Here is a 72089-nt window from a genome sequence, read left to right as displayed (position 1 = left end):
CAGTGTGAACAATGTGAAAGCCTAAATTAACAAAAGGAGACTGTACAGATCACACACACACACACACGTTTGTGTGGCTATCTTTGTGGGGACTTTCCATTGACTTCCATTCATTTCTACAGCCTAAACCTTACCTTTACCCTTTTCCTAACCCTAACGTAAACTCAATTCATACCTTAGTCCTAACTCTGACCCCTGACCCAAAAACAGGGTTTCCCCTTGTGGGGACCAGGCTCCGGTCCCCACAAGGAGCAATTGGTCCCCACAACGTAGTATGTGTCAGGAAAATCGTCCCCACAAGGTATTACAAACAAACGCACACACACACACACATGCAGGTTGGCTGAAAACACCTACAATAAGCAGGTGATTACTGGTAATTACAATCACAAAGCTGATTTTTAGCTGAACTGAAAGTAAAATGAAGCCACTTTCTCATTTTTGTTCATTGAAACTTTGGTACAAATATTGCTTTTGTCACACCTCAGCCAGTAGCTTGGCGACATTCGGCACAAACAATAGTTTTTCTTTTTTTTTTTTTTTTTTTGAAGTTATGATTTGTTTAGCTTCTTTGTTTTGCTCTCACCGTTTAAAGCCACAGTAAAGTCCCAAACAAAACGGATTCAAATTGCCTTTTATTAAAAAATCCCCTCCTCTAAAACCCACGCCGCGCGCCGCGTCTTGATGAACGAGGCCGTCTCCAAGCAACATGAGCCGGCGCTGTCACTCCGCTCGATACCTCAGACTTCATCTGTTGTTCCAGTGGCTCCATGGGAACAGGTAATCAAGTTTGGTGAGCTATTGTCTTGGAACGGCAGCTACCTGCCCGGTAATTGAAAGTGAGCGAGTGTGATGTGGAAAGAGTGTGGCAAGAGTTTTGCAGGGCTGAGGGAGACGTGACGGTGGGAGAGGGGTGGAGGGTTTAGGTGGAGGAGGAGGGAGACGGGTTTATGAAGCGTGTGTTTTTGTGTGTCTGCAGCCGGGCTGTCAGAGAGAAAGGGACGGTGTCAGTGAAAAGCTCGCTGTCCCCTCGGATTCCTCTAGCGGTGATGGCTATTGGTGTTCCTCCTCCCCCGGGAAGCTGCTGCACTGTCATCGCAGGCGACACACACACACACACACACACACACACACGCAAACACACACTCTTCCCACAGTCCTCTGAGACAGCATCCTGGCTCTAAAAGTATTAGGTTTGTTTTTTTTGGGATGCATAGACTCCCACAATCCTTCACACAGCTGTGCTCTTGTGTCAGGGACTTTTTCTGGGTTTTTTTCTGAAACATTAACACTACACATTCTCACACATGCATGACTTATTGTATACAACGCTTTACGTGGCATCCGTTATGGCGCCGGCACAATGACAACAAGGTCATGCCTCGAGGAGGTGTGCATTTTTCCAAAAGTGACACTGTAATGCTGCTGCTGCTGGAGCGGGAGACAAAAGGAGATTTATGAATCTCCCTCTAGTTGCTCATTCTTGACATTTTCAGCTCAGTAGGTGGCTGGAAATCTTTTCAGCATAACAATGTTGTTTCAGAAGCAGGAAATCAATTGCCGCTTTTTTGTTTGTTTTTTTTTTTCTTTGCACGTTGCTGCGTGTACAGGTGGAGAATTCATCCCAAATGTCCTGAATCCAGTTTGTCACAGGATTTACATATTCAGTGTGTAACTTTACTTGTTGTTTGGGATTGACAAATTTGACTTCCGTATTTATCTTTATCATAGTTTATTGACTGTTTTTGCTTTATCTTCTTGTTCTCATTTGAATGTTAGTTTTTGGTTTTGTGTCTGGTCTTCTGAAATTTGTCTCACTTATTTGGTAATACAACCAGAAAATGAGAAGACAATATGATTTTTTTTTTTTTTACTTTCACAAAAAGAGTCAAGCTAAAAGGTCAAAATGTTAAAGCCCATGTTGCTAACATTAGCATTACTAGCATTGCTAGCAGCTAATAGTTAGCTAACATACAGGGCTAAGACACCGTTTGTAAGGTAATTGTCACTCTGTTGACGTTTCGTTCTTCTTACTCTAAACTGTGTATTTGAGTTTTTCGGCCAGCCAGTAGATTCTTAAAGACACAGACACGTCCAGAGTGCCGATTACATACAGATTTAATGTTTTATTTTAGTCTTTTATTGTATATATTTGTATTATATCTATATTGATACTTTCTTATTTTATTATTGGAGTCTTGCAACAAAATTTATTTCAATACATAAATTTTTAAACATACAATTTAATGATAATAAAATCTGCCTGTATATGTCTCTTTTAAGACACTGTTAAGTGGAATAGTATGTAACCTGAGAAGGTACATCTTTTCTAAATTGTGAGGACCTTGATATTTTATACAATTCTTGAGTTTACAGGGGATTTTGTTTAGTTGTTTTCACAAAATTATCCATATTTCCTTCAACTGTAATAAACCGTAACATGATGGAATGGATCGGTGTGTGTTTTCATACTCGTGAAATCAGATTAAAATCATCTTCGAACTTGGTAAAGACCGGATCATGTTGGAACTGCAGAACTCTACAACAAGAATCATGTTTGAGGTGTGTGTTTATTGTCCCGGTGATGTCCAGAGGATTTAACCATCATAAATTGCACGTACAATGCTCAGAGAAGAAGAAACCGACACATTCTGCAATCGGTCCAGACAGAAAATGGCTCTTCCCCACGTCAATCATTTTCCCACTTCGCCACAGTGCAAGTCCTGATTGCCCACTCCTCATGTTTAAGTGTCATTGGGTTATAGTCACAGCTTTTTGCTTCTGTCTTGATGTGCTGACAGCTGTGTGAGTGTAGATGTTTTTATCTTAGAAACAGCATAACGAAGCCGTTGCTACAAAGACGTGATGTTCATGGTGTGAATGCATTGCGTACTGTACAAGAACTAAAAACCAAAACAATACAAATGTGGTTGTACCATTACTTCTGCTGTCTTAACTTTGTCATGATTGAAAGGTTAATTTGGTAATTGCACTAACTGCATATTCAAATAATAGTTAAACGCCTTTGTGCTGCTGATCCTCTGTACTTCCATTTTGTTCTGTTAAACAAATTTGTGTACTTCTACATCTCTTTTCCTCTGTATCCAAATCTCACTTTCAGTTTAGCTTAATGCTGCATATGATTATCTGCATTGCACTCTAGTATATTGGTTCTGGTCTCCGTTTGGGCCATTCGCTCTGATGAAATATTGGGGATCATGACCCCTGTCTAAACCAAAAGCAATTCTAATCGACCATTTGCTTGTATATATTATTTACTGGAGTCGTTTCCTTACAGCAAGCTTCGGGTAGATCAAAGAAAAATACTCTAAATCTTGTCAAGGTCGCTGAAAGGTTTGAAACTTTCCCTGGTTGACTGTGCCCTGGTTTTCTGAGAACTAGAAAAAGTCATGACAACCAAGGCAAAGGACTAAAATGAACCAAAACCCAGACCGTTCTTCCCTTTTACTCTCCTCTTATAATCATTGCCGCCGACTACTGCCCTGGCATGGGTGTTTTAATCCAATTTCTACCGTCCTATCAAGTTAGAAATATATTTTCAAATAGGCCCGAAACGGGCAGTTTTAAAAGCATCTGCTGGCGTGTAGCCGGGGCATGAATAAATGATTGTGGCTTGTAAACGTACTCATCAACACGACGTGAAAAGCATCTCATAAATGCAGCCCATTTAGAGGGTTTTTGGATCGGAGCAACCCTCGCTGCTGAGGACAGGCCAAGCTGAAAAAGGAAGGCGCTTCACGGGCGCAAAGCCTCCGATTGAGGGCGCAGAGAGGGCCAGGAAGGGAGGAGTGCCAACGCTTGCCTTCGGTGTCCACCTCAGATCCCTTCATCCTGTCCCTCCTCTTCTTCTTTTCCCAGCAGCTGGCCGGTCTTTTACCCTGTCGGAGAAAGACCTCTGTGTGTGCTCTGGTTAAGAACAGAGACCCCGTCCATGAATTCACACCTGCTGCCTCCTCTTCCTTTTCTCTCCAGTCGTTCCCCCCTTCACTTCCTGTCCTCTCTCCAGAGTCGCCACTTTACCCCCAATCAGCCCTGGTTCTCTTTAGGTTTTCTTCATATTTTCCACAGAGCTAACACTTACCGCTCTCCTCCTCTCCCTCTCCCGATCCAGCTGTCAGTCGCGTCTCCGCTTTCTCTGGGCCAGGTTTCCAGTCCAGTTATTATTGACTCAGAGTGGCATGCCGCTGAGACGATAGCAGCAGTCCTCGTGGGGAAGTCATTATGTACAGATATGGAGCACCAAGTCCACACCGCAATGTCATCAGCATCTGACTGCAGGGGGATTAGAAGCAGGAGACTTCTTAAACGAGCCCCGGCGACCCCCACTGCATCTAAACGTGCTGCTGCTTGTTACAAATGAACCCCTGTAAAGTCGAAATGGATGGGTTAGGTCAGCGTGGAGATCCTCCTGTCTTCGTTTGCTCTCAGCATTCTGGTACTTTGGACTGTCAATCTCTGTTTAACTTCAAACATGAAATCAGAAATATTTCAGTTCAACATGCTTTTCATTTTACTCACCCAGGTTGCCAATAATTCAAAAATGAACGAGGGGTGGTCTCACAAGGTCATCTTTTATTTAAAAGTAATGTTTGTCTGAAGGAGGTTTTTTTTTTTTTTTTTTTTATTCGACAACCAGAAACAAGAAACTTTCCTGGAAACTGAGAAGCGTCTGTGTGGGAGGAGGTCAGAAACACAGAGACAGATGATTTGTTGGAGCTGCAGTGCACAACCAGACCGAGCTTAAGTTCAGAGGTCACTGCTGCTTTAAATATGCTAGTCTGTGGGATGTTTACTGGAACAAATACTACTGTCTTAGTGGAACTGTAGTAATCAAAAACAATTAAAAGGAAAAAGTAACTTATGAAGAAGACACATAATTCCCCAATCTACATATTTCAATTTGAAGAAGTAAATGCTAGTAATTAAATATTAGAATTGATTGTTTGTGATTCAAAATTTTCTGCGTTTGTTTAATTCTAGCATTTAAAGAAATTTATCATCAGAAAAAATATCAAATATATAGTATTAGGACATTGCTGAGAAAACAAAAAAGATTGGAAAAAAGTCTTATAAGAATAAAGTCAAAATAATAGAATAAAGTCATAGAGTTGAATTGTAACTTTATTCTTGTGAAATTACAACTTTATTCTCATAATTTTATTTATTTTTTTCTTAGTATGACCCTACTTCTCAGTTACTACATGTAACTGTGTCATATTTTTGTCTTAGACTCTTATTTCAAAGAAGGAATGAAGCATTTCCGGAGCTGCCACGTTGGGTTGACGGCTAACAGCAGCTGCTAACCAGCTAGCTCGACAACACTCATAAAAACATCAAAAAGTCTCTTTTACCTTGATGTCTCTTCTAAGGGACCCATTTATCAAAGTATGCCACGTTTACACTGCCGGTTAGCTAGCTGAAAGAAGCCTGCTACACTTTATCCATGATAAAAGACCATATAAGATAATGATAATGCTAAAAGAGCTAACGGGGCTCTCATAAAAGGCTTGAAATTACTTTTAGATTTAGACTACCTAATTGGTTAATACCCAGAGGGACGTTATTTTGTCACAGTCACGTTTGCCGCTAGTTGGTCTGAGAGGAGCTAAACACTAGAGATTAGCCTTCCCAACATGAACCATACGGCAGTAACGTCCCGCCCAGACAGGAAAGCAGCAGCTCTCGTTTCTTGGTCTGAGGGTGGCTGACCAAGAAATTTATCACCCAGATGCACCTGGCATCTTAAATGGGGGAAGAAATCCCAGCAGTGAGATTCCCAGGGAAAACATTAACATGTGTATACGGCAAGCCTTTATCCTGACAGCAAGGGGTAGACTACTTAACTCTACCCACCTCCTCGTTGTGCCTTGACAGCCTTCCCGGATCATTTATCAGCTCCTTTGTCTCGTGCTTTCTGGCGTGTAGCTTTCAGCTGCAGTGTCCATTAGCACCTCCAACTTTCTTCCCTCTGCGGCTTCTGCTGTCGGTCGGCATCCCTCAGCTCTGCTACTCCTGAGGTTTTTTTCCCAGAGTTCCCTTCTGCTATATACGCCATTTGTTCCTTCCACACCTAGCTGCCTCCTCCTTGATTGGCTGAACGAGGGAGAAGCATCATTAGCAGGCCCCACTTCTCCGTCTCCTTTGCAGTTCATAAATTCTTCAAATTACTTGCTCTCAAGGCCAAACCCCTAACGTTAATCAGGCCAGTTACACAAAACAATAACCGTACTTCTCCAAGCTCTAACCACAGACACAATCTGCATTTACAAGGGGATAGTGTGAATATTATTTATTATCCTACATCCACAGTCGAGAATCTATGGCGACTTGTCATGAGGACCACCATAAAATCATTAAATTATGAAAATAAAGTCATGAAATTCTGAGAATAGTCACAATATTACAAGTCACAAAACAAAAAAGTGGAAATAAGACAAGAATAAAATTACTTTTTGTTTATTACTTTGACTTTATTGTCATAGGAGCTCATTCTCAACATGTTATGACTTTATTCTCCAAGTTTCAGACAATTGCATATTCTGGTCCTGATGTTCTGTCATAAGAATCACGGCAGGTTTTTCTTTGGCTAATGCTTAAACCAGGAAGGTAATGGAGTTTTCTGTCTAAAACTGGATCTATTGAGAGTTTGTGGCTGCATATTATGGGAATAAAGAGTCATAATGGTGTTAAAACAATTAACTGCAAAATGTACATTATTCTAGTGGATCCGTTACAGATCAGATTAGGGGGAAAAAAACGATATCAGAACCCTGAAGCCATTAATCTCAGAAAACAGGCAGGATGATATAAACAAACTGGGAAAGAAAGTATTCAATAAGCATTAAAATACAGTTTAAGGCTTTTATTACTTAAAGTTCAACATTTTACAAGAGATATTTACAGCAACTTTACATTACCTTTGTATAGCGAAGTGTAAGGGCCATGCTCATAAAAACATACAAAATAAAAAATTACAAGAATAAAGTAATAAAGTTACGTGAATTAAGTCGTAATATTATGAGAATAAAGTCATAATTTTATAAGGTTGTACAATAAAGTTGAAATAATTTGAGAGTGAAGTCATAATATTTTCAGGGTAAAGTATATATACTTTATAGCTTTCATCTCGTATTATTTTGACTTGATTGTCATACAATTTTACTCTCATATTATTATGACTGTCAGATTTTTTATTTACTTTTTCAACGTGTCCATAATACTCCGTTGTACCTTTGCATGTTTAAGGTACAACTCATCACCCCCAAACAAACAGTGTAAGAATTGCCACGTGATTAAATCAATTTTGGAAATTAGATCTGCATGATGCCCACAGTTTGTATCTTTTTGCTTCTGGGTTTTATTTTAGCATCTTTCACACGTTTCCCCCCACTGTTTCCACTAGTTCTGCAGGGTTGAGCGGTAAAAAACAGAGGAAAAGTGTAGAGCTCAAATGGTCTGTAAGTGGTTGGAACTGGTGGAAATTAGCTCCCGCCACTGGCCGAATGCGGGTAAAAGTATGAAGTGGTGTGTAAATTGGAGCAACGCACCCGCCACCGTGGTGGGTTGACAATTTGAACAGAAAAAAAAAAAAAAAAAAAAAAGCTGCATTCAGTTTGAACTTCTGTCCAGGGGACGACTGACCGTCTGCACTACTGACTGATGCACATACAGGTCCGTTCCATACTGTATATGGAACAGACCTGCTCTGACATAATTTAACAAAAAAAATATATATAAAGTATCATTTTTATCGACTGCGATAAAATTTCATTGACAGACATTGGGCTTATCCAATGAGATCCCTCAGTCCTCGTTGGCCCGCCCCTCCCCTCTAAGGTTATAAATAACGTCGCCATTTCAGCCAACCGGAGTCCGAGAAAAGTGATCGGATACGAGACGGGGCGGGTCAGAAAAACTACCACAACTAAAGCTAAAAGGCTTGTGAGCCCATTCAGAAAATTGTGTCAAACTAATCGATATGTTAATTACCACATGGTGACGTCACAGAGGGTTTTACTACCGTAAAGGTGGGGAGAGAGAGAAGCTAACGTGAGAGGACGGGATATAAAATGCAGAAGGTAAAATACAGTAGTTTCCCATGAAGAAACGGGAGACTTGACAGGTTTGGGAATAAGACAGGAATGATGATGGACCGTGGAATTAATAATGAACACGTTCTGAGATATTTTAGTAATAAGAATAATTGTGGATTTCAATAGAAAATGTAACAAGTAAGGAACAACAAGTAGAACAGTTAGAAAACAGCTATTCATATCATATAAAAATGTTTTAAAATGACTAGAGACATCTTCAGCAGATACTATCTGGGGCAGTTGTAGCCAAAATGTGGAAATGTTCAACACAGGAAATGACTGCAAGAATGTGTAGTTAAAGTTTGCTGTTAGTAATTACTTAAAATGAACTTATTGCACTACACCTCTGTTAAGGTGTCCATGCTTTGTTTTGAATTAGTCTGTATAAGTACATGTGTATGGTAAGCTTCTTGTCAGTAAATTGGTTTTCATAGAATTAAGAGTAAATCATATATTTTATATAATTTGCTTGTACTGGTGGGGTTTGTAATCAAAAGGAAAAAATGGCTGGTGAAACGTCTGAGTGGCCGGTAAAAACGTTTTTACCGGCCACTCAGTAAAATGGGGTCACCCCTGGTCACCCCATTTCCTGGGGTGGAAATTTTCCACCCCAGGGTTGAAAAGAAGGGGTGACCAGGGTCTCCACATGTTCCCAACACAACATTTACCGCGTTGTGCTAAAAGAACGTCCGCCTCCAGAGAGCTCGGCAGGTGCAACCCCAAATGGGCCGACAGATTGGCGGCGGGCCAAGGAAACGAGGGCCACCGCGGGGTCACCAGAGGCTCGACCTCTGCGGCACAAAAAGAGCTCTTTGACAGGATCTTACCTTGAAAGGCGGTGATGAAAAAGCACCAGGGGGTTGTGAGAAGCAAGAGCTACATTTCACAAACACAAGAAAATTTTTGTTTCCCCCTTTTTTTTACCTTTGTGGCAGAAATCTGTTGTCAAAGAAAAAATCACCCTGACCCTTCGTGTTGTGTGTAGACTGGAACCGACCATTCTTACTAAATCAGTTGTTTTCAATGGAAGCGGTAGAAATCAATGGTGTGCAGCAGGTAATTCAAATTATTATTATTTTTTTTCATACACCATTCCTCATATTAATATACAAGTTGTTGGTAAGGGGATGAAGGCTCAAAGGTTTTTGGTTTGAAGTTTCTTCCTGTTGAAAGCAGTGGCATCCACACACACAGTGAAAAGAACAGCAGAAAAACATATTTCTCTTTTTTTTTTTTTTTTTTTTTTTACTGAAAAAAGTTTTACCCTTCCATTCTGAAAAATAAAATAACGCACAATATTTTATTGACACAAAGTAGTCCGATTTTGGAGGGAAGAAGTATCTTTAAATCCAAAACAAATCAAAGATAAATGCGGCGCTATTTATTAATATGATTAAATTAAAACAAAAAGTTTCAGTACGACTGAAGGTCTGACAGACTGAACTGTGTTTTCTTTGCAGTTCTTGGCTTTGACTAGGCCATTCTAATACATGAGTATTCTTTCTCGATTGAAGCCAGTCCTGTTTTTTTTTTGTTTTTTTTCCATTATTGCCGTTCAGTTAGCTTCATCTGTCTTCATTTACCTAACTCGTCTTCCGGTATGTTCTACGAAAATGATCCCCACAGCATGATGCTTCCACCACCGTGTTTGGGTTTAAATTTGTTGCCATTCACACGATTTTCTGAGTCTTTCCTTCAAATAGTGACTTTCTTCCTGCAACTCTGCTGTGAAGCTCAGGTTTGCTTTTTTAAACACTTTTCAAACTTTGATTCAACATTTTAGAGACTCATGAGGAATTTATTTCCACTTCCAAACACACCCTACTATTGGGTTCATCACATAAAATGAATAAACTGTAAAATCTGTACTGTAGTTATTAACCATACTGCCCACAGCCATTCACTCTAATTACATTTTTTAAAATCTAATTGCTTTCAGATAATTGTTCTTCTGAATTCGCAGTAGTCTTTGTATGTTGACCATCAGATTGTACTGACTTTCTCTCCTTTCCTGAGTGGCGCTAATGCTGATCATAATGCATGTTAAATATGTCATATGGAGCAAAGCTATATGTTCAATATTTAATATCTCAAAGTGCTGAGAAGCATCATATTTGTGACAATGTAAAGTTTCCTGTCTGGCAAGAAAAGCTGACTCTCAACTCACCGTAACCAAATCCACCTAATGGTAGAACTAAAGTTGATTGATGGAAAGAAATCTGCTTATTTTTCATTTTCCACACAAACATTGTGGAGCAGTTCGACTCCCTCGCTCTCACGTCCTGCTACAACAGAGTCAGAGTTATTCCGCATCCCAAATTGCCTCCGTTGTTTGTTTCTTATCGTACCAATCAGTGAATTTTGCACACCGTTCATCTGGATGTTTGACTCATTTATCCTGGGTTTTCCTTTTTGTTTTGTGTCTTTTATTTCACTGAGTTATTCATTTGCCTGCATGTGTGCCCACAGAGCTTGAGGACAGTTTAAAAGCTTAATCTAATCAATTTAAAAACAACATGTACTCTTTGCAGGATAATCGTCTCTTGCCAGACAAACGGTTTCTGAAAATAATCCCGTGCAGCCGGGGAGGCAGCAGGGGCGCCTGAGGTAGAGCGGAGCGATCCGAGACGCTCGTCTCTGCACGCTAGATTTCCGCTTACCTTCTGCTCGACTCCTCGCCCCTCACCTCCGCTTATCTGCTCGCAAGCTAAAAGCGTTCACAACAACTTCCAACCTCGTGCAAAGCAGCAGCTCCCACCTCCTCCCCCCCCCCAGATCTTTGATTTGCGCCGCAACGACGTCCCTGTTTTACACGGGTCTATCTCTGCGACCAGAAATGAAGAACAAAACAAAACAAATCGCTTTAGCGCCACGCATGTCTTGTGTGTGTGTGTGTTTTTTTAGATAGATTAATTAACGCGGCTCAACTCATTAACTTCTGAATGAGTTTGCTTTATCGCGTGGAGCTTGTACTTGTGAGGCCTTACACAGCCGCGTCCCGTGATCCGTATGGAGCAACTCATCTAAAAGGATATCTAATTAAGTAATCAAGCCGCATGCATTTCTGTAGGCTGTTTGATGCCAAGTCATGCATGTACTTGCTGGTGCTGGAGGAAATAAATTAAGTTACAGAACGGAAGATTGGTGCGTGTGTCTCTGTGTGCGTTTACTTCTGCTTCACTTTCTCTATTATTCTCAACATCTAAGTTGACCAAAAAAAAAAAAAAAAGAAAAATAGAAACCAGCTCATCTTTTGGGTTGAGCTAAGACAAGCACAGAACAGAAGATGCTTTTATACCTTTTTACAGTATTTTATTTTTTTTTTCATTCGTTTCAACTTGTCCCGGTTTCATCGTTTGCGAGCGAAGCGGACCTTTCTGTTCTCTTCTCTGGGCGGCGACATAACATGAGCTGCATTTCCGTCGATCCCTCATTACGCCGGTGGAAGTTAAAAATAAAAATGAAGGGTGGGGGTGGGCGGGTTGTGGGGAGAAGAATCGGTTTTGTGTCTCGTCGTCCCCATGGTTTCAGCCGCGCCGCAAACAAGAGCGGCTCTTTGATTTGCCCGTAAAGGCCGCTCCCTCCTGTCCCGACTCCCCCGAGCTGTAAACACATCCCCAATAAAACGCCGTCCACATCCGGAGCTATTAAAGTGACAAAGGGCCGAGGGTGTAAATATGCCATTTTCTGTCAAATGTTTTTCCTGTGGATGTAGTGTGTGTTTTTCACAGCGGCTGGCTCGGAGGTCTGAGCTTTTCCTTTGTTGCACGACTGCAGTCGTCGTGCTTAAAATTGTTCCTCGTATGTGAAGTGGCTCGTATGGCTGCCCCGGTGCAGGTCAAGTGTTTTCAACAGGCCTTCACGTAAAAGAGACTCATCACGCGGACAAATACACATTCCCTTGAGCCTTTGCACACTTTGTCCCTTTTCTAACCACGAAGGATGACGTTTGTTGGGATTTTATGCAGCAGACATTCACAAAGTAGTGCAAAGCGGTGGGAGGAAAAGTGTGGCGTGCATTTGTACACACCTTTCACTGAAGCAGTCCCTTAGGAATGAACTCTGATGCAGACACATGATACATCCACCACCGTGTTTCAACATTCTAAATAGTTTACTCAGTTACATTTACTTGAGTAACTTTCTGGTTGAAAAAAAAAATTACATATATATATATATATATATATATATATATATATGTACTTTTTAGGAGTATTTTGTCTACGCTGCACTTTTTACTTTTACTTGTGTAGTTTTATTATGACGTATCGCTGCTCTTGATTAAAATGTGCATGAGTAACTTCACTGAAAGAAAAATGTTTTGTTTTAACCAAAAATTCATCAGACGCAGACACAAACCTGCAGCTTTTGTTAAAAGTTTCATCAGTTTTATGTTGAAAGAAATGTTTCTTTCGCCTGACTTTGTTACTTTGTAATTGTTATTTCTATTAATTATTTGCACGCAACTGTATAGTTTGGTTTAAATATTAAATGATGTTTTGATCAGTTACTCTGGACTTGAGCCTTTCTACCAAATACTTTTCAACTCTTGAGTGATTTCTTACTTTTACTGAAGTGAAAATACGTTGAAGTAGTGCTACTCTTACTTGAGTATAATTTTTCCTACTCTGCCCACTTCTGGTTGTGGACTCGATTGGTTAGATTGTTTATGTCGGTATTTGAGAGTAACTTGGGCTAGATGGATATTATTATTTGTAGAATATTCTGATAATTATCTCGCTTTCTTCCACTAAACAATTATCCACTGTTAGGTGTTGATCTATTTACTTCAAATCCTGATAAGATGCATCAAAGTTTGTGTACATCATATGAGAAAAGCTCAGGGGATCTGAATGCCAAGGCACCGAGACGGTTGTTTATCTTTTCAAAAGTTTGCCAAAGAAGGTTTTTGGTGCATACAAAGGTAAGAAATGCAAACTAAGTTAAGCTTTTTTTTGTTTGTTTTTAATCTTTTGTCAAAGATTTTTCTTCTTTCAGTTTTTGGATATGCAGCCTCAGAAAAACTGCCACGTCGGTGTTTGGAGTAAAATGGATCTCCTCTCCTCGAAAAACCCTCTTTGTTATGATTTGTCGTCTTTTGTGAATGACCTGACCATTGTGAGATCCATGAAAAGGAGAAAAGGGGCATGTATGATCATTTTGGTGACATGAAAAGACCAATCCAATTGCAAATGGAATGCTGTAGAGATTAATGTCAGACTGCAAAGGTAATCTGGATGAAACGCATCCCGACACAGCGGAGATAAGACGTGCCAGGCGCGGGGCAGATGTGTCGGTCTCCATGGCAGCCGGACCAGATGGCCAGCCAGGATTAAAACCGTGCGTCTGAACAACTGTAAGCGTTCGATGAGTAACCCACAGTGGGCGTTGGAAATTTTGGTTTAGCACTCCACAACCTTCCTGGATCTTTTCACCCTCCTCCGTTCAGTAATATGTCAGCCTGACATTCAGACGCAGCCTGTTGCTGCAGGAATCTCATTTCCACTGTTGGATTTGTTGCTTTGTGTGCCGTTATTGGCTGTGAGATCGCCGCGGTTTCTCATATTGTCTCATGCAGATGAGCTCTTTATGAATCGCACATTCGTAACGTGGAGGTCCCTTAAGGTAAATTCTGCCTGATATTGAACTGCTGCGTCGTCGTCAACTGTTTTTGGCGGCTCGAAGCTTTGTTTAACTACAGATACTATCAAAACATCCAAAGGGACTTAGGGCAGGGTTAGGGTTAGAGTATTTTGTATTTATCTAGGCATTTTGATGGTCAAAAACTTTTTCATTCTGGCTCAAACCTTTCTTTCGCAGTGACTTTTAAGCAAACATCTGCATTTCAGTCTCTGGTAACAGCTGTCTCCTGTGGAAAAAGTCTTCTAAGAAAGTAATTTCCCTCTAAAGTTCCCTCGAGGATCGCAAGATCACGATTTGAGGATTGAAGTCGTGCATTTTGACCAAGAGAACGCTTGGAAACCAGTCAGGGTTTGACAAAAACACCCACTGGCTTGTGCGAGATGTTCAAAACAAGTCAACCAGTGTTTTTCTGAAGTTTTTCTGGTGGACATTGTTTCAAAGTAAAGACATTTTTTAAAACACATGTTCCTTTGGGGGTGTGGCGCTCGGCGCAGGTTCAGTAAGTCACAGAGGGTCATGAGAAGCAAACAAGCAAGTAAGTATCCTGTTTTCATGCACCGCCTCTCCTGGATAAGAGACAAGGAGTGATGCAACAAGACAAGATTAGATGGATGAACTGAAGAAACGTTTGTCAAAAGGACGCTGAATTTTTCATAAGGAAACAGTTTGGCGCAGGTGATGCAATCCGAAATCAACAGAAGTTCCCACAGTCAAGGTGTAAGATTCAAGTTTATTTTACAGCACATTTAAGCAGCGACTCAGCTCGAAGTGCTTCATACCATAAAAGCACACGAAAAAAAAGTCAGAAAAACATCACACAGTCACCAGTTTGAGAACAAACATTATATGGAACGCTGTAGAGGTTAATGTCTGCCTCTTCGGTCCACTGCTCTGGACCAAAGACTTTATTTTTTTTATACCAAATCAAACTGTGAGCTGCTAAAACTGAGGATTCAGGACTTAATCTTGTAAGCCATGTCAAACTTGAGGCCCGTGGGCCAAATCCGGCCCTCCGTAGCTCTTTATATGGCCCTCTAGATTCTAGACTAAACACTAAGTGAGCTTAAATATAATGTTATCGGTCAAATCGGTGCAGTTTTTATCTGTTTACTGCCAAATTATATCAATCAGTCATCCAGTTTCTTCAGAATTATCGTGGAAATTCACACAAAATTAACAAATTGCCGCACTGTTTTGTACTAATAATTGGGAGTTTACAACAGATTTTTCTCAAAAATTGTCAAAAACGTTCTTACTTGTACTAAACTGCTGCCTCAGCCTTAAAGGATGTCAGATTATAGTCCTTGATCAATAGAGCGAGTAAAAAAAAGTCGTATTTACTGTCATAATTAAGCTCAAATATCGCAAATATTTCCAAATTAGTAACACAAACACTTTGATTTTTATTGCAAAGAATCACAAAATCCTGTAGAGACTGAAAAGATGTTCAATAATATTTAATTTTAATAATTAATTGATATTTTAACAGTTTGTGAACAGGTTTTATCAACACATTCTGGCACAACTGGCCCTTTAAGAGCATTCATGATCTTGATTTGACGCCAAATGAAAATGAGTTTCACACCCCTGTTGTAAGTCCTTTCACCTGATTTTGCACCCACTCCCCCTCTACTGCTGCTCCTCCAAGAGGAGTTTTGCACCAAACTGATTCCTGTTGTCCTAGAACTTGTTCAGCTCAAATTCTTTCAGGTTCCACAGCCAAAAATGGCACCAGATCTGTGCTGGGACGCTTCCACCAGCAACATGAGGAAGCCTTAAGCAAATAGCTGAAGTTTGTATGGATCAACTCTACAGATGGTACTTGAATGCACCGTGATGACCTGTCTACATGAGCAACCTCTCAAAGTGCCGAAAATACATTGATTGACTGGCGTGAGTCACTGTTATCCTGCACAGTTCCACTGCACAAGAGACAGGATTCAAGGATTTATGTGCACTCAACAAAACCAAAGTGTTTCTTTTAAAAGCAAATATCATCCTAAAATGATGAATTTTATTTTTTTGAAACATTTTCTGTTTTTCTCATTAATTTGACAAAGAAAAGTACATGCAAAGGAACAGCTGGCTTCTATTTCTTTGTTTTTATCTTCACTTCCTGTTGTATTCAGTCCTATGTGTTACCAGCTGCGCTAGTTATCTGAAAAAGGCCCATTGCTTTTAACTGTTTCAGATTTAACTTTTTCACATGTTACACCTACAATTTTCATTGTTCTGTCTATGGGATCGTGTGTGATTAACTAATAGCTGAATAAACCGTTAAGATGTAATTAAATTCACATCCCAGTGACATATTTGGACTGGAGGATGAGCTCCCACGTCCTTTTATGGTCCTGCCACATAAATATTCTACTTTCTGTGAAACTTAATCTGACAGAGATCACCGGAAACATCCTAAAGACAGAAAAAAAGGGGAAAAAAAGTGAGGAAATATTGGGCTAATTGAACCAATAAATGCTTTTTTGCGTCACACGAGTCATGAGATCAACAACCGGATGTTTCTACTGGCGGAAAAGACGAAAAAGTCCACAGGAAGTGGTAGAAGGATGATGACGCAAAAACACTTATTCATGTGTGATTTCGATTGCGCTTCTTACTGAATGAAAAATTGTGAAATTTAGTGTTTTCGACATTAGCGGAACATCGACAACGTTTTGGTCACGTTTGTAATAGAAACAGAACCCGACTAAGGAGCTTTCATATTAGCTTCATTGTTGCATCCTGATTTCATTTCATATCCTGGAGTCACTTCACATTTAAACACAAACGTAAAGGCTGAGCACTGGTTCTGTCAAGTCATTTCTTATATTAGAGTTTCTTTAATAAAGCTTGTCTGAGGACGACACTGAAGGCTTTTCTCTGCTGAAAAAAAATATTATTTTTGCACATTTCCTGAAGGAGACGGACACGAAACTGATTTAAGAAACGGACTTCGTTCCTTTGATCTGACTGGCTGAGACGATCAAATCCAAAGTGAACTTTCCTTGACTTTATCTGGGTCCGTTTCTAAATTACCATCAGGGCACATTTTCCTACAGGAGAAACCATAAGCGTTAGTTTTTATCCAATATAAATGAGTGAAATTTCCATTATGTGTCTTAAACCATCTCCATGATGAAACAACAAGAAAGTTTTATTGCATTTTTTTTGTGTGTGTGTGTGTGTGAATTTCAAGCTGTCAAATGTTATTTTGCTGTTTGCCTTCATTTATATGAAACATAATATTTGGATGTTTGATCCAGGGAAACTACTTTTTCTACAGAAGAATCTTTCTGATATATGCCACTCCTTCCAAATATCTTAATCTTAAAGCATAATTTATTAGTTAAAAAAAACACAATATGAGTTCAGTCGGCCATTAAACTCCCTGTGGATTAGTGCAACAAGGTGAACTGGAGGGAAAAGCATAAACACAAAGCGACTTGGTGAACAAATGATGCCAGCGTTGCGGGCGAGGTTGTTGAGAGGTCTGCGTGAGCCGCTGCTCATTTGAATACGAATCAGCGTCGCTGTCTCATCGTGTTGCTTCGCTGCCTCCAGCCATGCCCTGAGATGATTGGCGACACAGACGCGATCTCGGTGGCGTGTTTCCTCTTTCTCCCGCTGAGAGACGAGCCAGTTTGATTGCAGGACGGAAGGCGTGAAATAACAAAATAGCAGAAAGATTTGTTTTGCTAGGAGCTGACACAAAGCAGACGCCTAATTTCTGCATTATTGATATCGTTCTCATATTGTGGAAAATGGGATGTAATTTTGAATCCCTCTAATTATTGTTACTATTATTATGTTTTGACGTTAGCTTTTGGGACTCTGTCCAAACTTTATAAAGAGTAAACGCATTCATGATGTGGAGCATGATACGTTCCAGATTCTGTGACTCTTTAAAAATTGAGAAATATGTTTTACAAACTTTTTCCTCTTTCAATGTGACACATATCTTTTAGGTTCTACTGGAAAAGAAACAAATCAGTTAGGGGACATATGCAAAAAATTTTAACTAAGACTTTGATGAAACTCCTTTTGAATAAATTTTAATGTAATTCGGTGAGTAGCCAGTAAAGCTCGGTATGTTAATCAGCTACGAGTTTCTCCCGTTTCCAGAAACAGCTTCATTTTATTCGATAAATGCAAACCGTCGTAAAACCTTTAAAAATTCTCTTTAAAGGATGGTATAGTTTATTCACGACTTCAACTTGTATATTTTGCAAAAGAAATTAATTAATTAATTAAATATTCTCATAAATTTGTGGATTTTATTCTCAAAGAATTAAAAAAAAGAAAGTGTAACAACCAACAGCAACATTCACAAAATGAACAGAAACATATAATCTTGAAATGTACAGAAAATGATACCTAAGATTTAATTTGCTTTCAAATCCCTGTAAATATTACTATTAGATTTTTTTTTTTTTTTTTTTTTTTCCCCTTTGGTTTTTTTTTTTTTTGTTGTCCAATCTGCTTAATGACTAAACACATTTATGCTAAAAACGTGTGGAGCATGATAATGAATGGTCTTGGTTTAGACATGTATCCCCTTTGCGTGTGTATTCTTGGCTAACCGTTACTGCAAGTTTTACTTCATATCCAGGAACACAGCTAGCATCCTTGAGACGTAGACAAACAAACAAACAACAACAAAAAAGCATTAAAACTGTTCAGACAGATTTTGTTTAAATCCAGACAATTTAAATAATTACTGAGTCCAACTATGAATCAAAAACACTATTCAAAGCGATGATGACATTAATTCCTGCAGTCATTTTGGTTATAATATAATGACAGCTCTCCCAGCACTTCACGCGGGACGTGCTCTGAGGCTCGGCTCGCGCTTCCTCTCCACTGGAGCCGCCGCCTGAAAAGACATGACGGGGTTGTTCGGCGGCGAAGTCAGGAGGATTTAGTAAGCCGGACACGTAACCCCACGCGTCAGAACAAGAAGAAGAGAAGCAGATGAAGAACGAGCAAGACGTGCAGAGCTCCAATCTCATCGAGGTAAGCCGTGGAGCTCAGCCTGTCTGGTCAGCTACAGTAACGTGACCGTCGAAGTTCCTTCGCTGCGTTTCCGGCTTTCTGTTGCACTCCAGAAAACTTTCGCTTCCACACACCCTCTTGAGAAGAGCTTTATCTTCGCAACTCCTACGAAAGATTGCGTTCCTTTCTCAAGTGGGAACGTCCACGCACTACAACTGGGGAAGTAATATTTTATCTATTAGCTACTACGTTGGGATTTGATTCCTCGTGGGATCAAGAAGACTCTTTCCATCAAAACATTGGTTAGACACCCGTTGCCAGCTCTTATCCCCTCACAGCCCTCTAAATCTGTCATGGAGGCAATGGGTTTAAACTTCTTTGACAATAAAAGGAAGGGGAAGAAAAAAAAAAGGTTGGTGTGCTATTCTGTCTGGAGATCTGTAACACCGTGAGTTGACTTTCCCATGGACATGAGTTGGAAAACTTTGTCATCACTCTTCTGATAGGTGACTTAATAAAAATGGACGTGAAAGAGAGAGCTCCAAGCTTTCTCAAGTAATCCTGTTCCGATTAGATTAGATTAGATTAGACAACAATCTGATAAAATTGGAGATCTTTTGGATGTTTTGGGGAAGATTGAGTCAATTTTGGGCCTTAAATTCCAACGACCCGTCATGTTATTGCTACTCGGAGCTGTTACTGAAGGTCTGAACGTGAATGATGAATATCTATTAAAAATCTTCAGTGCTACAACCAAAAAACTGATTACTCGGAAATGGCTTCAATCTGTCCCACCAATGCTAAAGGACTGGCTGGAACTGGTGGAAGAGACCCACAATATGGGAAAGTTAACGTTCATGCTGAGACTGCAACTGGACCTTTATAAAAAGAGATGGAGCAAATGGACTGGATTTCTAGAGAGCAATAACTGAATCAGGTCTCTCTTTTCATGTTTTTCTATTGCTGCTCAAAAAAATGGAAAGTTAATCTGTATGCTGTTTCATCCTGTAACTGTTCATCTTAGTCAGTATGTAAGTAATTCCTTTTGTCAACAGTCTGTTTCTGTTCTGTGTATTGTATGTGTTTGTTAAAAAAAAAAAAGAAACGTTTCAATAAACACAAAGTAAGAAAAAATAATAATAAAGATATAAGGTTTTGAGAAGAACGGATAAAGTCTCATTATTGTTTGTGAATTACTTGGATTCGTGAGGAGATTTTTGAATTGATTGTAAAATGCATTTGTTTGCATTGCTTGTTAACGTTGCCTCTTTCCCAGAATGTGGGAATGTGTCTTTGACAGAAGGTGGTTCATGTTTCAAATATTCAAGAAAACCTGCAGCATTGTCCCTTCACTTCAAACATATCTTCTACTTTGCATTGGTCTTTGACATAAAATACAAAACAGGTACAAGATGTACTTCCAAATGTGAAGTCCTACCTATTAATGTTTTGTAATTTATGCAAATGTTGTTTTGTTTTGTTTTGTTTTTGGGGGATAGGGCACCAAAACCAACTCCAGCCCATTGGCTAGAGAAATAGAAATATTCTTCTGTTTCTCTATAAAGTTCAGAAAACACTCTATATTATATTTTCATCGTCAGCCGTGGAATCTGCCTTTCCTGAATCAAAATACCCGCATAACACATTACATGTGTTAAGATATCAGCCTCGCTGTCCGCTTCCTCACGGACATATTAGAGATTAATTAAATTACGGCTAATGCAATCCCTTCCATCCACGGCTTTGGATTAAAAGCAATCAACATACGGAGACATCCGCCCAGTATCTCCAAAGCAGGTGATGGATCTGGAAGCCAATTATAAGATACTGCAGCAGCAGTTTGTCTTGGCCTGGTGTTAAAAAACCCAACGCAAGTGTTTAGTCCAACCAGAGAAAAACACTTTGCTTAAATGAGTTTAAGACAAACAGTCTTTACCTTCAGAAAACCTTCTTCCTAAACTAAAAGCAGCGCTAATTAAATCCCAAATGTAAATTAAATTACAGGTTGTTTTTCTTTCTTTTCTTTTTAGAATACATTTAAAGTTTCCTGGTCTTGATTTATGGTTAGGGTTTTCGAAGGACACACGACTTCACAACTTTTCAGGTTCCTGGAGAGCAACTCGGCTCGAAAGAGAAAAGCAAGAGTTTGTTTCTCGGAGGAGTTCTTCTTGTTTCAGATTGGCTGAAAGTCGGGGCTTTGTAATCCGGTTGAGCTTCTCACGACCGACCCAGGTGGTTGCTCCCCTGAGCAGAAGTGTACTTTGTGAAATTACACCTTGAGGTTTGCCTGCCTGGAGAAAGCCTGCACCACTTCCTAATATGGCCAAGTCCAAAAACCGGTTTAAAAGAACAAATTGGTCTTATGCGGCGTCAACATGGCATGCACTGCAGAACCGCTGGACGACGGACATTAGCTGAATGACGAACTTGTATAACGCAGAATCAGGGTGTTATGCTACAAAACTAGTTACTATTTTCAATATTGGATAATGTGCTCTAAGTTTTTTTTTTATTTAAAGATGCCATCAAAGAGAGAAAAAAGAGACAAATTGCAGAAATGAATAAGAAAATTCAGAAATAGGATTTTTGTTATACTTTTAAATCTAGCATCAACAGTCAAACATATTGTTTGGTTAGAAAAACTTTTACAAACACATTTCCATTGAAGTAATGTAAAGTAATAAAGTTTTCCATGTGGAAAACAAATTAAGACGATGCGCCACAAAAACATCAGTGACGCTTTTTTTATACATTATCATATTTTAAATGCTCTTTTTATACATTTATTATCTGTCTGGTTATCTTGTTGCCCTTTACAACTCTTTAGGATGTTGAAAGTGTTTATAATGAAGAGGAAATTGTAAAAATAGCCAAATAAGAAAATCTTAGCTGCTTAGGAGAATTGCTAGCTTTTCTTCTTCTTTTGTATTTAGAGGTGTTATTAGTAGGAATTGGGCCCCTTCTATGAAGGCAGTAGTAACTCAGTTTTTTCTACATTCTCATTTAGTTAAAAAAAAAAATCCAGTCTAGAGTGACTGAAGTGTAAATGTGGCTGCAAAGGCAGCGTATTGCACATAAAAGGCAAATGTATGAAGCAGTTTATTTCATGCATTTCTACTTTTATAAGTCAAGAAGTTGGATATAAAAAGTTCTTTTGAACACAGTTTGACAGAAAAGTTATATATGTTAAAATACAGGTGAGTTTTGAGCATTTTTAAGTTCATTCATCTCCGCAATGTACCAAGCTATGTAAGGAAACAACCTGATACACAGAAGCTGTCTGCGTTAGCATGAAAGGGTTTGTTTGCTGCACAGAACAGAGGCTGGATTTGTTAAACATTTTCATTTTCTGGCTATAAAAATGCTTAAGTTTAAACTATTATATGAAAACGTTTTGTATCAATGTTCTACTTATTTTTTGGGTTATTTTTACAGTGCCATTTCACAAACGTTCAACCTAATTATTTTCAAATAATTTCAGTCCAATCATACATACATTTCAACTGGCCCTCGTTTTCCACCAGTGCAGTTAAGTTTAGCTCATTATTCAAACTGATTTGAAAATGTTCTCTAAGGAAATAAAGCCAGAACCTTGTAATTGACACGTTTCTGGTGCGCCCGAATATCTGACGCACAAATGACATCCGCTAAACAGCATTACCAGGAAACCAAGCTGCTTCTCTCATCCCACCGGGATTTAATTTCCACTTCAAAATCGAACTGATGAGGTTGCTGTTGTGTGGAAGTTGTGCTAAAAGGAGTTAGCCTATCACTAAAGCTTTTTAAAGTCTTAAACAGCATCTCAGTGCTGAACAAGTTGCAGCAGTGCAGACGTCCCCAACGCTAATGTTCACGCTTCCAAAGAAGTATTTTCAAAAGAAACCTCACAAATGACCAGAGGTTCCTGAAACACTTGAAAGCTGAATGGGTATAAATAGCTCTTTGCACCAGTCTGATGGTTGAATTACCAAAATAACAGATTAAAAAGAAGAAAAAAAACAATAAATATATTTGCTGTTCAGCTCATATGTCTATTTATTCAGAGATTTAGTAGCTTGGAAATAGTTTTGATTCATTAATTTAAATTAATTGTCTATTAAATGAGTTACCACCTGTTGTGAATGATTCAAATCCAAGGTTTCAGTCATTTGGTCATGGAAAACATTTATCAAGAAAGTTTCTGGAGTGTAAAACTATATCTATGTTTTTTTTCCACACTGAGAGAAGAGCTAAAAATACACCAAATATTAATGTCGTGATGAAGACTGAATAAGTGTCAGTGTTTCTGAATCAAGGTCGGGTTTCCATATCAGTTTGCCAGCCTTTGAACCACTGTCACGGCCCTTCGCCACAGAGCGCTCAAATGATGCATTAGGAGGATGAGCGGGGCCCCGCACGTCTCTTCGGGGACGGCAGACATAAGTGATATTAATGGAAACCATTGCAGAAATCTTACATGAGAAACACAAGCCCCGAGTGAGCAGCTGTGACTGGCACCGATCGGGCCGGGCGTCACGTTTCGGCCAGGCGAGGGCGGCTTTCGCATGTCGTCAGGGCGAGACGGAGGGCTTCTTCTTCTTTCTTTTTTTTTTCTTTTTTCCCCAAATGAGGACGACAAATTCTCGCGCCACATTAAATGTCGCCTCTCCGCTTTGCCAGGATGACCTCTGTGGCCAATTATACGGGAGGCTAATGCTCTGGCTGACATGTCTATTTGAATGGATGAGATGTTTTTGCTCATTCACTGACACAGGAGATCACACGCTTATTATCATCACAATGGTCGTATACACAAGCTTATGTAAATGCCTCCTCACGCCGTGGCGACTGTCAGGCCCGCCGCATATTAGCTTTGTGCTTGGAAGAATGGCGAGCGTGGAGAGAATGGGACGGATAAATTCAGGGTTGCCGGAATGTCGCCGCCTGAGCTGTAAGGGCAGCGGGCCTGTTTTTTTTTTATTTTTTTCATTTATATGTCATTGTTGTTTAATAAGTTTCATCTTGGCTGATTTTTTTCTTTTGTATAGGACAGTGGGAGGGGGGAGCGTTTGTGTGTTACTTCGTAGCTTCTAGGGCTTTCTGACCAGTAAGATGTCAGTGAATTTCCCATTCAGGGAGCCAAACCATCAAGCGATATCTTTGGGACTCTGAACTGATAATGAACTACTGCAAATGCATTGATTCTTTTTTTTTTTTTCTTCCTGTCTTGATAAGATCAATTCCCAGAGTATCGAAAGCTAAATCCGAATGTGCTCTCAATGTCAAGCTAGAAACGAGAACTGGAACCTCCTCCTCCTCCGTCCCTCGCATCCTCCAGGTCCATCCGTCCACTTTCTCCAGACTGAGAGTGCCTTGTGGACGCAAAAAAAAAAAAAAAAAAAAAAAGGGGGGCAGGCACGGAGGCCCGGGGCTCAGGAAGAAATGGAAAAACAGCCGCCCTGGCTGCATGGTGGACTGAGCAAATAATACAGCTGCTCCAGCCGACTCCCCCAGGAAACGGCCCTCAATTAGGCCTCTTCATATTCATCTTTGCCAGAAAGGGGGAAGAGAAAATAAAGGGGGCAACTGTAGGGTTTTTGGATGCTTGGGCAGAGATTTCATCTGCGTAGCCTTTCTGAGACTCCAATTGTGTTGGCTGGCGATATCCTCTGCTGCCTGCTTCATTGTTTCTTCATCGGACCTCTTCATCAGACTCCAATTAGCTGAATGCATGCTGAAGGACGAGATAGAATTCATTTGTGTGTGAGAAATGTGTGCACTCTGCTCAGCATACGATGTGCGCGCGTGTGTATGTGTTCTTGTGTATATTACAAACAGAGGACCATTATAACCATATTCACCAGTGAAGGGAGGTCATGTGTGGAAAGTGAGGACTTTTTCCCGGTGCTCACTTTTTTCAGTTGAAATGCGCTCTACTAGTTAGGTTTAGTGTGCAAAAGGGTAAAGGTCAGGATTAGGCCATAAAAATGAATGGAATTCAATGCAAAGTCCCTGTGAAGATAGAAAACATACCCTGTGTGTGTGTGTGTGTGTGTGTGTGTTTGGACTCAGGCTGAGCGCTGCTGTCGGTAATCGTCCCGTCTGGGGGGAAAAGTTGACTGATTTGCCTCCTGCTCTCCTCTGTTTGATCGCGCTGTTTTCTCAGCCGTGAGCTTGTTTGGTAACCTTTGACATGCAGATGATAGGACCATACTGATGACAGAGCGTGTATGACAGGTGTTTACCGAGTTTGAATGCAAACATCACACCCATGTATGCATTATGAAAAGAAAATTCTTCCTTCCATTATATTACTTTTCTGGAGCCCACACTCGATCTACAATGTTTTCTGTCTCTTTGATGCATCCTCTAGCCATGTGGACTGCAAAAGAATTAAAATCCCAAAAATTCAATGCATCTCAAAGGGATTTTATGTCAATGAGCAACACAAAGCACCTCTTATCTGTGAAGTGGAAGGAAAAAAGAATACATGGTTATCATAACCTTTTCTGAGTAAAAATCTGAAGAGTGTGGTGTCCTTCCATGCATAATTTAATCTCACTGCAACCACAACTCTTCTGTGAAAGCCTCAGATGTTTGCTGTTAAGATTAACAAGCAAAAAGCATCATGAAGACCAAAGAACATAACGGGCAAGTAGAGAATACAGTTCTGGAGAGGTTCAAAGCAGGATCAGGTCTTGAAACAGTCCCAAGCGTTGCATGTCTCTCTGAAATCCCATGAAAACCGTGAAACGTGGCGGTGATTAACTTTTATCATCAGGTATAAGGAAGATGGTCATAGAAGAACATCTGTTGAACAAACAATATCTTGAAGATCAAGGAACAAATCAAAATCAGGAACCCTGACCCAGACAAAGAGAGCATTCATCAAATGTGAAGCCACCAGACCCATGATACTTCTTGTGGGGTTGGAGGTAGCCGCAGCTCAATCTGCTGATCGGAGATTTGTTAGTTGTGCTCTTTACAATTCTGGCGTTTATGGGAGAGTGGCAAAAAGAAAGAAATTGTTGAAGGAAACCCATGAGGAGTCACATTTTCAGTTTGCCATCACTCATGTATCAGACGCAGCAGATGTGGACGAATGTGTTCTGATCAAGTGAGGCCAAAATCAGACTTTTTTTGATCTTCATTCAAAGACCTGTCAGTGTGCCCCAGCTGCCCACATCCGAAGGGCAGCCGGACTCAGCTGAAGCCTCCATCATCTGGAGGAGACCTCAAAGTGGAGTCACTGCTTCCCCACATCAAACTTAGCCACATAACATGGCTCAGGTGATCAGGGGGGGTTTAAGTGCCTCTCTTTGGATGTTTTCCAGGCAAGTCCTATTGGACGGTGACGGGAAGACCCAGAACCTTCTGGAGGGCCTATATATCCCGTCAGACCTGGGAACGTCTTCATTAGAGCTGAAAGGTGTCATTCGGGAGACGGATGTCTGGGTTTTCCTCCCCAACATGTTACCCCGGTAACCCAATCTTAGATAAGAGGGGTACAGCTAAGGTGATGACACCCCTAACCCATCTCAGACAGATTGAAGGAGTAGTCAACTAACTGTATTTACCAACCCAAGCTTTTTGTGTTTTTAAGTACCACATACATGTACAAATCATAGATAACTCATACATACAAATAAACTGTTATCACCAGGTTTCATATGCGAGGCAGCCATATTAAGGTTTGTGATCAGGAATTCAAGGAACTTTCATGTCAGTTTTTTTTTGGTGAATTATACGTTTCTTTTAGCTTTGTTTTTATGACATGCAGCAACGTGCCATGACTTGAGAAACCATTAGTAAGTGATCTAGTTAAAGTCTATATCTAGATCCAGTTGATGATCTTAGACTTGAATATTGATGTTCAAACACTCCTCATCCAAGCTGAATGAGCTTGAGTAAATTCGCTCAAATAGCTTTTTGAAAATTCAGTGTCTTCCACCTCACAATTATGCGCTACTTTGTGTTGGTTCCATCATATAAAAATCCCCCAAAATGCATTGATCCATGAGGCTGTAATATGGGCAAAAGTGAGAAAGTTCAGTAGGCCTTGAATACTTTTGCAAGACACTGCATGTAGAATGCTCAGAGCAGTGTTTTTTTTTTTAATCTACATCATCCAAATGCACATCTCCAAGTCACCTCCTCAATGAGGTTTGATCTAGCAGCCTGGAGGGAACACAGGGAAGAGAGTGGAAGGGACAGCAGCGCGACATCTTGCATACAGAAGCATCTGCCTGTCTGTTTCTCTGTCTCTGTCTCGCTAGGTGTCCAACGACTACAAGTCCAGGCTTATTTTCAACCTTTCATTCCCTCAAGCAGCAGACTCCCCCCACCCCTCCTTCTTTAATGACCCTCAAGCCGCACCTCCACTCCTTTGAAAAGTTCAATCCACCTTCGCCTCACCCGGCCAGCTACTATCTGCCTGTAATAACTGAAGCACCTCATCTTTGTAGATGGACTAATTTGCTGTCTTTGTGCCGTTTTGTTCGCCTCCCTTTTCATTGGATTACTCGCTCCACCTGCCATACTTGAGGATTCCTTGACGTCCCGCAACCCTCACTGCCCCTTGCTGCCTCTCATGTGGACGCAGCCGCAGCCACTACTGTCACCTACTGCACTCTGCTGGCCTCTTTTGGCATTGCGTCTGCATAGTCTCCTGTACATGAAGCCGTGCAGTAAGAGATCAAATTTAATGGTTGCGTTAATAGTTCATCTTTCACACACCTGTAATCCTAAATGTGACCAGATTAGAAGTTTGTCTCCGTTCCTCCTTGCTGGCTCTCCTGTGAGGCATGGAAAAAAGAAAAAAAAGCAATCATTTGGAGGATTCTCAAGGGCCCAGTAGCCTTGTGATGCACCAGGTGTCATTTGCTCACTCTGCTGTGTGTCTTATCATCCTGGAGTGGTACATTACTCCTCACATACCCGCAGGAGTTTTGTGAGCTCCTGCGGATGGATGGCTCAGCACACTAACTTTGGAAAATACTTTCAGATCTTATGCGGCGTAAAATTCAGACGAGCCGCTCACCGACAAAACACACAGCCATTTGTATTCCGCTGGTGGTTTCGCTCTGTGTTTGAGAGGCCCAAGAACCGCTCCAATCATTCGGCATGTCAGTTTTTTTCTATCTCTTCTTTTTGGGAGAATCACAGGCTTAAAATAGCTACGGCCATTTTGGATTTGGCTAGCGCCGGTGAGGAGGCGGATGCGGCGCAGCTGGCTAAAAGGTTTCTGACAGCGGCTATTCAGGCCTCCCCGGATATGAGTACGCAAACACAAACGCCTTCGCACGACGGCGACACACAAAACACAGACCCACCGGCCCAACAGAACTTGGCAGGGCTGTCGCCGCAGCGCTGGCCAGAAAACTGAGGCCAGAGAATGACTTTGCTTCTCTGTGTCAGCAGCTGTCCCTCAGCGCAGAGTTTGGGGACGAAGGAGGGACTGCGACTGTGCTCTGCCTGAGTGCCGCTAATAAGAACAGGAAGCCCAGATAAAGGGCTCTCTTTCATGCTGTAGCGCTGGCATAATGAGCCCTGGCATCTGATGGATTACTCAGACTTATTTTGCAAAAAGCCTGCCTAATTTTTACTTTCGCTCTCCACTAACCCTGCGCTCTCCCAGACTGTTGAACAAAGGCCAGCCTTCTCAGTGCCTTGATGCTCTCATCGCGCGGCCATCATGCGCATTACGTGTCTTCCGCTCGTTAATCGCCCGGTGATAAGTCGGACACGATTTCCTGGAGCAGCAGACGGAAACGATGAGAGCGCTCGGCGAAGATATGGCGCATAGCAGACGCCTTTAGTCACAATGGTCACGACTGGGGGGATATAGTTTCAGCTAATTTCATAAAGCTAATTCACTCAGTCGAGGAGGGAAGTGGAAGAGTGGGGGGGACGAAGAAGAAGATCCTATAGCTGACAATGGAGTATTTCTCTGATTGGCCTAAAATGCTGCTGCATTGTGTTGGAAGTTTACACACACACACACATGTACGTCAGACTCATTTTGGGATTTTAATTATCTCCCTCTATGACTGCCTACACAACAAACCTCGGTTATTCATAAAAACACAACGTTGCTGTGAACGTTTTTCCAAGACTCTGGCTCAAATATTTACATACATCTTCCACTAATGTTACATGTTCATTTCCAAGTTGAAGAAAACCTCAGAGTTAGTTTTTTTAGCCAGTAGCAAGGCTCTCATATGCAGGTCTGGAAAAAATTAAGAGAGCACTTAAAGTGATCAGTTTCTCTGATTTTACTTTTTATAGGGACATGTTTGCAGAAAATGAGAAATGGTCAAAGTAATGAAAACGATGCAGTGCTTTCAGACCTCAAATATGCAAAGAAAACAAGTTAATGTTCATTTAGAAGCAACAACGCTAATGTTTTCACTCAGGAAGAGTTCAGAAATCAACATTTGGTGGAATAACCACCAGGTTTTCATCAGGATTCAGTGCCATTGGGCTCTTTATTAAAGGAATGATCTTGTAAAGAATCTGACAAGCAAAATCTCTTCTTGAGAAAACTTTTAGCAGCTTGACCTCAAAAGTCTTGAAAAAGGTGCTGTAAAATCAGTAGTTTTAGGCCTGAACAAAAAAAAAAAAAATGTTGAAACATCCTGGACAGACTGTTTTATTGTCAAATCACACAAGGCTTGAGTCAACTGGGTATAATGTCCAAACTAAGTGGAATAACAGGGAGGGTTCCAGAATCTCATGGTGGCGGCATGTTGCTCTGTTACGTTGGTTTTTCCTTTTTTTTTTTTTTTTTTTAGACTTTTGTTTGTAACTTGTTTGGTTGAAGCACTGCATGTTTGGACAGTTATCTCCTCTGGATTTGGATGCTGTGTGACAGGAATCACTTTTGCTCTCACTTATTTTGCTTTTGGACAGTTGTTCCGCATAATCATGGGATTTTTTTTTTTTTTTTTGAACAACCGGGAGCAGCTAGCTAGCATCTCAAAAACCCAAGCAAACCCTGGAGTCATGGATTCAGGTCAGGAACAAAAAGCAAAGAGAGAAGGAGAAAGTCAAACCATCTCTTCCATTGTTTATCATAGATGTTAATGAGGAATATCATCTGCTGCTCAGATATTGAGCCGTTAGCATGTTGTGACAACACTACAGTCAGAACGCATCAACCTAACCAAGTGTTCTTCTTGTCACTGTGGCAAAATTCAAACCTTTTTTAACATCCTTACTTCACTGGATGTTGAATAAGTGGAAACCTGGTCTGAAGCATCGGTTTTAAAGAGCATTTAAAGCCGTATGCTAGGTCCTACTGTTGTGGCCAAAGCAGCTGAAGAACCACAAGGAGGGTTTATAGTGTGACCCCAGCGAAAAACAACATTCCTGCTTTGTTTTTTAATGTGAAGAGCTTTGAATTAAACCACAGCTGCATTGGGAGGGATTCATAACCTTGGCAGCTTGAAAGACCAGTAGCTTCCTAACAAGGGCGAGGACCTTGTTTTCTTCTCGCATGCATGCGCCGCACAGCCAAAGAGCGAGACGTGACGGTTCACGCGAGCGGCGGTGCTTTTGCCCGTGTTACACGAGCACATGTGTGCACTGTAATCAAAGTGACTGTGTGAAAGCGACAAAACGCTTCTTCTGCCTGCTCACCTCAGGAATAACTATGGAAACTGAAAGCTCACGAGGAGCCGTGCCACAGGTCTCTGTGCGACCGATCGATCAAATTGATCTAAAATTCAGCTTTAACCGGCTTTACACGTGACGTTTCACTGGAGCACTTTTTTCCAGTCCCAGTTTCAAGCTTGTTGTTGAGCTTTACTGACAGAAATGAGGAATAATAAACACATATGAACGAGGTCACTTTGAGGTTATGGAAAATGGTTGAGTATAATTACCAGTGGGTCCTAAGGCTGATTAATTGTGATTAATCTGATTAACTGTGATTAATCGATTGTTGAAATAATCTAATTTAGCTGTAAATGAATTGCTATAGGGAATACACAAAAAAACTCATTTGCTTGCAAAAAGACAACATATTCAGAGCAGTAATTAAGCAGAGATATTATATTAAAAAAATAAATATAAAAAAAATCTGCATAACTGTTAAGGTCACCTTCAATGGCAGAAATGGCAGTGAGGAGTTTTACGTATCTGTGAATGAACTTTGACCCACCATTCCCCTAAAACTTGCAGTTACAGTTCAGCATGACAGACCACTGTACGTCATTATGATGCTCCCAACAGCAGAAGCTGTCGGTGGAGCAAATAAGTCTTTAATATTGAACAGGCAGTGTGACGGAAGGGGACCAGTGATGAACAATAAAACCAGTGAGCTTCTGTACTGAGGTAATGATGGAGAACGCCGTAGGATTCAGACGAGCTTTAGCAGGAACAGCTGTGGACGAGGGCATAACAATGAGTCTGCAGGAAGGTGACAAATAACCGAGGGAGCTGAGCCAGACAGAGGAGCAGCAAACTCATATAACACAATTTGTACTTTCCACTAAAGTTTTGATTTTGTCCCGTCAGTCAACAGAAAATCTCCCAGACAGTTTTGCTTCAAGACGGGTTTTTTTTTTTTTTTTTGGCAATCGTGAGGAGGGCCTTTTCTTTTGGTCAGCCATGGTTTGGACTCCACCACTGATGCCATTTTCTTTCTTATTGTAGAATAATGACCTCAACTGAGCTGCCATGTTTCTGATTTTGTTCTGGGTTCTTTTGTGATTCCTCTTGTTTTGGGATGATGATGATGATGATGATGATGATGATGATGATGATGATGATGATGATGATGCTCCAGAGGTATTTTCATTGCTCTCTCCACTTTTTGTGGATAAAGCTTTTCCTGAAAACAAACAAAATAAAAACAATCAAAATGAAAGTTGAAATGTATTTACTGAACTGGGTCTCAGAGGTTCATCTATCTTGTGCATGATCAGGTTTCCTCAGACCTAATAATTCACCCTTCTGGAGAATGTGACATTTTAAGAACACAATGTCTGAGTGTTTTGTGAATTTTGTCGTTTGATCTGTTCTACGACCTTCTGTTTGAGGATGACTGTGATTATTTCAACGCTATAGCGTGGAGCAGAAGCTGCCGGGACTCCTATAAATGTCCCCAGATAACTGGTATTTGTTTTACCTCTAAGAACCACTAAGATCTCTGTGGTACTGTAGCATAATTAAAGACAGAAATATTCTGTTCCTCCAATTTATTAGACTTGTTGCTGGATGTTTTCTCCACATAAACAAACTTGTCAGACAAAGAGGAGAGTAGTGACCAGCGAGGCAACATGGGAGAACAGGTTTACCCAAGTTGCTTCCCAACAACTCCTTTTTGAAGACTCAGATCTGGACAGACTTGAGTCTCAGGTAGTGAGAAAGAGGAAACGTCTCCGTTTACTGGGGATTGTTCCACCCGCAGAGCCACACAGAGAACCGAACTCTATACGCTTGAAAAAGAAAGTGGTGAAACTATAGACAGCAGGAGCTCTGGATGCAAAGTAAGCTGGAAAACACTCATCACCTCTGATCGGGTTTCACCACAGAAAAGTGAATGGTAGAGCTAACAGACAGGGCAGTCAGAGCTGGTGGAACGGATCCAGAATCAGTGAGGCTGTAATAAGAGTCCAGGTACTTGAAGCAAAGGCTGAGAGCTAAAACCACAGTAACTCACAGAGCAATCAGGGAACAAGCAATGGCATTGAGGCAGAAAACATATCAGATAGTTCAGACCACTCAAAGGCTGATTATAGGTCTCGAGCCTATAAATAAAAATTAATCAATCGGGTTGGACACCATGCCTATGGGCTCGGGTCAGGCTAAGTTGGATTTTTCAGGCCTGATATAAACTCTTAAGAGAAACAGGCAAAAGCAGCAGGAAAGCTAAAGCTAGTTAGCATGGCCGCCGCTGATGGTGGACAAACACTTTCCTTGTAACGGTAAGTCGTTTCTCCTCCATTAACACATTTAGCACCATATACATGAGGATAGTTGACAGCGCTACGACCCTCCTCCTCGTTCTGATTGGTTGTTTTTGACCGAGAGTGGTGAATTTTTGCGGACCGCAATGGTAGCACTGGGAGGAGATGGAAAAGTTTGATCGTTTCATGGATTATCTGTCTCATATCATGCTGTCACAACATGGTGACAGTTTTATATGTGAAAAAATATATATTTTTATAAAAGTTATATGCTGCAGCCTTAAGCAATAAAAAAAGCACACGAACGACAGTTTAGCTAAAAGTCTCCTTCCAGCGAGAGCTGAAACATAAACGACAGGCCTGCTGGGTCCCTGGGCTGCATTTGCAACAACGTACGTACACGTTGAACGTTCGTGCATTAACATTTCCGTTCATATCTGCGCTAATGGAGCATGCGAGAGGCGACTGTGTGTTTTCTCCAAGTCCTTGGTGCTTCTTGGTCCGCAGCCAGAGCCAGAGCTGTGTTGCAGGAGATACAACTCGTCTGTTACCGAGACAGAAGGAAATGGAGCTTGGCTCGTCGCACAGGGCCCCTCACAACTGTATTTCTATCAATTTGGCAGCGGGGCCCGCTCGGCCACCCCGAGCCCCCTGTGTGTGCTCATCAGCGAAGTGTCGCGTCTGCCGACAGAGAGCTGCCATTTGTTCGGGGAGCGCTCCCCACAGAAACAAACAACAACAAAAAAGAGGAGCCCCGTCTTTTAATTGCGGGGTAATTTATCGCCTGACTTGCTAATTAAATTGCATCGCCAACCAGTCTGCCGTAGCTCCACAGAGTCTGTGTTTGAGACTCCAGACTTGGCCGCGAGCGGGAACAGAGCACGGGGAGCAGAAAGGCGGGAGATGAAATGAAGCCGAGGAGGTGATTTGCAGAGGAGACGAGACATGAGGTCAAATGAATGGAAAGAAGAATATAATTGGATGAACGGAGGAGAGACACTGGGACACATGACATCTCTGATCCTTCCTGCTTGAGTGTCACCAGAAAAGGAAGCTAGATGTGATTCGCATGTTCAAATAAGCCCCAGTAATTAAACTAAGCGTGACAAACTGCGGAAACAAAGATGCAACCAAAAGCTCAAACGTGTCAAAAAGAGATCACTTATCGTCGAAATCATAACTTCTTCTCACAGTTAACAGTGAAATTGATTCAGTATTTCATGATGTACTGAAAGACGACAGCACAGCCATCAGTATTTCTAAATCACTGAGGTGCTTTGTTAACTTACAGAGTCATGTTTAAAAAAAAAAACGCCATCTTAAAAAAATATTAACAGCAAGGCAAAATTTCAGGTATCATCAAAGTTTTAGTAACTTTTTAATCACAGACTGTATATTTATTAGGAAGTTATTTGATAGACCACACCACAGGGCAGCGTTGCACAGTGGAAAGACGAGAGCTACGTGGACGTCAAGTAAAAACCTAGAACTGCAAGCGGTTGTCAACGGGTTCCAACCCTGAATCGGACTTATGAGTCCATTTTCACTGGCAGTTTTAGTAGAACCGAACATCATCGCTGTTTTGCAATGATGAACCGGCAAAGCTGGCAGAGATGTAACCCAAAGACACTTGAAGAGATGAATATAAACCCACTGCACAACTTCCAGATTCTCTTTGTAAAAAGTGTTAAGTTAAATAGTTACATTTCTCCTCGATTTCACAATAAAATCCAGCAGCAATACAGAAATTTGTACAGTCAGTCCTGCAAAAGTGGATTTTTGTGGTGGTCAAACACATAAAAGGAGAGAGAGAAAGAAGAAGAAAAAAATAACACGTCTTTCTTCTCCTTATCCACTGCGTGCGTTAAAGGACATGATGGGTCGCCATTTTCCCAGGAGCCACAAATGTTTCCTGTTTTTTTTTTTTTCTACTCTTGCATAAATGCCTGTCGCATTCTGCAAAGTGCAGAAACATGTCAGACAAAAGTGCTCAGCGGGCTCCCTGGCTCATGTCCTGGATGGTCCCGTCACAGGGACCCCGGTGGGGTCGGGGAGTGGGGCTGGTGAGGACATCCACAGGTTGGTACATACTTATAGGGGTAGCTGCAGATCACTGCTGTGACATTTTCCTTCCCTCATGTGACCCCAGAGAACCGTGGGACATGAGCCGGTTCAGGTTGGGCCATGACCACAGAAAGCTGACAAACATCAGTTTTCATGTCGCTGCTAAGAAATGTTATAAAATTGATCTTTCTATTTGAATACAGTTTCATTAGACTTTGCTTGTTTAAACATTTGACAGTTTACAGCTTATTAAGTGCGACTTAAAGGAACTGCTGAATTAAAGGAAGTGAACTTCTATTTAATAAATGTGAATAACACGGGGGGGAAAAATCATTTATTTGAGTAATTTGATTCTCTAACTAAAACACATTCAAGGATTTCTCCCAGAAAACTTGCTGAGCCTGGTGTTTGGGGCGCTCTGCAGTCATTCATCCAGCAGCCCGCCGTGTTTTGGAGTTTAAAAAAAAAAGTTTAAAGTTGACAGGAAATTTGAAAATATCCTGTCATTATCTGTGAGATTATAAGAGATAATCTAATGTTATTGGAAGATTAATACCTGAACACCAATTACAAAGTTTTTAAAAAATGCAAACATTTAAAAAAAAAAAGTAAATAAATGAACAATGCTAAGCCTGGTGGGGGCATAAGTAAAGCCTGGTGGCCCGCCAGGCTTATAATACACTGGGGGAAACCCTGACATTATATAGATTGTCTTATTTCTGTTTATTGTAAAGATTTTCCACTTACAGCTGATGAAAACACTACTAAAATAAAAACATTTTAAAGACATAAACATGGGCTTAATAAAAAGTGTGAATAAATGCTGTTGTGATTTTTTAAAGGTTACTTTTAATCTGAAAAAACAATCCTCATGTTACGGCTTTATTACCAATTCTATAAAATTAATCTGATTCCTTCAAATTCTACACTCAACGACTTCTGCCCAGGTCTCTCATGAAAATGAGATGCAGATCTCAACGGGGTTTACCTGGTTAAATAATGGAAATAAAAATAAATAAATAAAAAAAAGAATATCCCAGTTTGACTAAGTGGGGGGAAAAACTGAGACTTTTGCAAATTTATTAAAAATACAAAACCAACAACCCACATTCATGTAAGTTTTCATAGCCATTTTTGAACTTTGAGGAGAGAGCTAAGTGACAACAGTTTGGAATAAGGCTGTAGCAGAATAAAATGCGGGGAAAATGAAGCACAATGAACATTTTCCATATCTACTCTCTTCTTGAATCCTCATTTAAAAAGATTGAAAAATCTTAAAACTGCGAACTATTTTCAAATTTTAGCTTTTCGAGGCAAAATGGCTGACGTGCTAAATTTGTTCTGCCCCTTTTCTTTTATCAGATTTATTTATTTATTTATTTATTTATTTATTTATTTATTTATTTTTGCTTGATGTAACACCAGGCCTGTGTCTGTGTTTAATTAAATGCTGCATTCGCCCGCTGAGCTGGACTCACAGCCGTCGTTCTCATTATCCATACAGTATGTCTGAGCATATATCGCACTCATCAGCGCTCAAAGCTATCACCCCCTGGTTCATTCAGCAAGATTTTCTTACTTATTGATTTTCGTTTCTCCATTATCTGCCGGGCGCTGAACAAAAAAAAAAAAAAAAAGATAAACGTGGCATGGTTGGGGAGAGGTACTGTCATTGTGTATGAATTTAGATAAGGCATTTAAAGCTCGCAGCGGCGTCATGCATCAAGTTATCATCCGTTGTCAGCTTCTCTCTCGTCCTGAGCTCTTTTCAAAGGGCAGCCGGGTCGCTTTTGAGCCGCTATTTGAATTCAGGTTTGCTTCCCAGTAAAAGGTCTTATCCGGTTTGTTTAGCATGTATCGGTGTATTTCTTTAGGTCTCTGAGAATGTACACATTGAGGCGTTCTTTTCGAGTGTTTCCGTAAACGCAGACGTTATCTCTGTTTTGATAATGAGGCCTTGGCTGTAACTCAGCACACGTGCCTTTCAGGTTTATATTCACGCAGCGTTTAATAGATATCCTGTGTTCATATCTCATTTATTTTTGACAAAACACCTGTGAGGTTTTCTTTCTTCTTTGCGTTACAGATGAATTCTCGATCAGCCTTCGTTTTCGTTTTTCAGTGACTGATGCACACGCATGCCGGCGTCGTTCTTGAACTCGTGCACCTCTTTCAAATGCTGATTTGATTCAAATACTAATTTCCAGGGAGACTCTTTTTTTTTATTTATTTACATTAAAAATTCAGGTTGATTCTGAAAAAAAAAACACACACACAAAACAAGATGTTAAAATAGGCGTAGAATTTCTTTGGCATTGAGAGTAGTGAATTATATTAAAATGTACATTTCTATCAGAAACAACATCCCAGTCTGAATAAATAAATGCATTACGTGTGTAAAGTGGAAAATATCAGTGAGGAGTTGAATGAAAATAAAGAGAACAGGGTTTTTCGGCTAGATTCATTGGTTGTCTTTAAGGGGCTCTTCAAAGGCCTTGAGCTTAATGAAAATGTGAGATATTGCCGCAAGAGCAGCTCAAAAAGCTGAAAAGCTGATTGAGATGTTAGTCATAATGCTTTCTGGAGAACTAATTTGTAATACAGGTGAATTAAAAAAGGTGAGTTGACAAGAAGCCTTCTGGTTAAAGACTACTCAGGGTTTCTGAAAAGAAGGAGGCACGAGGATAGTCAACTCCAGGATTCTGGAGGAACAGTGTGGTTATTGTTCTGGCGGTGGAACATCGGACCAGATCTGCACCAGGGTCCTCAGAGTTCACCCAATCAGTTTATGTGCGTTTCTTGAACTCCGGGAAGAGTTCAAGAAACCTGCTCCCCCAAGTACAACTCCTTAAGTACTTGGGGGAGTATGGAATATCAGACTTGTATGATCCGTCTAACAGATTAGTTACCTGATCCCAACGACAGAATATATACATTAAAAAAGTTAATCATAACAACTGAAAGATTTTGACACATTTTCGGCACAAACTTCAGTTGTTTTTTGTGTGTGTATGCGTGTGTGTGCGTGCATGTGTGTTTTATGCAAAATAGAAACACAACAGACCACTTAAAATGATCAGTTTCTCTGATACTTTTACTTTTTATAAATATATGTTTGAGTAAGATGAACATTGCTCTTTTATTCTATGAACTACTGACATGTCTCCGAAATTCCAAGCAAAAATTTTGTATTTATTTGCAGAAAATAAGAAATTGTCAAAATAACAAAAAAGATACAGTGCTTTCAGACCTCAAATAATGCAAATTAAACAAGCTCATATTCATTTAGAAGCAACAACACTAATGTTTTAACTCAGGAAGCGTTCAGAAATCAAAATTTGGTGGAATAACCAGGAGGTTTTCAATGGGGTTCAGTGCTCTTAATTTTTTTCCAGAGTGGGCATGAAGGAAAATGATGCATTGTTTTCTAATATTTGTACAAATCAAAAATCTGAAGTGGGGGATGTGCGTCTATATCCAATAGGGTTTTATATAAGGAGTGTTAAAGTAAACATTTATAGAGTTCTATATTTATTAACCTGCAATTTATTTGGGAACATCAGAGCTAAGGGCCTTTTTTAGAGTGTATATATATATATATATATATATATATATATATATATATATATATATATATATATATATATATATATATATATAAAATCTTTCAGAGCATCTGAGAAACTTTTCTTGTAAGATGATTTCTAAGAAAACTTGTGAAAAAATATGTTGAATCTGAACATAAGAGCTGTGCTCCAACCCTTGAATATTCTCCTGCTGAAGCTAAATCCCTAATTTGTGCCACAGGCATGCCTTTTATTCTGTGGTAGATCAACAAAACTCTCATACTTCTCTGCTGCCCTCTACTGGATGATCTTCAGAAGCAATAGCAATAGCCCCATCCAAGGTGAAGGTTTCCCAGTCGAGACAATGTAGTGAAAATGAGACATGACAAATCTGACGAAATGAGGTTCAGAGGACGATGGTAATGATATGCTCTGAGATAATATAGCCATGCGATTCATGATTGGCGGTCATGATTGCACGTGCCGCATTTTATAGCCTTTTTGGCAGGTGATTTCGGCGAGAGGCGATAACGCCAATCACTGAGATCATCTGCTGTCGGAGAGTTTGATTGGCAAGGAATCCAGTTTTATGCACATGCATTCTAGTGTGTCACGGCTTCTGGGAGCGATGAGAAAACTTCACGCTGTGTTCTCACACTGAGTATAATGTCCCCAAACCCATTGGGATTATCAGTGTAATGCCCTTTTAACTGCTCTGATTAGCTGCTTATGCCTTATTAGCCTGCTGCGCCACAACAAGAGGATACCGCCGTCCTTACATCGTTTCAGTGTTTGTTTTGGGCAGCAAAATCAGAGGAAGTCTCTGAGGAGCTTTTGGAAATGCTGTGTGACCTTCAACAAAGTTCAAAGCCACGTTTTACCTGCACATTAAAGTGGAATATCGACTGTCAAACACGCCACAGATCAAGCTAATGCTAATGCTAACGCCTACGTGTCCTGCCCGCGGGGCAGAAAAATACAAAGGATGTGTGAAAAGCACTTAGTGGCTCCCACTGCGGTTCAGTGGAGTCCAAAGACAAACACATTTATATTTTACTACAGGAGCAGAACCTCATTAGACACGGGCAAATTACCTGTACAAAGGTTTGAAATAGCGATAGCTGTAACATTTCGTTCCAAAGACTTGTAGTCCTTTTTTTTTCCCGGTTGTATGAGGACCTTCCCCCACCTATTGCTTGCCAAGTCAGTCGATTGGATGACTGAAGGTTTTTACGCCGTTCCCTGACTCATCAGAAACCAAATTTTGGCTAATGGGAAACATTTCAAATCATGAAAAACACACAAACCTCCAGACTTGTTACTTGAACAGACAGTCTGACTGACTTCCCAATAAATATTAACTTGCTTGTCATGATTTTCTAAATTTAGTGGGAGATTTTGCCACAACAATAAAAAAAATATTTTTACACATTTTACCAAGTTTGCTAAAAAATGTAACACTTTTTCTTTCTTTCTTATTTTTTTTTATTTATTTTTTTTTTTTTACAAACAACACATTTTTATCAAATTTCTACTTTAGGGAGCATAAAGAACTGCAATTTCCTTTTCACTGACACCAAAAAGTAAACGGCAAGCTGGTTGCAGAGAGAAGCCGATAACTTCCCCCAGAACAGGCGATAGTATTGTGTTTATTTCTCAAGTTATGTGCATTCATATTCGAGTTATGACTCCATTTATGTGTCTGGAGGTTTTCTGTCAATAGGAGAGCCTCTCCCCCACACCCCCCGAGTCTCCTGCTGCTCGCTGCAATTGATTTTTATATACATTTTCAATAAACATCAAGGATCTAAATGATCTGCTTATTATCATCTTTATGTTATTTTATCAAATGCTTGTGCACAACCCAGAGTTCCACGCCGAGGCAGATGTTCCTTGGCTCAGGGACGCTGCAGCCCTGGACTTTTAACCTCCTAATTAATGAGCAACCTCCTCCTCCACCTGAGCTGCGGATCTCATACTCCTCAGCGTAAAGGCCAAATAAATATTGTGATTTATGCTTTTTTTTTTTTTTTGCATTTAGTAAGAAGCTGTTATATATATATATATATATATATATATATATATATATATATATATATATATATTAGGTGTTTATATGATAAATTAAGACAATTTATCATATAAATAGTGTGGTGGAAGAAAAATATATGTTTTTTTTTGTGTTTCATTTACAAATCAAATTAAATCCTCCCTCGGGAATACAATTACAACTATTTATTGAGAACGTCTACAAAAAGCGATTTTCAAGTCTTGCCCACAGATTCTCAATTGGAACTTTGATTGGGCCGTTTTAACACAAACATAGTATGATCTGAGCCATTCCTTTGTATCTCTGCCTGTAGTTTCAGGGTTGTTAGGTCCAACCATCAACTCTGCCCAGCGTAGCATCCCCACAGCTTGATGTTGCCACCACCATGTCTCACCATGTTTAATCGTGTTCTGTTTTAAGTCAACTTTTAGGACTCATGGCATCACGCATGACATTTTATCTTGATATGTCGTTTTGATTTGTCTTTTAACTTGTTTTATGTTGCTAAAGGCACATCTGGGGATGTGCATTGCGAATGAACTAGGGCTCTAAATGTCGTAGTGTTCTGCTTTTTGATTAAGCTTAACACCTGTCCTCATGCAAATTAAAGACAAAAATCAATACATTGTTTTTTTTAAAGTTCAAATTCAGGCCAGCAATGCAAGCTGTACTTCAATTCTTATTGGTATTTGATGTGGTGTTTGATATATTTTTAGACTGCTTTCCTAATTGGACTAATCTACTGTAACTTTACGCCTCACCACTCGGCGTCCTGATGGGTGAGGAAGTGTGTGTCAGCGTTTTGCCACTTTGCAGCTTTAAGACTTATTATTTGCCAGCAGCTTCTCCAGCAGGAGCAGGTGGCTATTAGTTTGTGTGTTAGGGGGGGTTGTTTCAACAACTATGGATTATTGAGTCTGTATTTAAAAAAAGAAAAAAAGGGGGGAAATGAAAGTAAAAAAAAACCTAAACAGAGGCAGCTGGGAGCTGAACAGTTGGTCTGCATCACGGCTCGGCTCCAAGTCACCCAATTAGTGACTAACACGGCTCCACGCTGCAGCGACGCTTCTTATTATTTAATGACTGTTGCAAAAAAAAAAAGGAAAAAAGTGCTAGAAAATAAAATTTCTGCTAGCAGATAATTGCCGTATTTCAAGCAGATACCTTTTCTTCTGTGTTCAGAAGAAAAGGTGGGTACCATAGATTTAATTGGTTTTCACTTCAGTTGAAAAAAACAAAAAAACAAAAACAAAAACACAGCTCAGTAAAAGATCTAAACAAAACAAAGACGAGCTGCAGAAAAGCCAAAGACGACTTCTCAAGACATTGTTCATCTTTACATTCGTTTTGGGCGTTTGGTGCTGCGTTTAAGCTTTTTTTGTCACTTTGGTGAGATAATAAATTGTAACGTTTATTGTAAATGTTTCTCCAAATAAGGTTAAAACTGGACATATAGGCTAAAATATATCTTTTGGTTAAATGTTCACTAAAAAGCGGTAACTTATGCTTCTAGAATTGTTTTCTATTAGCTGGTTTCTTGGCATAGTTGAAGCTTTTAAGCCCGTCTAGTAGCTTTGCATTAGCCTGCCTCATCCAATCTAAAAACCGTTCTAAAACCTGTTTTTGAGTGAGTTTGGTATCATTATTCAAATGTTTACATCCAATGGGGCATATTTTGTTAGTGTGCTGCTCTGCATCCATCCAACTCTTGTTTCTTTTTTTAATTCTATTGAAGATGTGTGTTGTAGTCACAATTCTCACTGGGAAAAATAAAAGGTTTATTCTAGAAAATCTCCTACCACCGTCTCTACCATCATCCCGTCTGTATGTAAACATCTGACTAGAACTTCAGGAATACTTCAACAGGAGTGGTTATTTGTGGAATTAGATATTTAATTTCCCCAGCCGCTGATTGGATCTTCTTCTATCTGTTAAAGCAACGTGCTTCTCTTTGGTCTGTGACTTCATTAGCTAATCTCCAAGAGGCAGCTTGATGTGGCCAACCTGTGTGTAATGAGCCTGGCAACTTTGCTGGATTAGCACGGGATAATTGGTATGAGATTGCAATCAAAGATTCAATTATGATGCGGGTGCTAACTTATTCCCCCCCTGACTGTTGATTTGCAGTGTGTTCGTTTCAAATAAGTGTTAGTCTTTCCCTGACACTTAATCCCAGACAACGTTTGAGATACGTGTTGACTGTCTGTCTGGATAATTTATTTTTCTGCATTTTGTCACATTACAACCACAAATCTCTTACAGGTTATTGAGCAAACAGCATTATGGAGACCAAAGAATGCACCAAGACGTGTCGGGCACAAAGTTGTGGAGGCGTTTAGAGCAGATTCTAAAATGATAATTCAAGGTTTGAACATCTCATTATGAGATATCTATTCACATAGAGACTTTTAAATATTGCTCCATGACTGAGCTCAGGCTGTTTTGAAAAGAATGGGTTAGTATTTCCGACGTCTCCATGTGTCAAACATTTATCATTTTCACAAAATCACAGTACGCATTACAGTTTGCGGTTGTAACGTGGCAATATGTAAATAAACGCAATGAAAGGCAATGGACACCAGAGGGCAGCAAAGGAAGGAAGCTGGACGGAGGTCTTGGCAATACGTCCACGATGAAAAAGGAAACCCAAAGACCAGCCAAAGAACTAGAATATATAGAAATGTGTATCTGCCTTTAGAAAATTATACTGTTTATAAGACTCTCGTTGTTTTATGTTGCTTCACTAATATACATGTCTTATCTGTTGTAGTTTAAACTGAGGTAATAAAGTTGCTAAGTATTTCCTCTAACAGATAGGTTTAGCTGGATGCATTCGGACATGAATGTATAGTTGTTCTATCTACTGGGTTTCTATGGCGTAGCTGTTGTATTGTTTTGGTTGGGAAATTTGCCTTATGGAGCAACGACTCACTTTCACTAAGGTCAGTCTTTAATGCTTGGATATCACTGTATGTATGAAAATAATGTCATTCGGTATGATTAACAACGCTATTAGGAGAAAATAAAAGAGATAATTCCTCCTCTCGTGTGTTCGTTGCTAACTGAGCGCTAATGTTAGCTAGGTGCACAGTTAGCTGCCAGCTCAGCAGTTGGGTTTATTCTTACTCTTGCTAATGTTAAATCAAAGTGAATGATTGGTACCTCGCGAAAGTCGTTGTCGGCATATATAATACTGCTAAATAAAAATGCATGCTTTCGTCATTAAAGCTGTTAAACGTGGTGATAGCTAGCTGTTAGAACATTAGCATTATGGACTGCAGGTGATGATAGCCACTAACTGCTGTTGGTTCTATAATTGAATTGTTTGTCCCACAGCCCCGGGTATTGTTAGTCGTGAGCATGCAAACTGGGGCTGGTAAAGGTGCCTCTGAACACATATTGCTAATATTGTATTACGTTAATGTTAGTGATAGCTTTCAGAAGCGAACCCAAAGTTAAACAAGTAAATTATTCTCTCTGTACAGGCGAAATGTTTCTAAGATGTATGTCTAAAAATATATATTTTTTAATGTTCACAATATGTATTTAGACAGATGGTGGTTTAATAAGATATTCACAGATATTTATTAGCAACATTTTTTTTTTTTTTTTACTTAAACGTGTAAGCAATACTAAAGGAATCTAGAAATAAGGTTCCGGTTGATGTAACGTTAAGATAGTTGACCATCTATTTAAGTTAAGCTGACCATTTAAAACGAAGCATTACTTAAAAATTTATCTTAACCCCGTTCAGTTTTCTGCATATAAATTCATTCATTCATTCATTCATTCATTTAATTTTATTTAAATGTGGAATACATCAATAATGTGTAATTTGTCTTTTTAGATAGTAAAACCTGACAGTATGTAACAAACTACTCTGCATCGTCGTACTTAACCTTTCTCTCTAGTAATAGAGGTATTCTCTGCTACGTAATTTTATTTCTTTATTCATCTATTTTTTTAATTGAAAGCATTGCTATACCACTATGACACACAAATAATTATTTAATTATTAATTATACTATTAAGTGGGAGCCAAGTTGTAACAAAATTTAAGTTTTATTGACCTTGTGTGCTTTATTACTTTCTCATTGATTCAGTTAGCAATACTTTTTCTTGCATATGGGCATTTTACAATATGTGATAACTCATACTGTTTGAACAAGATAAGTATTACAAGCATGCGTATATAATATTTTAAAATCAAATTTTAAATATTTTGCAGTGTCTTTTGGGGGGGGTTTGCGCTCAAATATTTGAAAGTAGGAAATGTTATATGAATGGATATTATTAATTTGATTATGTTCTATTTGTTTTGTATTAAAAGTCAACACATTTTCTCTTTATATTTAATAACGGCTTTAATATGACTTAATATTTAGACATTTGTTAGCTGTCTTGAAATGGTCCTCAGTTTCTTTTTTCTTTAATAAAGGCTACATTAGTTTCTCTGCTCACACATATAATGATAATCATTTAACAGAATTGATCACTGATTTAAATGCATGTTTCTAAATGCATTAGTTGGTGATTTCTAAGCTTATTTTTTGTTACTGAAACCTCATTGATTACTGTAGAGACAACCCAAGGGGTTGGTCAGTCAATTTCTAAAATGACAGAGATATTTACTTTGAATCTTAAATCTTTTATTTGGGTAAATGGTGTGATGATAAATCCTGCTTTGCTCCAGTCCTTAAATATCATCAAGCTTGTAATCTTTGAATGAATATATATAGGTTGAACCCCAGCAGAGGGCAGTGCTGCACATTTATTAAGTGACGTCTGGAGAGTTCATTCTCATTAGGGGTGCTCATGTTTTATGCGTTCCTATTTGGCTTTAATATGTTTCCATACAGCTAAGCTCTGGTGTCTTTCAGCCCGATCTGTAAGAACTGCATGGGCGGTCCTAGACAGGGGCCAACAGGGGCCAGTCCCCCTGTAAATCTGGTACCGATTCCAGTTTTCGCCCCCATTCTGAAGACATATTATTTAATTAATTGTTTTACAATATGCGGTGGTACAGAAACACCAGTTAATTCCTGCCTTCACAGTTTTACTTTAACTGTGAATTCAAAAATTAAGGTGGTGCACTTTTAGCTTCAGCCGTATTGAGATTGGATCTCAGTTTTGATATATTAAATCATGAAATATTGGCCTTTTTTGTTTTCCAATCTTGTGTACTGAGCAACTGTCAAGACAAGTTTATTTGTAGCAAAGCAGTTCAAAGTACTTTATGCCATAAAAACATAATAAAGCTGCTCAGGGTTTCCCCCAGAAAAACTTGCTAAGCCTGGTGCTAGGGCAGTCATCCAGCCCACCGCCATGTTTTTGAGTTAAAAAATGTTTAAAGTTGATAGGAAACTTGAAAATATCACTTGGTAGTTATTGGAGTACTGGAAAATTAATACCTAAACACCAACTATAAAGTCTTTTAAAAAAGGCAATAATTAAAAATAAATAAACACTGCTAAGCTTGGTGGGGGCACAAGTAAAGGCTGGTAGCCCACCAGGTTTATAATACACCGTGGGAAACCCTGCAGCTACCATTTATGAAACAAGCAATAAACATTATGTTTTATCAAATGGAGCATAAAAACTGAATCTCCATCTTTGGTTCTGCTTCTGGGAATGCAAAGTAGACCAGAACCAGAAGACCTGAGTGATGTGGAAGGTTGATCCAACAATATAACTACTGGTATTTTAAAAAAAATGCTGATCCTAACTTAGCCACTCTGGTCAAAATAGTCTAGAACCGCCATTGATGAGCTAAAAACAAAAATGCTTAAAAAGTCTCACTGAAGAATTGAACCAGTTTTGGTTAGTTCAGCTTGTCAGTTCACACTATTTATGTCTAAATGTCACAATGACGTTTTCCACCTGGTTACACACACATAAATTCTAATTCTGGTCGCCGTACGAATGAAAAGTTAGCATGTTAACGTTTCAGGCGGTACAATCCCTCCGCCCCGTTGAAATACAACTTCTCCAGCATTTTCAGCGAACACCGTTTTCTTTCCCCGTCACTTTCTCATTAATGATTGATAGCGGCAAGACATTTCTATTAGAGGAAACATGGCCAGCCAGGAGGAGAGCTTGGAGCCCAGGCTGGGAGGAGTTTGGATGGAAAGTAGATCCAGCTGCAAAAGGAGCAGTCTATTTCCTGGCATTGCTGTTCACTGCTTCCAATGTGTTTGAGGAAAAAGGAAAAAAAAAGAAAAAAGCTCGACCCACTTTTAGCTGGCAGAGGGTGTCCCATCTGGCTGCTTCTGATAAAACCCTACCTTAGTTAATCACTGACCTTTTTGGATCTTATGTAAATGCATATTAAATTTACCGATATTAAGTTTCAGATTTCCTGTTTTTTTTTTTTTGTTTGTTTGTTTTTTCTCCTTTGTGTTCATTGAAAGTGATGGATGAGCAGACGGGCTCTCCTGCAGGCAACGCTGACAACAACAGCCAGAGAAATGGAGATGAGGTAAGAGGCTAACAAATATCAAATGACACATTTTTCACTTTTTTTCTTTTTTTCCTCTCTTTCTACTTTTTCTACGGAGGGCAGGAAACTCCCACGAAAGCTGCTACCTGCCGCCTTCCCCCTGTCGTATCTCAACTTGTGCTGTTCCTGCAGAAACCTCGACGTGGCAGCTGGACCAAAGGGAGGAAGAGGAAGAAGCCAATGAAGGACAGCAATGCGCCCAAAGCTCCCCTGACGGGCTACGTTCGCTTCATGAACGACAGGCGGGAGCAGCTGCGGGCGGAGCGTCCGGACGTGCCCTTCCCAGAGATCACCAGGATGCTGGGCAATGAGTGGAGCAAGCTGCCCCCGGAGGAGAAGCAGGTCAGGATGAGAAGTTTCCAGAGGGCGCTCGGCTCTTGGGCGCGCAACCGTGAAGAGAAATGTCTGGAAGGCGGTGTTTGTGTTGGCTTCCCGTCGCTGCAGCGGCAGCAGCGCTCAAAACAGGACGGCATCAGAATTAACCAGCAGGCACAATAGATCGTGGAAAACTCTTGTTCTAAGCCAAACTACTAAATGTTAAATTTGTGTCTAAAACTTGTCGCTCTTTAGACCCTAAAACATCGACCTTTTTTTTTTCTTTATGGAATACCTGCACAGAATGTGTACAGGACAGTGACAGTAACCCTAACTAATGACAGCCCTTTATCTTTTCAAGTCAAGTTTATTTATGAAGCGAGTTTCATCAACAGTTAAAAGTGCTTCACACAACAAAAACATAACACAGTAACCAAATATGAAACAAGCAATAAACATTGTTTTGTCAAATCTCATCATCAAAATCATCAAGTAAACACACATCGAACATGTTGATCAATGTTCCAATGGCTGCTTGTCCAAAGCAACTCTAAAAGCAGTCTTTGCAGTTTTCTGGAAGTTTGTTCCAGATTTGTGGTGCATAGAGGCTGAATGCTGCTTCTCCTCATTTGGTTCTGGTTCTGGGGATGCAGAGCAGAACCAGAAGATCTGAGGGGTCTAGATGGTTGGTACAGCAATAACAGATCTTTAATGTATTGTGGTGCTGAACCGTTCAGTGATTTATAAACTAACAGTATTTTAAAGTCTATTCTCTGAGCTACTTTAAAACTGGTGTTGTCTGTCTTCCTGGTTTTAGTGAGAATGAGAGCAGCAGCCTTGTGGATCGGAACTGATTAATATCTTTAGGCAAACCTGTGAAGACACTGCTGCAGTAGTCAACGTGACTAAAGATAAACGCATGGATGAGTTTCTCTAGATCGCGCTGAGACATAAGTCCTCTCATCCTGGAGATGTTCTTCAGGTGATAGAAGGCCGACTTTGTGACTGTCTTAATGTGGCTCTGAAGGTTCAGGTCCGAGTCCATCTCTCCTCCCAGGTTTCGGGCTGATCGCTGGTTTTCAGTTGTAATAACTGAAGCTGTGCATTGACTCTAGATCTATAACTCTATATCATTCCTCTTTAAGTTGAAAGATAATAACTTCAGTTTTGTTTCTGTTCAGCTGGAGAAAGTTTTGGCACATCCACACATTTTTCTGTTCTAAGCATCTGTTCGGTGATTGGATGGGTTCAGAGTCACCTGGTGACATCGTGATGTAGAGCTGTGTATCATCCGCATAGTTATGGTAACTAATCCTATTTCCTGTTATAACCTGAGCCAGAGGGAGCATATAAATATTGAATAAGAGGGGTCCTCGGATTGAACCTTGGGGTACCCCACATGTCATGTGACTTCTAATAAGAAATTGACTACTGAAACTAGGAAGTCCCTGTTCTTTATGTAAGAGTCGAACCAGTTGAGTACTGAGCTGGAGAGTCCGACCCAACTCGATTCAGTAAAATGTCCAACAGAACCAGCACTGTGGTTCTCCCACAGTCTGTGTTTATATGGATGCCATTGGTCACTTTGACAAGGGCAAAGTGATCAATAGTTAAATAGTTTTGTTGTTAAGAAACTATTTAACTATTGAAACATCTTTTTCAATAATCTTGCTGATGAGTGGAAGGTCAGAGGTCGGCCTTTAATTCTACTGAATCTCCAACCTATTTTGGTTTGGTGACTTTTTGTCAGAAAAATCTCTGGCTGTTCTTTTTTCTTCCCTTTTTTTTCTTCCCTTCTTTTAATTAATCTATTTTCCACTAATAAAGAAAACTAGTATTTTTGAAACAGATGCATGGACTTTTGAACGTGTGCCGCCTTCCCTCCGCAGCGATATTTGGACGAAGCGGAGCGAGATAAGGAGCGCTACATGCGAGAGCTGGAGAAGTACCAGAAGACCGAGGCCTACAAGCATTTCACCAGGAAGGTCCAGGAGAAGCAGAAGGGCAAGAGGCACCGGGGAGGTGAGACACGGTCAGGCGGCCAGCCGCCTTTCCCTTTTTTTGGGAGGCGGGGAGGAAGAAGGAACTTCGTGTTAGAAAAGTGTTTTAGTGAGACGCTTCCTGTGTCTGAAGATGTTTGGATAAATCAGTCATCGTTGACTGAGGAGTCCTTTCCAGACTAGATGACTCACAGGAAGTTGAATGTGTAATGAGGGTAAGTGGAGGAGGAAGCAGTCAGGAATGGGTGGTTTCTCTTTTTTGCGTGACCTTTCCGATTCCTTTCACCAAAACATCCAATCACCAAGCGATCAGCTGGAGCTTTGGGTTGCATTAAGTTCAGTCTGTATGGGCAACTTTTGCAGACGCCTGTGTGGTTGAAAGAAAGTCAGGGAAATTTTAAAAGAGTTCTCCTTTTTTTTAAATTAAAATAAGTATTCAACACATCACAATTTCTCATAGTAAACATATTTCTGAAGGTGCTAGAGACATGAAATGTTGAGCAGGTGTTTGTAACAACCCAACACTGCAAAAACAAAAATCTTACCAAAAATATTTTTCTTCTAGTTTCCGATGCAAATATTTTAGTACACTTGAAATAAGGCAAAAGTAACTTTCCAGCAAGATAAATAATTGTGTTTTATGAAATGAAATGACATCAGACTTGCATATAGCACGGTTTCAACCCTCCAATGATTGTCAGAGATGCTTCACATGAAATCAGTAAGTAATTTTTTTTTTAATTTTTAAAAACAATAATTTTAAGTTAATATAGTTTTAAGTCAATAATTATTGAATATAGATACAAAAAGTCCTATTTCCACTGGCAGATTTTTTTACTTAGAACAGGAAAAATGTCCTATAATATATATATATATAATATATATATATATATATATATATATATATATATATATATATATATATATATATATATATTCAATAATTAGACTTTATCTTACTCAAAAGTTACTTTTAACTTAGTCGAGTGTACAAAGATTTTTGTGCTAGAAACTTTGTGAAGATTTTGTGTTTTTGCAGTGAACTAATCCATCCACAGAAAGAAACCAAAACAAGCGAGTTCAGAAATGAAGTTGTGTGTAATAATGTGAAAAGAAATAGGGGAAAAAGTATTGAAAGAAATACCATTAGAAGTGTATTTACTATATAAATATAGTTTATTTCACCCACTGTAAATCAAATCAGAACTACAAATGCTATAAGTGTATTTTGTCCAGTCAGTGAGGAAGTAAAGGTAGCAGTTCAGACAGCTAAACATAAGATTCAATGACCTTCTTTTTGCCATTTTTGGCCATATTTTGCATCTGTTTATCTTGAAATGTTACATCCCCCGCAAAAAAAAAAAAAAAAAAAGTGAGGAAAAACAGCTCTGCTTGGTGAAAAAAAAATCCCCTTTCCACTGAGCTTGAAGGATTGCCTCATTTGAGCTGATTGATATAAAGTGTCGACATTTTTATTGACCTCTCTGTTTTCGTTCATTTCCCTGAGTTCGTAACGAGCCGACGACAGGCCCACAATCCCAGAAAATCTGACTCATCCGTGATGATGTCCCCTTCATTTACTCTTTCCTTCCTCTCCAGATGTTGGGCACCAAGTCGCCAGCGAGGCTCTTCATGAGGTCAGTAAGTCTTTCCTGCCTGGTGGTAACGCTCAAAATTGCCCTTCATAAGTGCTAACTATCATATTTCATTAGGGGAAGAAACCCTCTTCTAGTTCACTTAAGAGTTTCATGTGTTACACAACCCTATTAAGTCATGGGGTGAAAAGCTCTTACCTAAGGGGTTTGTGACTTGGGCCACAAAATGAGCTGGACGTTTTATGAAATGATCACAAAAACATTAACAACCAAAAAAAAGATGAGTATTTAAATCATTTTTACAACATTCTGCTTCCTCAATAACTTCAGGGATGTGGAAAATCCAGCTGAAGAGAGTGGATTTCTTTTTCTTTATGCTTTCCTCAAGGAGCAGCAGGCGGTTATGAAAGAGAACCCAAACCAAATGGATTGATGAAACCATTTCACTCACCAAGATCTCTCTGGGCAGGACATTTCATACTTCATCAGAACTGAAGTGCAGAACTCCTGGGAAATCTTGGTGCTGTCAGTTCCTCCCACAGGAAAGAGGTTCTGCCCATAGTAAATGTGCAAAGAACAAGCTGCAGTAATTCCCAAAGCACAACGATGGAACGGTGACTGGGTTGGTCACTGTAGTTTCTGTGCTGTGATCCGCAAAACTGAGGCTGTGATTTTTCCACAACTCGAGAGTCTTTCTGTGAATTCAGTCAGCGCTCAAGTAGCTGTAACTCCTCAGAAACAAATGTCCAAAGCTGGAAATATCCAGGAGTTTCACGATGAATTCACATTGATTAAAGTGTTTAGTTCACTTTAATCAAACTCTAGTTCATTTGCCCAAAAAGTCTGGTTCCTTTGTGAATGTGCAATCGAACTCTGCAAGCAAACTCCGGTCCACCTTAAATCCTAGGTGTCTGTTCAGTTGAAGTGAACTCTGGTGCAGTTTGCATTTCAATGCAAGCAGACGGGTGACTGCGCCCAATGCAGGAAGTGGATTATGCTGCCGGGCATTCTGGGTAAATCCAACCAAAGCAAACATGCGAGTCTGGCGTTAGTGTGAGAAGTGGCTTTTGGTCTTTTACCAAAGACAAAAGAGAAATCTTGCAACCACCACTCCATTTTTGTTCACATTTTGTCGTCTTAGGAGGTTTTCTTCTTGTTTCCTTCAGTAGTTCTTGGTTCAGCGCCACCTCAGGCGAGGAGGTGAACATGTTTTTCAAAGGGTTTGGTTCTTTTGATGCAATGTGGTGTGAAAGCGAACCGCAGCAGCCCAAAATGTAGAAAAAAAAAAAAGTTGCAAATTTTGTCCCCAGTTGAACCGAGTCTACCGGACTATCAGGTGTGAAAACACCCTCAATCAGAGGAAGCAAGCTGAGCACTTTCATTGCCAAGATTTTCTATAGAGGTGAGATGTATGCCTACTGCAGTCAGCGGTTTTAAAAAATACAGTGAGCTATCTTTGTTGTTGGCCAGAGTATTGGGAATATACTAGGTGAGCATCATATAGGAGACTTTTGAGTTAGGAAATAACAAGTGATTGGGATAATTAAGGAAGGACTGCTTATTTGAAACGGACTTAAAAGATTGACTGAGCATATCTAACATGCTCTGATGTGGTGTTTTATTATATGATATTTTGCTACATAATTGTTCAAATATATATATATATATATATATATATATATACATACATACACACACACATATCAAACTTTTTTATGCACTAGAAAATTGGCCACATTGTAGGAAAGAAATGATAAACATGCAGACGGAGCTGAAAAATAATTGAAAGTTATTAAATGTGCTTTACGCTCAATGGAAAATCTTGACAGTATTGACCGAAGTTGATGTTATGACTCAGATTTTTTTTTTTTTTTTTATGCATGATTGTGTGTGGAACAATAAAATCTAGTCATGCTGGAGAGGGATGGTTTTCTGGTTTGTTCTGAAAGCTGGTAAGTCATGGGGGGGAACTTCTGCTATTACATTTTAGCATGGCTCTTTCTGAATAAATAATTCCATTGTGAAACATGTCATGTGGCGTTGATGAGAGATGGATACGCATTAACTGTGGGTCTGGCTGTTTTATTTTGAAAATGCATCCAGCAGCAGGCCTGCCTTGTGTTTGTCAGCCTGCAAACAAACACAAGGCAAGTTGTAGATTGTAGATATGCAATCCTGACTGAATTTACTGGCACCTCCTGATAAGGATGCGTGAAGAGCCTGAAAACGATTTCATGTAATTATAGAAAAATTCAATTTGTTTGATGCGAGTGAATTTATTCAGGGAGGAGAAATGTCATCAGCAGGGCCAGATTTACTTGGATGGAAACCATTTTGGTGCCGTACTCACTAAAGAATTACATTTTTTTGCTAATTCAAATTATAGCGCATTATTAAACATGTATTTATTTAACCTTTGTTTCACCAGGAAAAATCCACTGAGATTAAAAATCTCTTTTGCAAGAGAACCTTGGCCAGTACTGGCAGCGCCCCACAAAACATTCACAACAAATTGAGTATTGTTTATAGTTGAAAAAATCCCAAAAGTATTACTACAGTTCACCTTACATGGATCTATGACTCTTATATAAAGTACATTTTTAGCAAAACACACATTCATAAATAAATGTGTAAGGTGTCCTCCCCTAAAACATCTGGCGCCCTGGGCTACTGGCCCTGATAGCCCTTTAGGGGAGGACACCTTACACATTTAATTTTTATTTATTTTTTTTTTATGATCAGAAGTTAAATTGGACTTTCTAGTCTTCATACTTATATTTAAGGTTTCATTGGTCAACTCCCCCCAATGAAATCAGATAAAACTCCTAATATTTTAATAGAAATTATTGTTTTAAAAACCCCTCATACTTCTAAACCTTCCAAAATAGCAAAAACCTCCACAAAGTTTGGTTTGTAGATCTTATTGATGTGCGAAATTGTAACAAGAAAACAGATTCAGACTTCTGCCAAAAAAAGGGGAAATGGGCCGTCTCTTTTTTCATGGCTTTCTTGGTCCTCAGAACTAAATCCTTTAGAAAACTTGCAGGGTGAGCTGGAGAGAAGAGTGAATAAGAGCGTATACCCAAGACTCTGGATCATCTCCAGAGACGTTCACTCAGTTGAACTTAAGAAGCCCGTACCGCCTCTAGCTGCAAGTTCCAAAACAAGAGAGAGTTCCTCCAAAGGAAGATCGCCGACTGCTACATCAGTGACCCTGCATTTAACACAAGGCGAGAAAATACCATGGTTTATTTAATTTTATTTGGGGGAAAAAAACATATACCAAAGACGCAAAATGCTACTTTAAGTGTATAGAAATGAACTGCTAGTTTAATTGATCAACTCCAAGGCTGTATAATCCGTGTTCCCCCCTGGGAGCGCCGTTGGCCCTTCCTCTGGCACCAAACGTTTAGTGCTCATTGTTGCACGACTGAAGCCGGGGGTTAATCCTCCTTAGACCTGTGTTTATGATCCAAACGCTTAGCTTCCACTTACCGTGCAATTCATTTTTATTAACTTCAGCATGTAATTAAGAGACTTTTTTTTCCGTCTTTCCTCTGTAGCTACTTTCAGAACCTCGCGGAGGGTTGTGGCCAAGGTGACTTAACCGGGATGAGCGTTGCCGTGGGAATAGTGTCGCTTCCTCCCACCCCGCTCCTTCCAGATTAGCACCAGCAGGGGGATTCAGCATGAATGTCATTATGCTGGGGTGGGGGGGGGATGAAGAAGGATGGCGAGTTGTTACAAAAGGAGGGAGTGAAAGCTCTATTGTATCGTGTTCTTCTGTTTCAGCGCCTGTTTTTAGAGCAGATTTATTGCACAGCCTTTCCTATCTCGGATGCAGAAATGATGAAATTACTTCCATCCCCGCATTTCATAAAAACTGTATCGCAGTGTACGTCTTGTGGCCAGATAGAAAATCAATTACCAGCCCACCCAGAGCCAAGTAAGATAAATGACTGTGTCTGGCAGTTCGGCTAATCTTCCTCCCTCTCTAATGTCTTTGGCTGTAAACAGAAAGACGCGGAGGGAAAGGACAGGACTGTGTTTGACATCCCAATCTTCACGGAAGAGTTTCTCAACCACAGCAAAGGTAAAAATAAAGGAGTCAGGAGGACGACTTAAGTGTCTGAGCGAACCCTTAGAGCAGGAGTGTCAAACTCCATTTTTATGTTGGGCCATATCAAAAATCTGAATGCTCTTAAAGGGCTGTGTTGATGAAACCAATTAAACTGTTAAAATATAAGTAAACAGCTGTTCGCCCAAGACTGTTTTAGTGCTTTTTTTGCAATCAAAATTACAGATTTTGTGAGTAAATTTTTTGTAAGGTATTTTACTACGTGCCATATCAATTGCAAACTATAACTTGACATCAAGTAAGGCTGAAGCAGCAGTCACTTCAACTCAATGTTTTTGACCTATTTGAATAAAATTTGCAGTAAAAGCAGAAAAAAATTTAGAGATTTGTTGATTTTGTGTGAATTTTTCAGATTTGTGAAAAACTGGAAGGACTTAGTTGGAGTATAGAGGGCCACATAAAAAGCTACAGCGGGCCAAATCTGGCCCCCGGGCCTTTAGTTTGACACATGTAAACCAAGAGTTGACTCTTAAGAGCATGTGTGTGTGTGACTGTGGATTTTTTTCCCCCCCACACCGTTAGCGCGAGAGGCCGAGATGCGGCAGCTGCGCAAGACCAACATGGAGTACGAGGAGCGCAACGCGGCCCTGCAGAAGCACGTGGAGAGCATGCGCGGGGCGGTGGAGCGGCTGGAGGGCGACGTGATGCAGGAGAGGGAGCGCAACGGGCTCCTGCACCAGCACCTGGAAACCCTGCGCCAGGCGCTCACCTCCAGCTTCTCAACGGTGCCTCTGCCAGGTGAGAGAGACAGCGCCCTGAAAAGTGTCGACGAGTCTTTGACCTTTTTGCATTTTGCCATGTTGCACTGTGTGTCGGCACATCCTTAAAAAGACATTTTAAGATTAAGGACTTAAAATGTTTTAATTTCAGTTTTAAAAAGTGTGCTGGCCATAAATACGTCATTCACAGGTCTTAAATTTTATCATGGCAGGTGTATTTAATCTTTTATATTTCATGTGGTTTTTATTCTCGCAGGACGTTCTGTCAGGCAACAGTTTGACTCACACACAGGTCACTGTTACTAGCTGCTAACATACTATCGCTAGCTAGTTAGCTAGCTTTTTCTTAATATTTTTTCCAGCGTACAGTGCGCACCGGGACTACTTCTTATTGTGTTGTAGCAAGTGTAACAAGTGCAAGATGGTGTGTGGCAGAAAAGTAGCACTGCGCATTTTGCCAAACAAAACACTTTGGAAATTAAACATGATTGCTGTTTGGTCAACTATGGTCAATGTTGATCGAAAGATGGATGGAGGTAAATAATCCAGTGAGAAAACCAGTTAGAAGCTGCAAAGCACTTAAGACCGTTGCAGAGTTTCACCAACAACAACCCTGAACATTCAGCCAGAGCTACACATGTTCACGTGCTGCAGCCGTCCAATCAAAATCCAGTCTTGAATCTGCCATATCTCCCACATATACATGGAGTTTGCTGCATCTCATGTACCAAGCTCGTTTTTTTTAAACAGTTGTAAACATATTAGTCATGTTGCAACATCTGCAGTGAGTTGTCCTTTGTAACTTTATTTCACATTGATATTATTTCCCACGCATTTTAGCTCTCCTGACAGCAGCCCTGCAGACTCGGCAAACACCAGGAATAAACATAATAGGCCCATAAATTATTGCATCAGAGCTCCATAATGAAAGATGATTACAAAACTTCAGGTAGTGCCTCTGGGGCGTTTTTTCTTTTTGCACTTCCTGTTGAAGAGCTTGTAAATTAAACTGGGTAGAACGAAGCCTTGTGTGCTTCTTAGTTTACAAAGAGCAGGTTTGGATTTATTTTCCCCACTTTGATTGTGTTTATTTTTTTTTAGTTGTTGGACTTAAATCAAATGAAATTACAGCTGTTTATGTTTCCAGGGTTACGACTTAGCCACGGGTTCTCCGCATGTCTTAAACTTTATTGGGAAATCTTCCTATAACAGTAAGGCACGCTTTTGCTTTCATAAGAAGATTTTATTGGCGGCGGTTCTGTAAATACGGAAGAGGATAAGGGCCACTGAAAGGAAAATTGCCTCTTTTTTTCCCTCAGAGTTCTTAGAGTATCTTTGGTGTTTTTTGTTTTTCCTCAGTGGCTTTAATCCTCCTCCATTCACAAATCACGCAAGTATCTTTTTAGTACGTTTTTCTTTAAACGCAGAATGGAAACATTGAGTGCTTTCATGTATTAAAAGCACAATTTAAAGTAATTACAAAGTAAGCATAGAAGCTTTAAAGAGCTAAAACTGCAGGAATAAAGTGCACAAAACGTCAAACAGAAACTTCACTGATAGTTTAGCCTTCAACAAAAGACAGAAGGCTGGAGAATCTTCTACAGAGAAGTGAAACTGGATTGGAATAAGGCTGAAAAGTGAAGCCTCTTTCCTCCATTTTTCGACTCGAGAAATTCCAGTGAAGCGTGAGTGAGCCCGCGCTCTGAGGACGATCTCTTCTTGTGAGGTTATGGGGAACAATAACATCATTTAGCTCATTAAGGGCTTTCTATGGGATGAAGAGGATTTTATATTCTCCGCATGTTTGTGCCCGACTGCAACTTAGCTGCAGCGTTTAGGATCAGCGAAACGATTTTAAGCAAATTGTCTTGAGACCCCCGTACAAAAATGCCATCGCAGTCACGCGGCCTGGAAGTAATAAACGCCTGGAATGGGTTGCAGCTTCACTTGGGACGGGATGCCTGTGAATGTGGCGCATTGAAGGAGAGAATGGGAGAGTTAAAATGACGAATCCGCATGGGCAGTAGCAAAGTGATTACAGGTTATTGTCTTGTTTGAGACACAGATTCTTGCTGAACTTTTTCACATTTTGTCATAGTTGATTATTTGTTTTGTTGTGTTTTTTTTTCCAACACAAAATATGAAGTGGAATGAAAATTAAATGGGTTTTTTTTTTAAGTTGGCCTGTCTGTTGTGTTCCCTCCACTGCAAAAACACAAGATCTTAAATATTTTTTGTCTAGTTTCTAGTTCAAATATTTTAGTACACTTGAAATAAGACAAAACTAGTAAGTTTTCACCAAGATATTGGAGCTTGTTTTAAGTCAATAACTCCTTCATATTGATGGAAAAAGTAAGAGGAATAATCTGTCATTAGAACAATAACATGGACAAAATGTCCTGTTCCTCTAGGCAGATTATTTCAGGTTATTATACATCATGGCGTTTTGTCAAATGTGGAGTTTAAGACGTAGTAAACACAGTGATCATGGCAGAGAGAGACGACTATTATGAGTTTGGAGTGGGAGGAAATAATGATTGATGCGCCGCAACATCTCATTTTGTTTTCCATGTTGTTGCAAGCCAAAAAAAATAAAAAATACCCAGAAGGTGTCTTTGGAACGTTAGCCTGCTACGTTGGACGTTTTGGTCTAAAAGTATGTCGTTCCTCGGACAATCGGTCCCCAGAACTATCAATCCTGCTGTTTTCCAGATAAACTCAAAAATTCTCACCAATCGCCCCCTGGGGTAGTTTCGCATGGGCAGGGGGGCGAAACTGAGAAGGGGCTCAGAACAAAATGACGATTTCCACTCGTCGATGAGCCCTTTAGGTTGGGTGAAAACTTTCAGATTTTCATTTGTAAAAAAAAAAAAAGAAAATGTCAAAAAGCCACGAATCATTTTCCTCCCACTGTGAGACGAACCTTTACGTACTCTCGTTTTGTCGTAGAGAATCTCAATAAAGCATGCAAAAGCATCGGAGCAGATGTGAAGACGTTCAATAGGTACGAAAACGCTTGCGATGCCAATCTGAACACTGAGGACTCGTGCTTCCTGTCTGTAGGCAGTGGAGAAACCCCGACCTTCGACACCATCGACTCTTACATGAAGAAGCTCCACACCGTCATCATCAGCAGCCCCCAGGAGCACGAGAGTCTCATCAACACAGTGAGAGACGTAGTCAGCCGCCTGGACAGGTAGGGACGTCTTTCACTACGTCTACTTTAGGGGTGTATTTTTTTATATTTCTCTCTACCTGATTGACAAAACAACTGAACCCGGAGGTTTGTTCATCTGGTGTCTAGGTGAATCAATGGCGCTCACTCTGAACTCCAAACGCTTTTTTTCTTTTCCTCATGTTCGGAGCAGATAATCGGATGGAGTTCACCTGATCTGATGGACCGGGATTCGTCTTCAAGACGTTTCATCAACTTGTCGTCTCCCAGTCGAATTACAAAATGTCCAGACTCTGCTGTGGTCATATTGGTGAATGTGCGGTAGCTTCTCATATTAATTTATTTTGTCCCCAACAGTTTACACCCGATCGGTAGGGCGGTAGTAATCTTTTTGAACCGGACATTTTCTGTTGTTTGCATCCTGTCCATTCACGTCTGCCTCCTCACCAGACCCATCACTATCATACATGATGTGTTTGCATTAAGCCGTTGCCGAGAAATATCCCTGACATGTCTGTTACTCTCGTATAATTAGTCGAAGGAGAAGAAAAAAACTTGTGCCATTATTTGTTTTTCCAATTGTGAAAAGTGTTTGTATTTTCAATAAAAATGTTTTCATCATTCAATTTTCCGTTTTATGACAACCTCAGAACTACAAAAGTAAACATTTAAACGTTTATGTATTTGCTTTTGTAAAAAAAAAATAAAATCCAAAAATTAACACAAATACAGGAAATAGTCAAAACGTTTTCCCCTAAAATGATAAAAATGTATTTATATGTATTCTGTAGCTAGAGAATTCTGGATCAAAAGTTTATTTTAGGTACAAAAAGTCTGAAATACGCCCATATTTTCTAGTGTAATGTATATTCTGATTAGTTATACATTGTTTGTCTTCATTTGCTTGTTCTGTATTTTTTGTTTTATATTTTCTGGCTGCATTCTTTGTTTTTCTTCTTGCGATTCGTAGTTCTGGAGCAGGACGTTCCTGTTATTAAGCTGGACTTCAAACTCCATGGTGCAGGAATTATACTTTAATTTAAACCTGATAAACACCACTAATACTTCAACTTAGAATTTGTCTCAAAGTTTTAGTTTCCAAACCAAATTGTACAAATGGGAAAAAAGAAAAAGTTAAATCAATTTAAGAGGGTTTAAGAACTTCTCAGGTTTCTAGGGGTTTAAAGTCTTTGCACTATATCCATAAATCATCTGTGGCTAATCGCCACTAATTTGCCAACCTGCTCGGTTTGTAGCTAATCTTATTTACTCCCAGTTTATTCAGCCAGTTAAGCAGCTCTTCAGAGACGCCGCAGTTGGATTTGCTAAACACTTCGACTTTAAAAATTAAAGTAAATATTCCCGATTTAAAGCCTATAAATTTTAATGTGAATAAACAGATTTGCTTTAAATAATGCATTCCCGTTCGCCGACACCCGTTTAATTTCCAGCAGAAATGCTTTCCGCCGATGAATGCCATCCTGATTGTGTGTGTGGATGTGAAAGTGGCACATTTCTAATCTGTGTGCAGGAGAAGACTTTGACATCTGACTTTAAATAAATCACTTACGACTTTTGCTGTCATCTCGTCTACCAGTGTATTGTGCAGTTAATATATAAAATAATAGGACAGCTGCATGTTTATGTGCATTCACAGTATTCAAGCCGTAGAAAAGCGCCATCATTTCTGCGTTTGAATTCTTCTTATTTATGGACAGAGAATCAATCGTTGCCACAATGCAACATTTGAAGTCGGCGGCCGGAGATTCCCAGGATCAGTCAGTCCTGAAACTGGGCGTGTCGTCAATCCAGCAGAGCCTTAACTTTATGTAAGGTGTCTGCTCTGCTGCTCAGCACAAAATGCAGTGTCATGCTGATGGATTACAGACGTTGGTTAACTGACCTCATTAGCTAGTAATGTACGATACTCTGAAAAGTATTCACGCCACAAGAGCTTTTCCAGATTTTTTTCACTTTGCAGCAATATTGACCTAAAGTTTTATCACACTATTATTTTGTGGTGCTGTTGTGCTATTGCCACTGTTTTCCAACAGTGGAACGATGAGACCAAAACATATTCGTCTTATACAGTGGTCCAGTCAAAGTCCAGACCTAAATTCATTGTAGCAAGACCTAAAAATGTACACTCACAGACACTCTCCATCCAATCTGACTTGACTTGAGCTGTTTCACAAGAAAAAATGGGCAAAAAATAAAGATCAGTCTCTCTAGAGTGCACATGTAGAGAAGCACCCTAAAACAAATGTCCAGTTGCTGCTACAGCAACAGATAAGCCAGATAAGATAATAACAGATTTTTTTGTGATGTGATCTAATGTAAGGGACTGCATCCATTTAAGCCACACCAACATATGGTTACAAAACCTTATGCAACAACAAGAATGAGTTACTGTGACCTTTCATAAGCATTAATCTGCTGAAGCTGGAGTGTGTCCTGCAGCTGTGGACAAAACCAGCCTCTGACTGCGGCTGGAGGAGAGGCGAACGTTAGCAACGCTACGGAAAGTAGTGCCAGCCGATTAAAAATTTTTCTTGATTGAAAAATAAAAGCGTCTTCCAGAAAGAGAGAGAGAAAAAACATCAACGGTCACCAAAGCAAATGAAGCTCGTCCCGAGAACATAAACACCCGACTTCATCCATATTTTATCTCTTGCTCAAAAGTTAAGTTCCTCTTCCTGGGAATGTCATCCAGCTCCTTTTATGAGATCCCTGATGAGATATGCAGCCTAATCCAACCATGGCCAATCTTCTTAGAGCCGAGGAAATCTTTTGCAAAGTTCATGCCTGCTTAATGTCATCCCTGGAGGAGCAATGGCTGGAAAAAAAAAATGCATGCTGGATGAAAAATTTGGGAAGTGAACAGTGTCAGCCCGTTAAAGTTGTTTACCTTTCGGTTTATGGTGTCATCATGCAGATGTGCGCCGCTCGCTTGCTGTGTGCAGTGGGTCTCAGAGCTCGTTTGTATAATGAGCTTAACTGGAGCGCTTTTATTATCATTATTGTTATTATTTGGTTTTGCTTTGATGTTGCCCAAAAGCTGTGAAAACACCATGGAAAAAAAACAAACCATAATGAATGCTGATGTTCCAGGGCTTCTGCTTTGTGGGTTAGTTATCCTCTCTTTTCCAGGTGATGATGAGGAAAATGTGTTTTTAGTGAACAGCTGGAGAAGAGAAACAGCTTTTCTGCCTTTTCACTGTGTATCAGCAGCAGTTTTTAATACGGGCCATATGGCTCACAGCTCAGGGCGCTGTGTGTCAGGGGGTGTCAGAAGACATTTGAAAAAAAATTAACAAAAAGAAAAAAGGTCATGTTACTATTGCTTATTGTTGTTTCCATTCAACAGGTAGTGTGTGTCCCTGTTGCTTAGCATTGTTGGAGAACTAGCTCAAAATCTAAATGGCCTAGACCAAGGCTCTGCACTGCAGCTCTTTAAATTTGACCTAAAATGTAAGACAATAAAGAAACGTAAAGGTAAAAGAAAAAAAATTGCTAGTTCCTGCATTTTTTGTAATATTTAAGTTGTATTTGCATAGAATTTCCACGAATACGAGAAATTTGTTTATTGTTTCTTCAGAAATTAGATGTAAACAAAATCACGTAAGTTTTGTGACTTTACATTATTTCTGAAGGATCGAGACAAAAATGGCATAAAGATCACTAACCTCTGACTTAAGCTAACGAGACAACTCAAAAAAAGAATAGAAAATCTGTATTCTGTGTGGAAAAAAATTTTAAAAAAGAGCATCTCAATGCATTTTTTTATTTTTTCATCATTTTGTATTTACTGCCAAGCAGATTATTTCATGCTGATTACAGATTCTTTAAAACCATTTGGATTTGGAAAACAAAATGGAGAGCACTTTTCTTAACATTTTGTATATAATAGACAAAAACTAAATGATTGTGATACATTTACACATGACTTAGGATTTATATTACACAGCCTAATCCCTAAAGTAAACAGCTAAAAATAATAAAAGAATAGAAAACTAATAAACAGGAAAAACAAAAGAACTCAGCACTAAGCGTCATTTTCTTAATATCTCAGAAACACTGTGACTTTTGACCATATATTTCTTCAACATTTACTCCCTTTCCTCTAACAATACAAGAGAACTTCTCTAATAGAATTTTTTGTGTGTCTGTGTGTTGCCTCATTGTTGTGAAGTCCATAATTACGCATTCTTTACGGTAGGGTTGATGCAATGCCCCCTCTTGCCCTCCCTTTTTTTTTTTTTTTTTCTTCTGGCCTCTGAAATAAACACCATCCCCTTCAGTCTTTTGTCTGAACAAAGAGACACTCAGAAGAACACAAACACCTTCTGCAGCTCCTACGCGGGGGGCTCGTCCGGGTTGTTGGCCGCCATGTCCTGGCCCGTGGAGCACAGCGGGGTTGACGTGAGGACAGAGGAGCCAGCTCCAGCAGAGAGCCACACAGATCCTGGACCAGTGGAGGGACGGAGGGAGGGAGTGACTCAGAGGAGAGAGGATGAGTCAGTGCGTCATGTGCTGAACAGGCAGGCGGAGGTATCAGTGTCCTGAATGGTTTCTCTTCCCGCGGTGTCACGGGCCGCTGTGGTCAAACTGAGCCACCTTTTGTCAGGGAGTCGGGCTCTAATCCACTGTGCACATTTGTGGGAATCCTTTACCGTTCGCAACGGATAACAGACGCGAATGAGCGTTTCAAAGTTTCACTGGGGATGGTCTGGTCCTGAATATAAATTTGGGTGAAAACACTAGTAACTTCTTTGCAGCAGTTTCTCTCATTACAATGTGTTTTGTTGGGATTTTATGTGATTGACCAACACAAATTAGCATGTAATTGTGAAAACAGAAACAAAGGACGTGTTTATATTTAGTGCCCTCACCCCATAGTCAACACTTTATATGGACCCTTTATGGTGTAATTACAGCTCTTTTTCTATTTTGGTATGTCTACAATGTTGTTTTTTGCAAAGGTTTTTGTCAGCCTGAAACATTTCCATTAACTCTGACCAGCCGGCTGTCTCACCTTGACGAAGCGTCCTGCTGCATGATGCTGCCACCACCACCACCATGTTGCTTCTCCTGGATCAAGCTTCTGGAGAACAACTGATCACACTGTTTCGTTTAGTTTTTTGTCAGGGTCTAGTCAAATCAAGTTTATTTGTACACCAACGGGGCAGTTCAAAGTGCTTTTAGGTCATAAAAACATAACGGTAACCAATTATGAAACAAGTAGTTGTCTGTCAAATGTAACCTAAATCATTGAGCAAATATACATCAAATATTTTGATCAGTGTTCCAGTTTATTAATCAAAGACAACTAAAATAAAAACTGGGTTTTTAGCCTTGATTTGAAGTCTAGAACTAACAAAGTGGACCACACTTTACAGATTTTTATCATCACTTCCGGTCCACTTAACAATTATGCACTTTTTTGTGTAAGTCTATGATAAAAAAAAAATCTGTATAACATACAGATTTTACATGGCTGTAACATGTCAAAATGTGAACAGGTTTAAGGGGTAAGAACCGTTTTGCAAGGTGGTTTTATTTAAGCACACTCATCTGTTTGTTTTCAGCTGAGGAATAACTGAAATGATCTTCGCCTGGTGAGAAAAAAAGGGAAACAATAGTCATCTTCCTTCATTATTTCACTCCTCCACACTTGGAAAATCCTTGGTTTCGACGCTCGGCAGTGAGGAGGGGGATAACAATGCCTGGAATGTAGGGGGAAAAAAAGAAAGAACTTGAGTCATTCCCACGGGTCGACGTCTGGTTCAGCTCCTCCTCCTCATCTCAGGTTGTGAAGGTTTCAGGTTCCTCTCACACTGGATTCTGTCTTTCTTGGAAGGTGACTTGAGAAGTCATCACACATGACAACTTTTGATTTTTAGGGAAAATCTCCATCGGCAAAGGTTGCAGATCTCACCACAAACTGCTGTCAACTTTTTGTGAACGATCACATTTTAAAGGATGACTCTTTCATCTACTTGTAATACTTAAAAAAAAAAAAAAGTCTTGGAAAGAATAGCTCTTTTTTCTAATTAATTCAGATCACGGCATTTCCCCACAGAGCCCTGGGGCGGCTGAAGGAAGTGATTTCCTTTTTCCAGTGGTCATTTATCCCTCACCGAATGCATTATGTCAGTCGGGCTGCACTCGACGCTTTTTAATAAGCATCACAGACTCACTCTCACTGTGGCTTTGTGCTGTGCATATGTTTACTCCCTGCTGATTCACTGTGTTTCCTCCCCACCCCTACCAAACAAACAAGGATTTGAATAAATTAGACTGACTGACATAAAGTTTCTACTTTGAAGTGAGCCTCCGTAACTTCCTGTGAACAAATGCAGCCGTAGGAAATGGATGTGTGTAAATGCCACAACGAGTTACAGAGTAATATTCCAAAACAGAAAAGCAACTGCAATAATTCCTCGTCCGAGGGTTTGCTGACTGTAGTTGCTCTAATTCTAAACGAGCCAAGTCAGATTGACTTAAGGTTTAAGCTACTAATGCCTGAACTGCTCTGTGTTTATTCACCATGCTTGTGGGGTTCCCCAGGGTATGATCTTAAGTCCAACATTGTTTCTTTTGTACATAAACACAGTAGCTCTCAGGAGTACACCTGTTAAGATGGGAGGTACTTCGTGTTGTAAAATTCTATATTTCTAAGTCATTTAAAAAGTTTTTTACAGATATAATGTGACACATACCCTGTTCAAAATAAGTAAATATATTAAATTATAAAATATTAGAGAAAAAGATCTTTTTCATTCAGGTTCAGCATTCGATTTGTCTTACTTCACACCTACCATCATTTATAGTGAATCTGACAAACGTTAAAAAATATTTGGCTGTGTTAGTAGGATTTTTATTTATTTATTTTTGGTATTTATTCATTTGGCATTTCCTCGCATATAATCTTTTAGGGCAGATGTGTCAAACTCAAGGGCCAAATCTGGCCCACAATGGCTTTTTATGTGGCGCTTTAGATTCTATACTAAACACTGAGTTTGCTTAAATATGTTATCAATCAAATCAGTGTAGTTTTTATCTGTTTACTGGCAAATTATATCAGACTGTCCCTCCAGTTTTTTGAGAATTCTCCTGGAAATTCACACAAAATCAGCAAATTGTGCTAATAACTGGGAGCTTATTGCAGATTTTTCCTCTAAAATTGTCAGAAACTTTCTTACTTGTACTAAACAGCTGCCTCAGCTTTAACTGATGTCAGATTATAGTCCATGATCTATACAGCAAGTAATAAACAGTGGCACTTACCATTGTAAATAAGCGCAAATATTTCCAAATTAGTTCCACAAATAGTTTGATTTTTATTGCAAGAAATCACAAAAAGAATCACAAAATCTTGGAGGGACTGAGAAGGTGTTTAATAATATTATTTAACTTTAAGAATTCATTGATATTTTTAACAGTTTGTGAACAGGTTTTATCAACACATTTCGGCACAACCGGCGCTTTAAGAGCGTCCATGATCTTGATTTGGCCCAAAACGAAAATGAGTTTGACACCCCTGTTTTAGGGTAATGAATTAAGGTATGTTAGTACAGGTAATAGATAGAAAATACATTTTATTTTTGCCTTGAAATGTACAAAACAAAAGGTGATAGCTTCTAAGTGTATCACCAATATGTAATTTTCAAGGAAAGGGTGAAATCACTTTTTATGTGTCCTCCTGTCCCGTTTTACCTGTTATCTACTCAGCTTGCGCCCTGGAGGAATGACATTGTTGACCATAACAAAAAAACCGCTACGTGCGGCAGGTTAACAGGCATAAAGCTTGTTAAAAATAACTGAGTGAAATCAAAAGCAATGCTCACACTATGCACAATGTGAGGTTTGTCTCACACAATTTGGATTTTGAAGCCAGTTCGGCGTCACTTTGAAACTGCGCGTGCACGCCTCCTTCTGGCTGGCCCAATCTCTCCGCTGCGCGCGCTCCCGCATCACCTCGGTGGAAGAAAAAAAGAAACTGCTGCGGCTGTTGCAGGAGCCACGCAGAGCGAAACCACAGACTCCAGTTGGAGTTCAGCTACTCACTCCCGGGTTTTTTAGGGGTGTTTTTCTGCGGGGACGTCAGTTCAGTCGAGAAAAAGGCTTGTCAGGACCCGGATTTATTATGACCAAGTAGTGGGAGCGGTGGCGGCGAGGAGGCGCGAGGCGAGGTAAGGAAAAGTTAGCCCGGGCTTCCTTTTCTCTCTCATTGAAAGTGTCTCAGTCACAAAGTCTGGGCATTTTTTTCTTACGGATACAAGTTCCAGTTCGTATAGCTGAGGGTGAGTCGTGTGTTCCTGAGTGACTCTGCGTTTAAAACGCTAGCTGCTCGGGGTTTCCAACCTTCAGGGATGCGAGAAGTTTTCAACCAGTCGAGTTTTTACCCGACTGTAACGTTAGCTGCTGCTGCTGCTGCTGTCAGGAGTTCAGTAAGTAAGGCTTAAATACTGAGGGGCTCGGTTCGAGTACACCAGGTAAGGTAAAGAGCTAGCACCAAACTCTTGACCGGTCTCTGTTTACTAAATGGGCTGGACAACGCTTGAGTTAGTTTTGCCCAAGCTGGGGTCTTTAACGGGGAGTGGTACATGGTTGCGTTTCAGAGCTGCAGCATGTCAGCAGCGCTCTCCACACTGTAGTTACGGACAGGGAGCCATCAGAACTGACACCTGCCAGGTTAGTATTTGTTTAATGTTGTCATACTCGCATTATTTTCATCCCGTGTTTATTCGCTATTGTCAGATTTTATGCTACTTCTTTAATTTATCTGAGCTCAGCCAGGAGTAATAATGTTTGAGTTGGACTTATCTGACTGATACCAATTACCTTTGGAGTATAAACCTGCCGATTCTAATATTGGGTAATCCTGTTTAGTTATATTTTTAAAACTATTTCCTTTAAGGACAAGCCACTTTATCTGTATTTGAGATGAAATGATAATGGCTTTAATGGTTATCTTTTAGGCTGCATGAAATCAGAAAAATATTTAACTGCAACTACTTTACCTCAGTTTTCCTGACGCATGTCAATGGTAAAACATCGAGTTTTAACTTCACCATCTTAGCCGCTAAAGATATACATCAGGTGAAGGAGGTTGAGGGGAATTAATAGTGTGTCAACCTGCCAGAAAATGTCATGGCTATGTAATATGTGATTATCTGACACTTTATATATAAAGACTCCTTTCCAATTGCAATATTGCCTACACTGATACTGCAATGGCGATTGAGATTTGATATATTGGAGGGTTTCCACCAGTGTATTATAAGCCTGGCGGGCCACCAGGCTAAGCAGTGCTTATTTATTTAAGTCTTTTAAAAAAAATTTGCATGTTTTTTAAGACTTTGTAATTGGTGTTCAGGTATTGATCCTCTAATCTTTCAATAACGCATAATTATCATCATGGCAGTGGCTGATTTTCAGAAGTAGACAGGATTGGTATTCCCATTTCATTAGCATTGTAGCTAAAGATCTGCTTATGCTAAGGGCGGGACGTCCTTCAAACCTTTACAATAATAGTAGTTAGGCTTCTCCGGTTAAAAGCAACAGATTGTTGTACCCATAACAATCAGGTCCCTAAATCTGAGAGTTATAATTATTTGTTTTATATTTCTGATTCAGTGCTTGTATGCTCCGTCTGTTTTTTAATATTGTCAATCCACTTCTATGTTGTTCTGTATGTTTGAAAATGCCTGGCTGCAAAACAGATTTCCCCTTTGGGGACTATAACGGAACTGAACTGAACGGAGACTGCTACTACTACTCTTTGTGTATTTTGAAACGTGTTCTGATAAAACGAAGATAATACTGATAACCATCATGAATTTGCACACAATAGTCTTGACACAAAACATTTATTTCGTCACTTGCCTAACTACTTAAAACCCATGATGCTTGACTGTGACTTCCAGATCAATTTTCTAACCTGCAAGCCAAAAAGTCTCTCTCACAGAGCAAACACAGATTGAAATGTTGGAAACTATCAACTTTATCACCTTAAAAGATTGCAAGCATGTCTTGACATTGACTACTGGCATGTTTTGCTGCTTTGTCAACTCCATTGCTGTGGATGGAGAATCAAGTTAAACATAATTCAATTCAGTATTGATCGGGTATTTTCAGTGCTTTTGTTGAAATCCCATTAGCTGTGGTAAGTGGTCATCATCGGACGAGAACATGTTCAGGGATGGAAAGACTGTCTTGTCATGCAAAACCAAGTTTCCTGTTATTCTTTAAACCTGAAGTCATACCCTCAATGCGTGGCAAGGATTTTTCTCTGTGGACTTTTTGATAGATCAGTGGAAGGGGCTAACAACATACAGAGTTTTCACCACATTCATCCTTATTTCTCCTCCATCTTTAACTGATGTAATAATTCACCAATCATGGAAATAATCCTGTTTCACTTTGTGTGGGAAATCATCATTATTTGGCTTTGTGACGATTGAAGTAGAGGAAAATGAAGAAATTTAGCTAAGCTGCAAATCAGTTCTCATCCAAAAAATGGAAGCAAGGTGTTCTTCAGTAATTATTTTCCAAGAAGTTTCAGACATAATCAATCCTACAACGGCAAGAATAAGGTGAACACATTAATAATAATAAAAAAAAGTTGCTTGAAGTTTTAAATAATATCCATCACACATTAATACTGTGTGATGGATACCCTTTCAACCTGGGCATCCATCATAGGTTGATAGGAACACGTCTAATGAAAAAAGAGAAACTACCCCTGACTGAAGTCGAAGTGTCCTCTGTGTTTTTATACACTTCAGTGTGACCTATACAGTGTGCAATAATGGCAAGAAATGATGTCGATGAAGCACTGATTTGCTCTGGGCAACTGCAGAGAGCCTGTTCATATGTCTCTAAATATAATTTTGAATAAGCTCAAAAATGCATCAAGGTACATCCTGGTAGTTTCTGCATTTACATGCTGAAAATGGTGCCATATAAAAAAAAGAAAAATCACCAATGTCCCTAATCACCAATCAGTCGATTAAAGGAAATTTCCAATTTCTGAACTGTACATTTGCAGATCCCTACTAAATAGAAACCGAGACCAAGGTAATAAAGAAGGCTCTTCCATTTCATTATTCTACGTTTACCTAAAAAGAAGAAGATAGAGGATGAATGCTTTTTCAAATTAATGGCAGAAACTTTAGCAAAATTGAAGCTGTAAAAATTAATATTCAAATGAAATGGCAAACCTTTTGATGGAGCCAGCATGTCTTTCTCTCTGATAACCGTGAAGTTCCAGCTTTTGTTGCTTGTTTTTTTTATTTTAAAGTATTCTGGCTAAAGTAAAATGTTCATTAGTCCTAAGCGTCACAAGTACAGGTCAGTGAAAGTTTAAGTACATCAGCGCCCCGAGCCTCGGCTCATTCAAAGCACCCTGTGTGCCACTGATAAACGAGCTCTCCTTTTGTTTGTTTGTGTTGGCCTGTAGTGTTCAGTTCTTGTTTTTACTTACTGGCAAGTGGCCAGAGACAGTACCTATTAAGTCTCTGTCAACATTACTGTTTCACCTACGCTCGGAAAAAGGCTTTAGTAGGGTTTGCAGCAAATCCGGGTTTGCCTCCTGGTAATTGTCCTATGAATGCTCGTCCCGGGAGCCTTGTGGGCCAAATATTTGTTGGAGGGTTTCCTACATCTCTGAGTGGGGAACATACCTTTCATTCTTGTGGTGAGCAACAGGAAGATTGTGTTTTGTGGTGGTCTCGGTGTTTGTTGTAAACAGAGCAGTTATGGCCTTTTTTTAGGTGCCTTGCTTTGTTTTTTATCTTTTACCATGAAGTTCAACAGGTGGAGATTGTCTGGTGAAACAGAACTTTTCAGGACATTTTGCATTTCCTGAATTTGTAATTCACCTTTCCAGGTTGTCTGCAGATCCTAGAAAAGCCTTAGAAAGTCTTAAATTCATGGATCTAAAATTAAGGCCTTAAAATATCTTAAAAAACACAGCAAAAAGTATTTTGGTCTTAAATATGTTAATCACAGGTCTTAAATTTAGTCTTGGCAGGACTACTTAATCGTATATTATATGTAATCTTTTTCTCGCCAGACATTTCCATCAGGCAAATGTTTGAGTCACATGCAGAGACATCTTTGTGACTCATACCCTTGCCAAGCTAGCTATGTTATTTAACCTTGACAAATGCAAAAAAAAAAAAAAAAAGCTAGCTAGCATAAGTAAGTGGGCAAGTGCAAATGTATTGCCAGCTGGCTGGACGAAGTTCGTACATTTCTTTGGAGAAATGTCTAAAAAAGGTCTCTTTTTTTATTCAGAACTTTGATCTAAAAAAAAGCAAAGGTCTTAAAAAGTCTTAAATTTCAGTTGGTAAAACCTGCAGAAACTGTGCATTCAGTTGGGCGCTCCAAAGCCTATCACTTAAGGTTTAGGTTTCCTTGTGGCACTGATATTGACTGAGATGGAGTAGAAGAACATTGAAATGTTCAACATTTGGTCCTTGAAGACGTGAAAAGAAAATCATCAACCAGTTAGCTCAACAATACTAAGAGTAAAGCCTTTCATATAAGAGAAAACTTTTGCCAGTTGTCAGCAAAACAAATTCCAATCCTTTTAATTTTTAATTACTTGACAAAACACTGATGATGTGACAACTAAATGGTGCACCCAAAAGTCTAATTTGAATGGTCTGATTCCATATTTTTTGTAATATATTTCGGTTAAGAGCACACTAATTGGCTTGAATCAGTCACTTATGAATAACATTTCAAATAAGAGACCTCTTCTCTGACTTCTTTACTAAAAATGTACAAAACATTCTTTTCTAATTCTCTGATTACTGTATCTTGAGCTAACGAGCTGCACAGCATGTACAAACTGCATTATTTATCTAAAGTGGTATGAAAGCACCGAATTCGCACAGTTGTTATTGTTTATTTTCTTAATTCATTCCAGTTTCAGAGTCTATTTAATTGCATCTCAGCATGAAGTTCAGGGTCTTTTTGTGTAATAGTGGATTAATTTGATGTGTGACCGGCTGCAGAGGTTTTCCTATATGGTGTGAAATTCAGTTAGATTTCCCTTTATTTAGTTTTGTTTATTGAAATAGTTTTTATAAGTAAAAGAATAACCCGAAAGCACTTTAGTGTGTTGCTTTTCCTTATCGAAATATGGTCACTAAAATAAATCACTTCTTTGGACAAAATGTCTTATGCAAAGGAAGGTGATTTTTTTATTATTATAATTATTTGCCTATAATGAGAATCTAACAGTGGTGGGATTATTGTGCAAAACAGGAGAAAAAAATAACATTTATCACTGTTGCAGATACAGGAGCCTTCC

General features: G+C 39.7%; 2 protein-coding genes across 5 annotated transcripts in view; both read left to right on the top strand.

The window, feature by feature from the left end:
* The first annotated feature begins 42977 nt into the window (after window positions 1–42977).
* On the top strand, window positions 42978–59308 carry hmg20a (high mobility group 20A). Of its 3 annotated transcripts, XM_015040189.1 has the most exons (9): window positions 42980–43260; window positions 46729–46796; window positions 46950–47159; window positions 49022–49154; window positions 50732–50769; window positions 54745–54820; window positions 55388–55603; window positions 58648–58780; window positions 58953–59308. In XM_015040189.1, the coding sequence occupies exons 2-9, from the start codon at window positions 46731–46733 to the stop codon at window positions 58954–58956; spliced, it is 876 nt and encodes a 291-aa protein (XP_014895675.1). In that variant the 5' UTR covers window positions 42980–43260; window positions 46729–46730; the 3' UTR covers window positions 58957–59308. The 3 variants fall into 3 exon arrangements, with proteins under 3 accessions (XP_014895677.1, XP_014895675.1, XP_014895678.1); XM_015040191.1 differs by lacking the exon at window positions 58953–59308 and having other exon boundaries at window positions 42978–43260; window positions 58648–58784; XM_015040192.1 differs by lacking the exon at window positions 46729–46796 and having other exon boundaries at window positions 43160–43260; window positions 46874–47159.
* Window positions 59309–66730: 7422 nt separating this feature from the next.
* Window positions 66731–72089, top strand: part of peak1 (pseudopodium-enriched atypical kinase 1) — a 100690-nt gene continuing 95331 nt past the window's right edge. For both annotated transcript variants that reach the window (XM_015040186.1, XM_015040184.1), the window contains exon 1: window positions 66731–66954. The gene's annotated coding sequence lies outside the window, so the exon portion shown is untranslated. The remainder of the gene's footprint in view (window positions 66955–72089) is intronic.

The sequence above is a fragment of the Poecilia latipinna genome, unplaced genomic scaffold, assembly GCF_001443285.1.
Source record: "Poecilia latipinna isolate Pla-1442-1.1 unplaced genomic scaffold, P_latipinna-1.0 Scaffold499, whole genome shotgun sequence".
Classification (NCBI taxonomy): domain Eukaryota; kingdom Metazoa; phylum Chordata; class Actinopteri; order Cyprinodontiformes; family Poeciliidae; genus Poecilia; species Poecilia latipinna.
Note: the sequence above shows the minus strand (reverse complement) of the source record. Positions and strands in the feature narration are given on the sequence as shown.

Bases quoted from the DNA above. Each gene is read 5' to 3' on its own strand.
- hmg20a (XM_015040189.1), top strand. From the start codon at position 46,731: ATGGATGAGCAGACGGGCTCTCCTGCAGGCAACGCTGACAACAACAGC. The intron at 47,160-49,021 runs GTCAGGATGAGA...TTCCCTCCGCAG, and splicing joins TGCCCCCGGAGGAGAAGCAG to CGATATTTGGACGAAGCGGA. The intron at 49,155-50,731 runs GTGAGACACGGT...CTTCCTCTCCAG, and splicing joins GGGCAAGAGGCACCGGGGAG to ATGTTGGGCACCAAGTCGCC.